The sequence below is a fragment of the Pseudorca crassidens genome, chromosome X (genome assembly GCF_039906515.1).
Source record: "Pseudorca crassidens isolate mPseCra1 chromosome X, mPseCra1.hap1, whole genome shotgun sequence".
Lineage (NCBI taxonomy): Eukaryota > Metazoa > Chordata > Mammalia > Artiodactyla > Delphinidae > Pseudorca > Pseudorca crassidens.
Window position 1 is genome coordinate 63,821,403 of NC_090317.1, and position 72,089 is coordinate 63,893,491.

The following is a 72,089-nucleotide window of genomic DNA, read 5'->3' on the forward strand; positions in this document are numbered from 1 at the left end:
CCATAATACCAACAGTGGATCAGCTGGTTTTGGTCAGGAATTTACCTATGTGGATTCTGCTTAGCAGTAGAAGGAAGTTTTTGCTTTGTTTTGTTTTTAAAAATTCAGTTTAATCAATAAACAAGTACTTATTGACAAAAAGGAAACAATCCCATTTACCATCACGTCAAAAAAGAATAAAATACCTAGGAATAAGCCTACATAAGGAGGCAAAAATATCTGTACTCAGAAAACTATATGATGATGATGAAAGAAATCAAAGATAAAACAAACAGGTGGAAAGATACACCATGTTCTTGGAATGGAAAAATTAATTGCCAAAATGACTATACTACCCAAGGAAATCTACAGATTCAATGCAATCCCTGTCAAATTACCAATGGCATTTTTCACAGAAGTAGAACAAAAAAATCTTAAAATTTGTATGGAGACACAAAAGAACCTGAATAGCCAAAACAATGTTGAGAAAGAAAAACGAAGCTGGAAGCTGGAGGAATCAGGCTTCCTGGCTTCAGACTATACTACAAAGCTACAGTCATCAAAACAGTAAGGTATGGGCACAAAAATCCCAGAAAATTAAATCAATGGAATGGGATAGAAAGCATAGAAATAACTAAGGCACTTATGGTCAATTAATTTACAACAAAGGAGGCAAGACTATACAATGGAGAAAAGACTGTCTCTTCAATAATTGGTGCTGGGAAATTGGAAAGATACATGTAAAAAGTGAAATTAGAACATTCCTTAACACCATACACAAAAATAAACTCAAAATGGATTGAAGACCTAAATGTAAGACCAGATACTATAAAACTCTTAGAGAAAAACATAGGCAGAAGACTCTTTAACATAAATTGCAGCAAGGTCTTTTTGGATCTGCCCCCTAGAGTAATGTAAATAAAAACAAAAATAAACAAAAGGGACCTAATTAAACGTAAAAGCTTTTGCACAGCAAAGGAAACCATAAGCAAAATAAAAAGACAACACAGAGAGTGTGAAAAAATGTTTGCAACCCATGCGACCAAAAAGGGTTTAATCTCCAAAATAATATAAATAGCTCATGTGGCTCAATATCAAAACAAACAAACAAACAACACAATCAAAATATGGGCAGAAGACCTAAATAAACATTTCTCCAAAGAAGACATACAGATGGCCAAGAAGCACATAAAAATATGCTCTACATCACTAATTATCTGATAAACGCAAATCAAAAACTACAAAGAGATACCACCTCATACCAATGAGAATGGCCATCAACAAAAAGTCTACAAACAATAAGTGCTGGAGAGGGTATGGAGAAAAAGGAACCCTCCTACACTATCGGTGGGAATGTAAATTGATACAGCCACTATGGAGAACAGTATGGAGGTTCCCTAAGAAACTAAAAATAGAACTACCATATGACCCAACAACCCAACTCCTGGGCATATCTCTGGAGAAAAACATGGTTTGAAAGGAGACATGCACCCCAATGTTCATTGCAACACTGTTTACAATAGCCAAGACATGCAAGCAGCCTAAATGTCCACTGACAGATAAATGGATAAAAAAGATGTGGTACGGGCTTCCCTGGTGTGCAGTGATTGAGAGTCTGCCTGCCGATGCCGGGGACACGGGTTCATGCCCCGGTCCAGGAAGATCCCACATGCCGTGGAGCAGCTGGGCCCGTGAGCCATGGCTGCTGAGCCTGTGCGTCCGGAGCCTGTGCTCCACAATGGGAGAGGCCACAACAGTGAGATGCCCGCGTACCAAGAAAAAAAAAAAAAGAGTGGTACATAAATACAATGGAATATTACTTTGCAATTAAAATGAATGAAATAATGACACTTGCAGCAACATGGATAGATCTGGATTTTACCATACTAAGTGAAGTAAGTCATAGACAGACAAATATCATACGCATCACTTATATGTAAAATCTAAAAAAAAAAGATATAAATGACTTATTTAGAAAACATAAAGAGACTCACAAACTTAGAGAACAAACTTATGGTTACTAGGTGGAAAGGGTTGGGGGGGATAGACTGGGAGGTTGGGATTGACATTTACACACTGCAATACTTTAAATAGATATCCAACAAGGGCATACTGTGCAGCCCAGGGAAATCTTCTCAATAGTCTGTAATAACCTAAATGGGAAAAGAATTTGTAAAAGAATCTAAAAAGAGTGGATATGTATATATATATGTATAACTGATTCACTTTATTGTACACCTGAATCTAACACATCTTAAGTCAACAATACTCCAAGAAAAGTTTTTTTTAAAAAAGGAAAAAAAATTACAAAATAAAATTGTGCTTTGCTAACTCTGAAAAATAAATAAATAAATAGATAAAATAAATAAATAAAATTTTATTTGCAAGTAAAGGTTTTAAGGTTTCAGAATATTGTTTTATCCTTTAGTTGGGCATTGTTCAAACACTACAAAACTTTGCTTAAATATTCCATTATAAAACTATTCTGATATAATAACAATCAGGGGAAATCAAAACCTATGCATAGAAATAAAAAGGCTGGAGGGAACTATGTTAAATTATTAAAAGTAGTTCTATTTGGTTGGTGAAAATTGTATAAGTTCTTCTTCCTACTTTTCCTCTATTTTCTAAACTTTCTCTGAGTATGCATTATCATTGTGATGAGAAAACACATTTTAAAAGTCAGTATGTAAAAGAGTGATGTACCAAAATGTTCATTGCAGCTCTATTTACAATAGCCAGGACATGGAAGCAACCTAAGTGTCCACTGACAGATGAATGGATAAAGAAGATGTGGCACATATATACAATTGAATATTACTCAGCCATAAAAAGGAACAAAACTGAGTTATTTGTAGTGAGGTGGATGGACCTAGAGACTGTCATACAGAGTGAAGTAAGTCAGAAAGAGAAAAACAAATACCGTATGCTAACACATATATATGGAATCTAAAAAAAAAAGAAAAAGAAAAAAAATGGTCAGAAGAACCTAGGGGCAAGATGGGAGTAAAGATACAGACCTACTGGAGAATGGACTTGAGGATATGGGGAGGTGGAAGTGTAAGCTGGGACAAAGTGAGAGAGTGGCATGGACATATATACACTACCAAATGTAAAATAGATAGCCTGTGGGAAGCAGCCGCATAGCACAGGGAGATCAGCTCGGTCTTTTGTGACCACCTAGAGGGGTGGGATAGGGAGGGTGGGAGGGAGGGAGATGCAAGAGGGAAGATATATGGAGATATATGTATATGTAAAACTGATTCACTTTGTTATAAAGCAGAAACTAACACACCATTGTAAAGCAATTATACTCCAATAAAGATGTTAAAAATAAATAAATAAATAAATAATAAAAAATAAAAGTCAGTATGTAAAGAAAAAAATTATTTTATGTTTATTAGGACACAGAGAGCAAAAGAAGAAAGAAAAGTAATGGAGTGGGACATGTTGGGTATGACTAGGAGCACAGCAATGACATTTGTGGAAAATACTGAAATGGAAAATCAGCGTGAAATGTGCTGGAAAGAACTTTGGGCCCTATATGTGTATGTTGGTGTAGAGAGGAGTCCCATCTATTTGGGGTTCGTAAGCCACTATGACTCAACCTGTTAATCATAACATTCTCAGCTCATCAAAATAAGCCCAAACACCCATAACTAGTAGCCTCAGCAATTGTGTGGGGTCCCTACATTCCAGATTTATTCCCAACTCACATGTGATATTGCCTTTGACCTTGGACTCCTAGCTATGTTTCACATTCGTTAATTTATTGAGTACCTAGTATGAGTCAGGAACAGTATAAAGCAATAAAGATAATGAACTGAACAGACATAGACACAATCTCTGCTTTCGTATTCCTTTCAATTAGAAAACCCAAATATAAAACAAATATTTATATAAGTATTGAATTACAAATCTGATAAGTACTACGGAGGAGAAATATAGGATAATTTAGCAAATAATAGAAGGGTCTAACTTAGTCTAGGGAGAAAAGAAAGGCTTCATAGAGGAAGAGACATTAGAGTTGATATTGTAAGAATGAAGATAAATTAATCAGACTAAGATAAGGAAGATAAATTGCCAGGCTATGAGAATGGTATGTACAAAGGCCTTGAGGTATGACAAAACAAAGTATAAAGCAAAATACCTGAGAAAGGGCTTCCCTGGTGGCACAGTGGTTGAGATGCAGGGGACATGGATTCGTTGCCCGGTCCGGGAAGATCCCACATGCCACGGAGCGGATGGGCCCGTGAGCCATGACTGCTGAGCCTGTGCGTCCAGAGCCTGTGCTCCGCAACGGGAGAGGCCACAACAGTGAGAGGCCTGCATAACGCCAAAAAAAAAAAAAAACAAAACCTGAAAAAAACTGAAAACAAACTAACGTGGCTAGACCTCAGTAAGTAAAAGAATGATATAAGAGAGTTTTATGGTAAGGTAGGTAGGGGTCAGACCATGCTAACCATGGTTAAAGACTTTGGCCTTTATTCTAAACACAATGGGAAGCCCTTGAAAAGTTTTAATAGTAAGGCATTTTTTAAAGTTCACATTGGCTCTTATGTGAATAATACATTTAAACAGGCTATTGTCATAGTCCAGTTGATGAACAATTATGACTTAGGTAGCAGAAATGGTGATAGAAATGAAGTAATTCAAGAGGTTTGTGGGCAAGGGGTGAAAGAAAGGGAGGTATTCAAATGTGTCTAAGTTTCTGGTTTGCTTAACCAGTTGAATATATATGTGATACGGGACACTAGAAGAATTAACTCAGAGGGGAAAGTAAAGTATGAGTTCCAACTTGGTCATGTTTAATTTGAGGTGCTTGTGAGGCATTCAAGTGGAGATATCAGACAAACCATTGTATATATGGTTACAAAATCACAGGTAAGATTATGTCAGGGGAAATAAATTTGGGATTCTTCAGCACATGGAGAGAGGTTTGAGCCATTTACATTTCAACATCTGTCACTGGCTCTCCTGTTTCCTTTGACCTTAGAACTCAAACAGTTTAATTTTTCTCTCCTTTGTGTTGCTTCAGATAACTTCTCAGTCTAGCCCCCATGCTTTTGTGTAATCACACCCACAAGCTAGTTCTTGGCCCCTGAGAAATGTGGGGAGAAAGATTTGGGCACTTCTCCTAGAATCTACCATATACCCCATCATCCACATGGGTATATAATGGATGAGATCATGATCACATCTCATTAGAGCTTCTGAGAAATGTGGACTACCGAGGGCAGTATTCTATGGTGCTACTTGATCCAACCCTGCCTGATCCCCCTTATGAGAGATTAAAAGAAATCTTAGCAACATATTAGACTTCGTCCTGCTCTTACAGCTGTTTCTGGATATATGGATACCTGGTTTGTTACAGAGCTTTTGCTAATACCTGACTTCCCAGATCACCTTCACAAGCCAACTTTAACAAGATTGAACCTGTGGGATGTATACCACCTTGTCTGAGTCATAAAAATGGGCAAATGAAAGCATTTACAAATGTACTTCATGGAAATTGAATACAGATTGAGGTTATTTGTTGCCTGCAATAGTCCCACGGTCTTCCAACTGCTCATGAACAGGATTTTTTAAACATTTCATGACTGTAATTTAATCATTTGCCTGTATAAATCCCTATTTATTCATTGAAGTTAGATTCTCACAAACCCATAGGCTTGGGAAGTCTAAACAGACAACAGCTACACCACCTCTGCACTGATCCTGATAAATATAGGTTGAAGAGTTTTGAAATGGAGTTCCTAGACCACATCCCAGCTGACTAAGACATCGATATGACACTAAATGAAATGTTTTTATTTTATTTTGTGGTACACGAGCCTCTCACTGCTGTGGCCTTTCCTGTTGCGGAGCACAGGCTCCGGACGTGCAGGCTCAGTGGCCATGGCTCACGGGCCCAGCCACTCCGCGGCATGTGGGATCCTCCCAGACTGGGGCACGAACCCGTGTCCCCTGCATCGGCAGGCGGACTCTCAACCACTGTGCCACCAGGGTTTATGATCTTGGATTGAGAGGCCCTCAATTAGCAGGGTTCAATAGTTCCTGGAGTTCACAAGGTACTACCAAGACCTCATCTTTCATTTCTCGACTGGCTTCAATAACCTCTTCAAAAATGGAACTCTAATCCATACCATACCCATATAATTCCAGGCATTTAAAAATTATTCATTTTCATCTTAATTCTGGCCTATCAAAGTAAATCCAAATTTCAATGTAATGGAAGCCTCACAAAACTGTGCTTGGGCCAATTTGTCACAAATGACCCCAGGATGAACGACTACTACAACCTGTGTCCATTCTTTAGGAATGTGTCTAATGCATGATGTGACCTATCATTTGTAGGACATATTGCTATTGATGATAACAGTCATCTTAGAAATATGAGGGTAAGATACGAACGGATATTCCTACCCCTGATTTCTTGTTGTTGCCATTTCCATGAAATATCTTTTTCCATCCCCTCACTTTCAGTCTGTTTCTTTAATTCTGAAGTGAGTCTCTCGTAGGCAGCATATGGAAGAGTCTCTTTTTTTAATCCAATTATCCACCCTACATGTTTTGATTGGAGCATTTAGTCCATTGACATTTAAAGTAATTATTGATAGGTATGTCCTTATTGCCATTTTATTACTTGATTTCCAATTGTTTTTGTAGTTCTTCTCTGTTCATTTCTTCTTCTTTTTATTTCTTCTCTTTTGGTTTGATGCTTTTCTTTAGTAGTATGGTGTTGTTCCTTCTTTTTGGTTTTTGTGTGTGTATTGCAGGTTTTTGATTTACAGTTACCATGGAGCTCATATATGTTGCCCTATAACTGTATCTACATGTTTTAAACTGGTAGTCATTTAAATTCAAATACATTTTAAAAGATCTACACTTTTTACTCTTTTCCCTCACATTTTGTGTTTTTAATGTCATATTTTACATCTTCATGTTTATCCCTCCACCGATTATTGTAATTATAGTTGCTTTTATAATTTTTTGTCCTTTAATTTTGTACTGGCTTCCTTAAGTGGTTGATCCTCAGTCCTTACTATATATTTGCTTTTCCTAGTGGGATTTTCCATTTCCTATAGAATTTTACTTCTGTTCCACTTAGAGAAGATCCTGCAACATTTATTTTAGGGTAGGTTTATTACTGATGAACTCTTTGAGTTTCTACTTATCTGAAAAGTCCTTTATCTCTTTTTCTATTCTAAATGATAATCTTGCTGTTTAAAGTATCCTAGGTTGTAGGTTTCTCCCTTCCAGCACTTTGAGTATGTCATGCCACACCCTCCTGGTCTGCAAATTTTCTGCAGAGAAATCAGCCAATAGCCTTATAGGGATTCCCTTTTATATGACTTTTCACTTTTGCTTCCTTTATTATTCTCTCTTTTGCTTTAACTTTTGCTATTTTAGTTAGGTTATGTTTTGGTGTGTGTCTGTTTGAGTTCATCTTTTTGGGACCCACTGTGCTTCCCATACCTGAATATCTGTTTCCTTCTTCAGGTTTGGGATGCTTTCAGCCATAATTTCCTCAAATACATTTTCAATCCCCTTCTGTCTCTCTTTTCCTTCTGGAACCTCTATAATGTGAATATTGGTATGCTTAAAATTATCCTAGAGACTTCTTCAATTGCTTTCATTTTTAAATATGTTTTTCAACTTTCTGTTCTGATTGGGTGATTTCCATTCTATCTTCCAGATCACATACACATTTTTCTGTATCATATAGTCTGTTATTCATTACTTCTAGTGTGTTTTTTTCTTTTTTTAGCTATTGAATTCTTCATTTCTGATTGGGGCTTTATATATTTTCAAGTTCCTTGGTGAGTTGTTCATTGTTTACACCAATTATTTTCCCTAATTCAGTTAAGATTTTTATTATCAATGTTTTTAATTCTTTACCTTGTAAATTACTTGTTTCATTATTTATTTTTTCAGAGGTTTTCTCTTGATCTTTCAATTGAAAGTAGTTCCTCTGCCATTTCATTTTGCTTAACTTTTTCTGCCTCTATGAATTTATGTGAAACAGTTACTTATTGCATTCTTGAAAGGGTGTTCTTAACTAGGAGCATCCCTGTGAAGATTGTGTGTGCCCAATGCCTTTGGTGAGAGAGCTGGTTTTGACATGGATGGAAGTTGCATCTTTCCTCAGGGTATGCTGGTGGCTATCACTTTGGTATGGGGTGGGGCTGGAATGGAGGGACTTGAGACAGAGTTGGGTGTTAAACAGACCTCTCCTTTTCTCAATAAGGAAGTCACTGCCCTATTGGTGATGGGGTCTGATCTCAAGCTGCTAGAGCAGAAGCTCTAAGGTTCATGCATGACCTGCTTCTGTTCACTTACAGTGTGTATTTTTCCCTCTCCCTGCACCAGGATTCTTGCCCCAGTGGTTGGGTGCTGAAGCAATTGGGCCCATGCACAGACAATGGCCCTATATGTTCTCTGTGAAGATGCAGCCCTGGGTACAATTACCCCTCTTCCCTCACAGCTGATCACTTCTCCCAGCCTCCACCACCCCTTCCCTGTTGTGGAATCACTCAGCAGAGCAGGTGGGGCCTATGTGGACTCTCAGCATAATTCTGAGTACACGCTGTGGTTGAGGGTCTGCTGTCAGAGATCTGGGTGGCTTCTGAGGTGCCACTTGAGTAAGCTTCAACAGTGGCCACTGCCACCCCACCCAGACTACAGCCCAGGACCAGGTTGCCTCTGCATCCCATGGTCTAGTCTTTTCCTTGGTTGTGGTGCCCCATATCAAGGGCTTCACTGTGACCTGGAGTGAGTGGGGCCAGAGCATTCACTTGGCTCGGAACGGGGTACATGGCAAAGTGGTCACAGGAAACCCTGCAGCTACTAAGGCTGACCTCCCCCTGCCCTGCCTCAGGAGCTAGCCAGCACACATGTGCTCCTCAAGCACAGAGTCTAAGCTTCCCACAGCACTTCTATTTTTCCCAGTGGCCCTCCAACCAGCCAAGGGTTTTGTCTTCTCCATGTAGGACACCAGGACTGAGGTACCTAATCTGTGGCTCAGACTGCTTATTTTCCAGGGTATGTGTTCACCCGTGTAATCTCCCTTTTCCTGAGTCCCCTCCCAGAGGCATTGGTACAAACATGATGCCTTTGCTTCCCTTCCTACCTGATTACATGTGTATTTTTCTTACAGCTTCGGTTGTACAGGAGTCTTTCTACCAGTTTTTACTTAATTTTCAGTAAGAATTGCTCCACATGTAGAAGTATTTTTGATGTGTTCATGGGGGTGGTGGGTTCTATGTCTTCTTACTCCACCATCTTGATCCCACCTTCAAATTACATACATTTTAATAGAACAAAAATTGAAGCTTTGTGACTTTTACCACTAACTTTGAGGAACCCAAATATAGAGTAGAAAGTGAGTATTACCCTAGGTTGAGGAATGGCAAGTTAGAACTAGTAGGTCAAGGAGTCAACAGATTTTACAGTGATGTTATTTCTTTGTGCTCTTTTAAAATAGTACCTTGCAATTGATAGACAATAAATATGTGTTCAATGAGTAAGGTAAAACAAAAAAATACCTATTAAAATCATCTTATCAGACCATTCAATTTAATAGTGTCTTCTTTAAAGTCATAAAAGGATTTTTCAATTTCCAATCACTTGGAAGAGGCAGTTCTTTTCATTTTCCTGAATTCTCTTAAGCTAATAAAATATGAATAACTCAGGCTTCTATAGTGTGAGCAAGTTTTAAGACTTTCCTTTTTTATATGTCAGGATAAACAAATATAAAATTAAAAAACTAACTACAATGATTCCTCTTGTTAGACTAGCAATAAGTATGTTCTAGTTTTTTAAATATTTTTATTGGAGTATAATTGCTTTACAATGTTGTGTTAGTTTCTGTTACACAACAAAGTGAATCAGCTACATATATCCCCATATCCCCTCCCTCTTGAGGCTCCCTCCCACCGTCCCTATCCCACCGCTCTAGGTGGTCAGAAAGCATCAAACTGATCAACCTGTGCTATTTTGCAGCTTCCCACTAGCTATTTATTTCACATTTGGTAGTGTATATAGGGCCGTGCCACTCTCTCACTTCATCCCAGCTTACCCTTCCCCTCCACGTATCCTCAAGTCCATTCTCTACATCTGCGTCTTTATTCCTGCCCTGCCACTAAGTTCATCAGTACCATTTATTTTGTGTGTTCTAGTTTTTGAAATATAGTGAATATTTACTTTAACTACTTTATATAAAATCATATCAATCTCTTCTAAAAATGTATTCCCTGAAAAACATTTATACTCTTATTTTAGGACAGGGAGCATAGGCCTAAAACATGAAAAGTTTGAGTTCTTTCTTCTATTCCAAGAAATGCATAAGTTCGTATTCAGTATTTGATTAGAATTGAAAAATCATATCACTTCTCACAGCCTTGGATTTGTTAATATTTTGTTGTCCTTTATGATCTGAATTCTGATGGTTCCACCTTGTGGTGAAAATCAGAATAGGTTCTGGGCAGTTCGGGTTTGGTTTTGTTTTGCATGTAAAAGTTCTGAAATAAAAGCCAGTATAAAAATCAAAATTTAGAAACTTACTTATTTCAGATGTGTTTGAATATATTTTCATTGCCCTCAAGAAATTTATGGTCTAGTAAGAAAAAGTCTCATAGGCAGATATTTCAATATAGTATGATTGATACTAAAAGAGAGATTTGCACAAGGGCCAGGAGTAGCACAAAGAAGGTGTCTGATCCTCTTAACCTCTTGGGAAGGTCAGGTAGAAAATAATCCTGTTTTGTTGATCCTCCACAGCTTGTGTTAAATACTAAACTATGGTTAAATGAGAAGTCAAATGTCAGGATACTTTTGGAAGCAGAATGACAAAACCTCAAATCTGAGATCAGAGACAGACACTGAGGTAAATGTAAGATGTCATAATTGAGAGCTAAATAAAGATCAAATATCCAGAGGTGATGTTAGAGAGGAGCAATAGGTAGAGATAGGCAAAAAGGAAGAAATATGAAAATGGTCTAAAGATAATAAGAAGCTGGTGGAATGGGATTGGGAAGGCAGAGTTTATACATCAATCGACAAGGCATTTTAAGTTCATTCTTTGAGGCAGCACTCTACGCCAAACAAATATAGGAGTTGAGGAAGATGGTGGAAGAGTAAGACACGAGATCACCTTCCCCCCACAGATACATCAGAAATAGATCTACACGTGGAACTGCTCCTACAGAACACCCACTGAATGCTGGCAGAAGACCTTGGACATCCCAAAAGGCAAGAAACTCCCCACGTACCTGGGTAGGGCAAAAGAAAAAAAGAAAAACAGAGACAAAAGAATAGGGATGGCATCTGCACCAGTGGGAGGGAGCAGTGAAGGAAGAAAGGTTTCCACACACTAGGAAGTCCCTTCGCAGGCGGAGGCTGCTGGTGGCGGAGTCGGGAAGCTTTGGAGCCACCGAGGCGAGCACAGCAACAGGGGTGCGGAGGGCAAAGCGGGGAGATTCCCGCACAGAGGATCGGTGCCGAACGGCACTCACCAGCCCGAGAGGCTTCTCTGCTCAGCCAGCGGGGTGGGCGGGGCTGGGAGCTGAGGCTCGGGCTTCGGTCGGATGCCAGGAGAGGACTGGGGTTGGCGGCATGAACACAGCCTGAAGGGGTTACTGTGCCACGGCTAGACAGGAGGGAGTCCGGGAAAAGTCTAGAGTTGCCGAAGATACAAGAGACTTTTTCTTGCCTCTTTGTTTCCTGGTGCACGAGGAGAGGGGATTAAGAGTGCTGCTTAAAGGAGCTCCAGAGACGTGAGCCACGGCTATCAGCATAGACCCCAGAGACGGGCATGAGACGCTAAGGCGACTGCTGCAGCCACCAAGAAACATGTGTGAGAGCACAGGTCACTATCCACACCTCCCCTCCTGGGAGACTGTGCAGCCTGCCACTGCCAGGGTCCTGTGATCCAGGGACAACTTCCCCGGGAGAAAGCACAGCACGTGTTAGGCTGGTGCAAAGTCCCACTGGCCTCTGCTGCCGCAGGCTGGCCCCGAATTCGTACCCCACCCTCTCCCCCAGCCTGAGTGAGTCAGAGCCCCGTAATCAGCTGCTCCTTTAACTCCGTCCTGTCTGAGCAAAGAAGAGACGCCCTCAGGCGACCTACATGCTGAGGCAGTGCCAAATCCAAAGCTGAACCCCGGGAGCTGTTCAAACAAAGAAGAGAAAGGGAAATTTCTCCCAGCAGCTTCTGGAGCAGTGGATTAAATCTCCACAAATAATTTGATGTACCCTGCATCTGTGGAATACCTGAATAGACAACGAATCATCCTAAATTGAGGAGGTGGACATTGAGAGCAAGCTATATATATATATAATTTTCCCCTTTTCCTCTTTTTATGAGTGTGTATATGTATGCTTCTGTGTGAGATTTTGTCTGTATAGCTTTGCTTTCACCATTTGCCCTAGGGTTCTGTCCATCCATGTTTTTTTCTTTTTAGAAAACCTTTTTTCTTCATAATTATGTTTTATTTTTATTTTTAATAACTGTATTTTATTTTACCTTTATTTTATTTTGTTTACCCTCATTCTTTCTTTCTTTCTTCCTTTCTTTCTACTTTTTCTCCCTTTTATTCTGAGCCTTGTGGAGGGCAGTCTCTTGGTGCTCCAGCCAGGCATCAGGGCTGTACCTCTGAGGTGGGAGAGCCAACTGCAGGACACTGGTCCACAAGAGACCTCCCAGTTCCACGTAACATCAAATGGCGAAAATCTCCAAGAGATCTCCATCTCAACACTAAGACCCAGCTTCACTCAACGATCAGCAAGCTAAAGTGCTACACACGCTATGCCAAACAACTAGCAACACAGGAACACAAACACAGCCATTAGCAGAGAGGCTGCCTAAAATAATAATAAGGCCACAGACACAACAAAACACACCACCAGACGTGGACCTGCCCACCAGAAACACAAGATCCAGCCCCATCCACCAGAACACAGGCACTAGTCCCCTCCACCAGGAAGCCTACACAACCCACTGAACCAACTTTAGCCACTGGGGACAGAAACAAAAAACAACGGGAACTACGAACCGCAGCCGTCAAAAAGCAGACCCCAAACACAGTAAGATAAGCAAAATGAGAATACAGAAAAACACACAGCAGATGAAGGAGCAAGGTAAAAACCCACCAGACCTAACAAATGAAGAGGAAATAGGCAGTCTACCTGAAAAGAATTCAGAATATTGATAGTAAAGATGATACAAAACCTTGGAAATAGAGTAGAGAAAATGCAATAAACATTTAACAAGGACCTAGAAGAACTAAAGAGGAAACAAACAACGATGAACAACACAATAAATGAAATTAAAAATACTCTAGAAGGGATCAAGAGCAGAATAATTGAGGCACAAGAACGGATAAATGACCTGGAAGATAAAATAGTGGAAATAACTACTGCAGAGCAGAATAAAGAAAAAAGAATGAAAAGAACTGAGGACACTCTCAGAGACCTCTGGGACAACATTAAACACACCAACATTTGAATTATAGGGTCCCAGAAGAAGTAAAGAAAAAGAAAGGGACTGAAAAAATATTTGAAGAGATTATACATGAAAACTTCCCTAATATGGGAAAGGAAATAGTTAATCAAGTCCAGGAATCAGAGAGAGTCCCATACTGGATAAACCCAAGGAGAAACATGGCAAGACACATATTAATCAAACTATCAAAAATTAAATACAAGCAGGGATGCACCCTCAGAGGTGGCTGGGGGCCGCACATCTTCCCCCCTCCGGAGGCAGATACACCAGAAATACATCTACACATGGAACAACTCCTACAGAACACCTACTGAATGCTGGCAGAAGACCTCAGACCACCCAAAAGGCAAGAAACTCCCCACATACCTGGGTAGGGCAAAAGAAGAAAAGAAAAAACAGAGACAAAAGAATAGGGATGGCACCTGCACCAGTGGGAGGGAGCTGTGAAGGAGGAAAACTTTCCACACACTAGAAGCCCCTTTGCGGGCGGAGACTGCAGGTGGTGGAGGGGGGAGCTTCAGAGCCGCAGAAGAGAGTGCAGCAACAGGGGTGCGGAAGGCAAAGCGGGGACATTCCCGCACAGAGGATTGGTGCCAACCGGCACTCACCACCCCGAGAGGCTTGTCTGCTCACCCACTGGGGCAGGCGGGGCTGCAAGCTGAGGCTTGGGCTTTGGTTGGAGCACAGGGAGAGGACTGGGGTTGGTGGCGTGAACACAGCCTGAAGGGGGTTATTGCACCACGGCTAGCGGGGAGGGAGTCCGGGAAAGGTCTGGAGCTGCTGAAGAGGCAAGGGACTTTTTCTTCCCTCTTTGTTTCCTGGTGCACGAGGAGAGGGGATTAAGAGCGCCACTTAAAGGAGCTCCAGAGACGGGCGCGAGCCACGGCTAAAAGTGCGGACCCCAGAGATGGGCAGGAGACGCTAAGGCTGCTGCTGCCGCCACCAAGCAGCCTGTGAGCAAGCACAGGTCACTATCCACACCTCCCCACCCAGGAGCCTGTGCAGCCCGCCACTGCCAGGTTCCCGGGATCCAGGGACAACTTCCCCGGGAGAACGCACAGCAGGCCTCAGGCTGGTGCAACGTAATGCCGGCCTCTGCCGAGGTAGGCTCGCCCCGCACTTCATGTCCCTCCCTCCCGCTGGCCTGAGTGAGCCAGAGCCCCCGAATCAACGGCTCCTTCAACCCCATCCTGTCTGAGCAAAAAACAAACGCCCTCCTGTGACGTACATGCAGGGGCGGGGCCAAATCCAAAGCTGAGCCCTGGTAGCTGTGAGAACAAAGAAGAGAAAGGGAAATCTCTCCCAGCATCCTCAGAAGCAGCCGATTAAAGCTCCACAATCAACTTGATGTACCCTGCATCTGTGGAATACATGAATAGACAACGAATCATCCCAAATTGAGGAGGTGGACTTTGAGAGCAAGATCTATGATTTTTTCCCCTTTTCCTCTTTTTGTGAGTGTGTATGTGTATTCTTCTGTGTGAGACTTTGTCTGTATAGCTTTGCTTCCACCATTTGTCCTAGGGTTCTATCTGTACGTTTTTTTAAAAAATTTTTTCTTAAATTAATTTTAATGACTTTTTAATTTATTTTACTTTATATCCCTTCCTTCCTTCCTTCCTCCCTTCCTCCCTTCCTCCCTTCCTTCCTTCCTTCCCTCCTTTAGACAACGAATCATCCCAAATTGAGGAGGTGGACTTTGAAAGCAAGATTTATGATTTTTTTCCCCTTTTCCTCTTTTTGTGAGTGTGTATGTGTATGCTCCTGTATTGAGATTTTGTCTGTATAGCTTTGCTTCCACCATTTGTCCTATGGTTCTATTCTTCCTTTTTTTTTAAATTTTTTTCTTCATAATTATTTTTTAATTTAATAACTTTATTATATTTTACTTTATTTTACGTTACTTAACATTATTTCTTTTTTCCTTCCTTCCCTCCTTCCTTCCTTCCTCCCTCCCTCCCTCCTTTTTTCTTTCTTTCCTTCTTTCCTTCTTTTCTTCTTTCTTCCTTCCTTCCTTTCTTCCTTCCTTCCTTCCTTTCCTCCTTTTGTTATTTTTCTTCCGACTTCTATTAATTCTTTCTCTATACTTTTGCTCCCTTTTATATTGAGCCGTGTGGATGAAAGGCTCTTGGTGCTGCAGCCAGGAGTCAGTGCTGTGCCTCTGTGGTGGGAGAGCCAACTTCAGGACACAGGTCAACAAAAGACCTCCCAGCTCCACATAATATCAAATGGCGAAAATCTCCCAGAGATCTCCATCTCAATGCCAGCACCCAGCTTCACACAACGACCAGCAAGCTACAGTGCTGGACAACATATGCCAAACAACTAGCAAAACAGGAACACAACCCCACCCATTAGCAGAGAGGCTGCGTAAAATCATAATAAGTCCACAGACACCCCAAAACACAGCACCAGTCTTGGACCTGCCCACCAAAGAGACAAGATCCAGCCTCATCCACCAGAACACAGGCACTTGTCCCCTACACCAGGAAGCCTACACAACCCACCGAAACAACCTTAGCCACTGGGGACAGACACGAAAAACAAAGGGAACTACGAACCTGCAGCCTGCACAAAGCAGACCCCAAACACAGTAAGATAAGCAAAATGAGAAGACAGAAAAACACACAGCAGATGAAGGAGCAAGATAAAAACGCACCAGACCTAACAAATAAAGAGGAAATAGGCAGTCTACCTGAAAAAGAATTCAGAATAATGATACTAAAGATTATCCAAAATCTTGGGAATCGAAGAGACAAAATGCAAGAAACATTTAACAAGGACCTAGAAGAACTAAAGATGAAAAAAACCAATGATGAACAACACAATAAATGAAATGAAAAATACTCTAGATAGGATCAATAGCAGAATAACTGAGGCAGAAGAACAGATAAGTGACCTGGAACATAAAATAGTGGAAATAACTACTGCAGAGCAGAATAATGTAAAAAGAATGAAAAGAACTGAGGACAGTCTCAGAGACCTCTGGGACAACATTAAATGCACCAACATTCAAATTATAGGGGTTCCAAAAGAAGAAGCGAAAAAGAAGGGACTGAGAAAATATGTGAAGAGATTATAGTTGAAAACTTCCCTAAGATGGGAAAGGAAATAGTTAATCAAGTCCAGGAAGCACAGAGAGTCCCATACTGGATAAACCCAAGGAGAAACATGGCAAGACACATATTAATCAAACTGTCAAAAAATAAATAAAAAGAGATCATATTAAAAGCAGCAAGAGAAAAACAACAAATAACACACAAGGGAATCCCCATAAGGTTAACAACAGATCTTTCAGCAGAAACTCTGTAAGCCAGAAGGGAGTGGCAGGACATATTTAAAGTGATGAAGGAGAAAAACTTGCAACCAGGATTACTCTACCCAGCAAAAATCTCATTCAGATTTGATGGAGAAATTAAAACCTTTACAGACAAGCAAAAGCTAAGAGAGTTCAGCACCACCAAACGAGCTTTACAACATATGCTAAAGGAACTTCTCTAGGCAAGAAACAGAAGAGAAGGAAAAGACCTAAAATAACGAATAGTTTTGGAACTTTTAGCCAGAGCAATCAGAGAAGAAAAGGAAATAAAAGGAATCCAAATCGGATAAGAAGAAGGAAAGCTGTCACTGTTTACAGATGACATGATACTATACATAGAGAATCCTAAAGATGCTACCAGAAAACTACTAAAGCTAATCAACGAATTTGGTAAAGTAGCAGGATACAAAATTAATGCACAGAAATCTCTGGCATTCCTATACACTAATGATGAAATATCTGAAAGTGAAATCAAGAAAAAACTCCCATTTACCATTGCCACAAAAAGAATAAAATATCTGGGAAGAAACCTACCTAAGGAGACAAAAGACCTGTATGCAGAAAATTATAAGACACTGATGAAAGAAATTAAAGATGATACAAATAGATGGAGAGATATACCATGTTCTTGGGTTGGAAGAATCAACATTGTGAAAATGACTCTACTACAAAAAGCAATCTACAGATTCAATGCAATCCCTATCAAACTACCACTGGCATTTTTCACAGAACTAGAACAGAAAATTTTAAAATTTGTATGGAAACACAAAAGACCCCGAATAGACAAAGTAATCTTGAGAACGAAAAAAGGAGCTGAAGGAATCAGGCACCCTGACTTCAGACTATACTACAAAGCTACAGTAATTAAGACAGCATGGTACTGGCACAAAAACAGAAAGATAGGTCATTGGAACAGGATAGAAAGCCCAGAGATAAACTCCCACACATATGGTCACCTTATCTTTGATAAAGGAGGCAGGAATGTACAGTGGAGAAAGGACAGACTCTTCAATAAGTGGAACTGGGAAAACTGGACAGGTACATGTAAAAGTATGAGATTAGATCACTCCCTAAAACCATACACCAAAATAAGCTGAAAATGGATTAAAGACCAAAATGTAAGGCCAGAAGCTATAAAACTCTTAGAGGAAAACATAGGCAGAACACTCTATGACATAAATCACAGCAAGATCCTTTTTGACCCACCTCCTAGAGAAATGGAAGCAAAAACAAAAATAAACAAATGGGACCTAATGAAACTTCAAAGCTTTGGCACAGCAAAGGAAACCATAAACAAGACCAAAAGACAACCCTCAGAATGGGAGAAAATATTTGCAAATGAAGCAACTGACAAAGGATTAATCTCCAAAATTTATAAGCAGCTCATGCAGCTCAGTAACAAAAGAACAAACAACCCAATCCAAAATTGGGCAGAAGACCTAAACAGACATTTCTCCAAAGAAGACATACAGACTGCCAACAAACACATGAAAGAATGCTCAACATCATTTATCAGTAGAGAAATGCAAATCAAAACTACAATGAGATATCGTCTCACACCAGTCAGATTGTCCATCACGAAAAAATCTAGAAACAATAAATGCTGGAGAGGGTGTGGAGAAAAGGGAACACTCTTGCACTGCTGGTGGCAATGTGAATTGGTTCAGCCACTATTGAGAACATTATGGAGCTTCCTTAAAAAACTACAAATAGAACTACCATATGACCCAGCAATCCCACTACTGGGCATATACCCTGAGAAAACCATAATTCAAAAAGAGTCATGTACCAAAATGTTCATTGCATCTCTATTTACAATAGCCCGGGCATGGAAGCAACGTAAGTGTCCATCAACAGATGAATGGATAAAGAAGATGTGGCACATATATACAATGGAATATTACTCAGCTATAAAAAGAAACGAAATTGAGCTATTTGTAATGAGATGGGTAGACCTAGAGTCTGTCATACAGAGTGAAATAAGTTCCGAAAGAGAGAGACAAATACCGTATGCTAACACATATATTTGGAATTTAAGAAAAAAATTGTTATGAAGAACCTAGGGGTAAAACAGGAATAAAGACACAGACCTACTAGAGAGTGGACTTGGAGATATGGGGAGTTGGAAGGGTAAGCTGTGACAAAGCGAGACAGAGGCATGGACATATATATACTACCAAACATAAGGTAGATAGCTAGTGGGAAGCAGCCACATAGAACAGGGATATCAGCTTGGTGCTTTGTGACCACCTAGAGGACAGGGAGGGTGGGCCCGAGGGAGACACAAGAGGGAAGAGATATGGGAACAATGTATATATATAACTGATTCACTTCGTTATAAAGCAGAAATTAACACACCATTGTAAAGCAGTTATACTCCAATAAAGATTTTAAAAAAATAATAATTATAATAATTATTATAATAATGTTACATAAAATATAAATAGTGAAACAACAATATAATGAAGCCAAAAAACAAATCATTCTCTGTGAATCCTAAATTAAATAAATAAATAAATTATATATATATATATATAAATATATATGTGTGTGTGTGTGTATATGTATGTGTGTGTATATATATATATATATATATATATATATATATATATATATACACACACACACACATACACAGCAATGAGTAAAGCTAAAGGTATGACCTGCTGCTCTTCAAGCCCCAAATCAGGCAATTTATATAGAAATGAATCTCCAAAAGTGTCCTGGGAGGTGATAGTGCTTCATGTAAGTTTGTAAACTAAAGCTAGGCTTCCTGATTAAACCAAGATTTGGGATCGAGTCCTCCGACTCATGAAAGAAGGCTGAAAAGAGCTAACTACCTCTGCTAAGGCAGTTTATGTGAAGCAACATACTTTGGGAGGCTCAAGAACACAGACCACAGAATCACGATCAGAAACTGAGTCAAGTTCCTGTAGGCCAAGTGACTGAATCTGAAATATGTCCAACATAAATATGACACAGCAATCCTGAACATCAATATATCCTATTTCAGTGTCTCACACTAATCTGACTTCAAAATGCCAAAAACTCTATTTCCTTGCCTGCAGGTTTTCTCTAGCATCTAAAACCCTATTTGCCACCCATGCAACAAACCATAAATGCCAAGGAATTAATGTCCCCCAGAGTAGCCCTGAACCAATGCCTGATGAAAATTTGGTGGATAAATATTCCATGTCCTTCATTCCTTCAGGAAGTTAAGTCTGATGTGGGTAATTTACACTATGTCCCATAATTCTCCAGAAGAATAAAGCTTCATATTTCCAGAGTGATAATTTTCTTAATAATAAACTTTTTGACTACTTTCCCTTTTCTACTTCACTTTTCACTACATTTACAGTGATTCCTTGGATCAAGTCTAAAATAAGCAGTTAAAATAAAATTATTGGGGCTTCCCTGGTGGCGCTGTGGTTGAGAGTCTGCCTGCCGATGCAGGGGACACGGGTCCATGCCCTGGTCTGGGAAGATCCCACATGTCTTGGAGTGGCTGGGCCCGTGAGCCATGGCCGCTAGGCCTGCAAGTCTGGAGCCTGTACTCTGCAATGGGAGAGGCCACAACAGTGAGCAGACCATGTACCACAAAAAAAAAAAAATGAAATTACTGTTTCAGATTCTCATTGAGGGGTAGCCCAACGAAGACACACTGGTTTTGGAGTGGAGATACAAGGGGGCTGGGTGAAGGTAAGAGCAAAATGCTAGAAAGGGAGATCTTGAGAGGAAATGAGGTAGAGAATGTATCTCCAATTTAAAGAGCAAATTATTATTATTATTATTAAACAGTCTTAAAAGACTATAAAATAAGTATGTTTAGGAAACTTGGAGATAAATGAATGAATAATATTTATGAGAAAAATAAAAACAGGCAGAAACAAAATAAGATATGATGGATATGAATACTAATTTATTAGAAACTTTAAAAAGGAAAATTTTAGTAATTGAAATAAAACTATGGTTGGCCCTTGAACAACAAACGTTTGTAGTACTTCAGAAGAATAGAATAAGGAAATGATGAAAAATAAGTGACATTTGAAGAGGGAATAGTTAAGGTTTTTTTTTGAGAATTGAAGCAACATGAATTCTCAGACTCAAAATAGAGCTATATACTAAGCAAGATAAAGATAAATCTACATGCAGATGTATCAAATACATAAGAGTTCAGGAAACAATCTTAAAACCTAATGGAATAAATAAAGTAGAACTTAAGGCAAAATAGCAATAATAATAAGAGAGATAGTGTACAAAAAGGAAATCTAAAAAGACTAATCAACCCATGACTTTTATACAACTGATAATAGAGGCTCAAAATATTAAAAAAGATAACACAAATGGAATGAAAATTTGAAACTGAAACATCTATGACCATGGTGCAAGATTTTAAAGTACCTCTACCAAAAATCAATAGATTCAGCAGGTCAAAAATTAATTAGGATTTAAAAATTTGAGTGTGAAAAATAAGCTAGATTCAATGGAATGACTAAATTGGAAGATACTAAGCCTCCATAACATTCTGAGAACGTTTAAGCAAGACCAGTGTAGAGTCCTTGACTTAAATTTGCCCTTTAGATGAATCCTGCATTGATCAAAAATGGATTTTCGGGGGCTTCCCTGGTGGCGCACTGGTTGAGAGTCCACCTGCCGATGCAGGGGACACGGGTTCGTGTCCCAGTCCGGGAAGATCCCACATGCCATGGAGCGGCTGGGCCCGTGAGCCATGGCCGCTGAGACTGCATGTCTGGAGCCTGTGCTCTGCAACGGGAGAGGCCACAACAGTGAGAGGCCTGTGTACCGCAAAAAAAAAAAAAAAAAAAATGGATTGTCATTAGTATCTCACCTTTCTCCTTTACTGGCTAGGAATAGCCCAAAGGAAGCATGACCTAAGCATTCACACAGATGGCATAAATATTTCATGTATCTCCCAAAAGATTTTATGCTTTTTACTTATTAGATGCTGTTATTTTAAGACACAGAAAAACTCAGCTAATTCATCATCAGGCAACATAAAACTCTAAGAGAAATAAAGGGTACCTGGTTATCTAATTTATGTGGAAGTAGAAGTGGCCCAAAGTGAGAATATATACATACTTCTAAGCAATAGCCAATGGACTACCCACTAACCCAGAGCTGCTCCCAGTCATTGAAGAAGTACACTGAGGGCACCAGTGCTGGTCCATTCCTTCCCTTGGGAACTCCATATAGGACTGATAAAACTTTATCAGAACTTCACTGTGATCTGAGCATCTTCGTACCCAATTCTTTCTTCCCTCTCTTCTTTTACAGGTGTCATACTTGAATCATAAGTCTCTTGAATTACAACTCATGTCCCCCCATTATTCATAGATGTTTTACAAATAAGTGTATTGCATATCTAATACTGTCTTGACACTTGCTCCTTAGAAGATAAGAACTGACATAAAAACCATGACAGTTACTCTTCTAACTTGGGAGAATAAATGTCTGTCATACTAACCCTTCAGCTAAGAAATAGAAAGGACTAATACTTAAAAAAATTATATGAAACAATCAAAGAACTATCAGGAACATGATTCTGAACATAAGGTAAACACTGATAGGTAACATTCACACTGCTCCACATCTCAAGGCATTTTTTTCAATTTTCAATTCATAAGTGATGGCCAAGAAGTTGAGAGCCTGAACAGAGATTTCAGACATCTCAAGGAATTTATGAAGCAAAAGTTATAGTTTGAGACTGAGGAAGGAGGAAGGTTTCAGTTAAATCCTCCATGTGAATATACCCAATATTAAGAGAAAAACCCAGAAGTAAACAAGCTTTCAAAAAGACTGAAAGTCAGACTTCATTTAGCATAATCAGTAATTGGATTAGGACAGTGTGTCTCCATTGTAACTGCCTAACAGAAAAAAAGTTAAATCTTTCCAAAAGAAGACATAATAAATATCCTCAAATTATCTCCACAACTTTTGATACTCAATGTACAAGATTCAAAAAAAAAAGTTTATGATATAATGGATTTTTAAGATGACCAAAATGCAGGAGAAAAATATTCAAAGGTACAGATCCACGTGAGTTACAGGCATTAGTTATCAGAAACTTAAAAAAAAAAGAAACTATGAATAGTGTGTTCATGAAAATAGTGGACAAAATATAGAATTGCTGCAAAGAACTAGAATCAATAAAAAAGAATCAAATGTCAATTCTAGAACTGAGGAACTAAAATTAAGAATTTTAATAGATGTGATTAACAGTAGTGAGTGAAAAAGATAATTAGTGAAATGGAAGGTAAGTCACAGGAAATATCCAGACTAAGCACTGGAAGAAAAGATGATGAAAGATGGAAACAAAGAGAAATAGAGAAGAGATATGTAAGTTATCATGGAAAGATATATATTTAATTGGTATCTCAAAGAGATAGGAGAGGGTAAACAGAAGCAATATTTTAAGAGATAATTCAAGAGATAATAGACAAGAATTTCCCTAAACTAAGGAAAAATAACATGCCACAGATTCAAGACGTACTAAAATATCAAAAAGGCTGCATACAAATAAAACCACATTTACACATGTTCATAGCAAAAGTGCTCAAAATAATATTCAAAGAGAAAAACTTAAAAATCACCAGAGAGAAAAATTCATTACCTTTGAAGAGAAGCCAGAAGATGACAAAACATTTTCAATACACTGAAAGGAAATAATTTCTAAACAAAAATTGAAATTTCAGTGAATAAATGGAGGCAAAATAGATATTTCAGGCAAAGAAAACCTGAGATAATTCATCACCAGACAACACAAAACCCTAACTATCGGAAGTAATAAATGAATTTCTTCTGGCAGAAGGAAAATGATCCCAGATGGAAAGAAAAAAAAAATAAGCAGGAGGGAAAGAAGAGCAACAGAAAGGAAAATCATGTTAGTAAATTTAAATTAACATTGACTTTAAATTAATTATAATAATGCCTCTTCAGTTTTAAAATATTTGAAGAATTAAAGAACAGAATGGAACAGAACAAAAAGCTGGAGGGAATAAAGATAGTTTTCCAAGGATCTTGGATTATACATGTGAAATAAAATTCATATTTTATAGCAAGACAAGAAAACTTTAAACATAAAAAAATTTCTCTGCCCTTTGGCCTCCCCTTCCCCTCTACTGTGCATTGTGTATCTGCATTAGGCATTGACCAAACCTCCCTCATTGGCAGAAATGCCTGCTCAACCACAAACAGCAACATTCTCCTAGTATCGACAAGACAACTCCTTAAAAGATAACATTCCTTCTTGATCTTGTAAGGGGCCATGATAATGCTTAGCTCTAGATTGTGTAAACTGTCAATAATATGTTATTTAATGTACAGCCCTCTATCTCAAAAAACTGATATAACCATGCCTTGACTTCTAACAGGCAGAACAGTTCCTGGAGCTTTCTGAGATGCTTTTCCCAGGTTATAATCCTCAATTTGGCTCAAATACAATTTTTCATTTCTTTCTTAGATCAACAGATTAATTTTCATCAACATATGTCTGTTGGAAATATATGAATTTATATAATATTTTAATAATGTGAGGATTCACATTGTCATTTCTACAATTTAAAAAACAGAGGTTCTGGCTCAAGCTGGCAATATAGGAAGATTCTAAACTCGCCTCCTCCCACAGACACACTGACTCTACAACTATGTATGGGACAATTCCTCTGAAAAATCTCCAAAAACTAGCTGAGTGACTCCTACACACTGGGCAAACAAGAAATATTCCACTTGAATTGAGTAGGAGAGGCCGAGATACAATCTCGCTATAAACCCAATCCCCAGAGTGGTTACCCAAAATCAGGAGGGAACTCAAAACCCCAAGCTTCTCCCTGAGGAGTAAAGGGTTTGAATCCCACATCAGGCACCTCAACTTTTAAGACCTGTATGTGATAGATGAGTCCCCAAAACATGTAGCTTTGAAAGTCAATGGGGCTTGCAACCATGTGACTCATAAAGCTATAGCAAACAGAGAAACCATTCTTAAAGGGTGTCTGTAGATTGACCTGCCCCAGGGCAGAGGCAGCACAGAGACAGCTGACTGAAAACTGCCCATATATTTTGTGAAAGAGGCTTATTTGCTTATCTTAAAGCATTGGCCTGAGGGGCAGGCTTCTAATTAAACACACATCTAAGGGCAGACTGTAATCCTCTCTGGAGACCTAGGAAGGTAGTCATTAGCTCTACACTCTCCCTCTGCCACACTACAGAGTGCAGTATCTCCTGTATAGGGCCTGTACACGCATCGGATACCCCAGGTTTTGTGGCTGCTACTCAGGGAATGCCCCATGATTGTCTGGCTCTAGTGGCCAGTGGGGCTTGTATTCCTGGGTCCCATGAGACTGTAATAGTTATAGAGATTGTTCTTGGCTAGTTACCACCCTGATGGCAAAGCAGAGACAGCAGAATGAAACACCCCCCCCCCCCAGTCTTTCTGTGAAAGAGGCCTATTTGCTTGTTCTGGAGCTTTGGCCTGAGGACCAGCCTTCTGATTTGGAAGGCAGCTATACTAACGAGTATACCACCAATTTGGGCTTCTTGTTTAGCACACATATAAGGTTCTACATAGGGGCTCTCAAGGCATGGAGGGTGGTGGATGTCATCTTTTCATTCTCCCTCTGCTTTGCTTCAGCTCACTGGAATAAAAATGTGTTCCTCCAAAAAGAGGGTTGTACCCTTGTCTGCCACCTGAATTTTAGTGGCTGCTGGCCAGAGGATATCTCTAGGTCACCTGGATCTGGTGATTAGAGGGGCCAACACTTTCAGGTCTCACGGGACTGTATATATTTGCATACTTTAATAGCTGCTGCCTCAGGTTCTGCTTTCCAATCTGCCTGAATCTAGGGTGTTAACTGAATCCTTGCCTTTGGGATGTTGATAGACCTTGTTTTTAATGCAAGTTTGTGTGCCCGATGCACAGTGAGGCCAAATAAACTGAAATGGAGTTTGGAGCAGAGGAAGGTTTATCACAAGGCCGTGCAAGGAGACGAGGTGGCTCATGCCCTGAAAAGCCTTGAGCTCCACTAAGGGTTTTGGCAAAGCATTTTTAAAGGCCAGGGGGGGAGGTCACAGGGTATATGATCAGCTTGTGCACAATTCTCTGATTGGCTGATGGTGAGGCAGCAGGGTAGTGTCACAGGGGTTAACATTATCAGTCCTTAGGCTCCAGAAGGCCTGGGACTATGTGCTCATGGTCATCAAGTAGTTCTTCCATTTGTGGGGGTGGGTTTCACATCTGCAAAACAACTCAGGAAATTTTCATCAAATACTATTATCTAGGTACTTCAGAGAGGAGCTAAAGCAGAAGATATGGGGGAAAGCCTGTCCCGGGAAGGCCCCAAAGGGTTCTGCTTGGTTATATTTTCCCCCCTTTCTTTGATACTCCCCAATCTTGAGGAGAACAAGTTTTGAAAAAGAAAAGGAATAAAGATTAGAAAGAGGTTAAGCATAAACTTGACAGAGGTACCCACAGGGTCCTGCTTGGTTACAATTACTCTGGCAGACACTTCTTTTTTTCTCTTATTTAGATTTTTTTATTGCCATCCAGTTTACTGTCAACCACTAAACCATCCAGTAACATAGCCATCCAGTAAGATAGCCAACGGAAATAAGTGAATGGGTTTCAATCTGTGCTGAAGATCCTTTTTTCTTTATCTCAAGTCCTCATACGGTGAAACATTCAGGGTTTAATTTCTCTGGAAGGAAAGGAGCTCAGTGTCCCATACAGAAAATCACTGCCCATACTTCAGCATTGTAGGTGTTCAGTGCATTGGCTTCAGAGAGAGCATCCTCAGCCTCTGTGAGCTCATCCAGCTGATAACAGGCAATTCCCAGTCCTAGCCAGGTAAGGCAAGAAGGTGATCTTTTTCAGACTTGCAGGTAGGGTTTTTTGCCTTTTCTTACTCTTTCTCTTCCAGATATATCTGCCCCAGTCGCAGGAAGATGAAGTGCATCTCAGAAGCAACCACTACAAAACTAATGGTTCGCTCATAGCATGCCTTGGTTCCAGCATGATTTCCACTCAGAAAATAGAGATGGTCTTTCACACCCCAGACGTTAGGGTTCAGGTAGTCCATTTGGGCTGCTTGTTGAAGGTATTCCTCTGCTTTAGCAAAATCCTTCTTGAGTAGGTGTGTCTGGGCCAGCACCAAAGACCTCCTGTCTTACTAGCCTCTTACAATCTAGGAAAATATTCCCTCTTGTTGCTTCTTCTCATATCTAGAGTTTCACTATTACAATCATTGATCTCATATGGAACAATATATTATTTTATCAGAGATTCAGTCACACATTTGTTAATGTGAGAAACAACAAAAAAGGCAATATAGGTTATAAGTTGTGCAAATATCTCCTGGTTTTAGTCAGACTCAGGAGGGGATATGTTTATTTCTTCTTTCCTGCAGCCATTCACAGGTGGGCTGGGTCAGTATGTTCCCTGTGAGATGTACAAAGGTATTCTAGTTTAACATTCAAGCATGGGAGCAGGGTTCCCTGAGATGGGCCATTTATGTATACTTTAAGCTATAACCAAATCATTTAGTGATGAATTTGTAGCAAAAGGAATAGAATACAAAGGTTAAAGTAAAAGAAACAGGTCTAATATGGAGTCGGATTTGTTCTTCCCTATTGCAATTCCTGACCGTCAATATCCATTCCATAATCTTGTGAGGAAAGGGATGACTGCTCTTAGCTACTTCCCGCGCTGTGCAGGGGCAAGGGAGGGTGATTGTGGAACGGAATTGATCAGCCTTGGGCAGGGAATATTAAACCTCTTTGTAAAAACACAGATTAAAAGCCAGTAATATTTCAGGAAAAAACAAAAAAAATGCAATCATATTCATCAGTTTACTCGGTCCTATGTAATTAATCCTTTTACCAACAGTTTCATGAAATCAGAGTTTCCATTACACTTTTAAAATATCTTACCTAGTTCAGCAGTATGATTTAAAAGTTATCATAAACCTGTTTTTGTCAAAACATCCTTTCTATGACTCTTCTTGAAGATGTGGCAATTTTGCAAAACATCAGCTTAGTTTCTTATGAATGATAAAAGTAACATTTATTCATACTGTATAATCCGAAGAGGCTTATCACTCATTTGACAATGCTTTCCATGTAATTTAGCATACCAACCAATTCTAATCAGTTTAATATATATTTTTTTCTGAGGTGCCTCAGGGGCCCTCTGAAGCATCCCAAAGCTAGCTGAAGTCAAAAGAACTTATTAGAATTTGATAGGAAGTTCATAAAAAATATCAAAAAGTTTTTAAAAAACATTTGGTCATATAGAATATTTAAAAACACAGATTAGTTAAAAGCAAGATAATTCACACAATCTGTTATCAAATGCAGCATTCTAAGTAAACTCGCTCTCTTAGCAAAGAGGAACCAAGTATGGTCCTGCACCAGTCTACTTTTAATAACAAAACCCATTTACCCAATTAAGTGTAATCTAATCTTGGCCTGACCATGCATGAAACTCCTTTTTTACTCAAAACATATATTCCACTTTCCTACTGTATAGTAGAATGTGTTAGAATTTTTAGTAGGTTTAAATTAGAATCCCCAACTCTTAAAAAACTTAATTTTTAGTGAAAACCAAGAGGCACGTAATAGTTACCAAAATCTGGATAGACTATTTAAGATAATTTTCAGAACATAATTATTCCTCTAGAGTTTATAAAGCTCTTATCTCATTTACATCTACTTTAAAGTTTCATCATATCAAGTTATTTTTCTTGCTGACAAATTTGCAACAGATACAACAAGATTTCACTTAACTTCTATTAAACCTAGGTATAGTAAAATATTATACTTAATGTTGATGACTCTAAAGACATGTCTATATTAATTGGATCAACAAACAAACATTAATACCAGATATTAATTTAATACTGAATATTTCCCAGTTCACGTGAACCTGAGATTAATTTAATTTCTCTTGTATTTAGAATTGTTTGATTTGTAAGCACTTATTTTTCTTTAAGCCAATTATAGAGCTCATTTGCAAATTAACCTAAGCAATATTATCCAAAGACAAAGACACATACAAACACACAAGCAGAGACCTCATAGTTCCCATTTCAAAATTTCAGCCCTGAGTCAGGTACAGCAATGTAAAACCCATCAGTTTACAAAAGAGGTTGGATTAAAATTAAGTTACTGGCAGATGGAACAAATCAAGCTTACTTGTCTAGATGTCTAAATATTTGCAAAAAAAAGGCACTTAAGATTTTTATTTACCCTTGACAAGTCAATTTCTAAATTATCCTCTTTCAAAATTTGCATTTTAAAAGGATGGCAGAGAAGACCAGATAGGACATTTACATCTCAAAGATACAGGCAAGTTTCTCCTTGGATAACTTTGTTTACACTTTGGTGGTCTCTGAGGGGTCAAAGCCATTGCCATCATCTGGGCCTTTTGCATATTTATCTGGGTGCATTCTACCTTTTCGACCATATCTGTATTATTGAAAACCAAATAAGCCAATTGGAACAAATCATTCATTGGTGTCTGAGGACCAGTAGTTTCTTTCTGATTTTTGTGCCTGGTGTCTGGGGCAGACTGGGCTATGAAATGCATAGTCAAAAGGGCCTGTTCCTTGCGGGAGGAGGGATCCACATTAGTATACTTTCTAAAAGCCTCCCTTAAGTCTCCTTTGGAAGAGAGTCTCCTGTCCCTGTTGGACCTCTTTCACATTTTTATAATTAATAGGTTATACTGTAATTTTCTTCACACCCTTACATAGCTTATGAATTAAAGTTTGGCTGAGGGAACATTCCAGGCAGTTATGAATGTTATTCCTGCATCCCCTTTTTCTTCAGTTCCAAGCAACACAGATTGATTAGATAAGCTTCAGAGAGCCCAGGTAGATCTTTTATGTCTCAAAGGCACCGGAAGAGAAATGCAAATTCCTCTTCTAACTACTTAAGCAAAACCCAGCCTTCTCAGGCTATTTTCAGGGAACTTTCTTTTTCCCAGTCCCCAAATATCCACCTCAGTCTAAACAAACAAATATAATAATACATATCATCCACTCACATTTGCATGCACCTATTTCAGCAAAACCAGGAAGAGAAAAAGGGATTTGGACTCAGGTACTGAGATACGCATTCACATACACACACATACCCTCAAGATAAAAGCAATTGCAAAAGACCCACTTTGATATAATAGCCAAGCCATTAGGGGCCTTTGCTCTCCAGATCTCAGGCAGTATTGAGGCATTTTCTTTCTTTTAGGGAGCATAGCTAAAGATCTCTTAGGTCTGCAGAAGTACCCCAGGAAACTATAAGATGGAACAGAGCTCTGATCATCCATATTTAATTATTCATGGCAAACAGCAATTCAAATTGGTCTCTCAGGGTCACAGTTCCCCCTAGCCCCCAAAAGGAAGACAATCCTGATCAACACTCCACTGCAGGCAAAACCAAATCAATAGGGAAGGATACTCTGGTTTCATCACACACAAGTCCCACTATTCACCAAAGACGTCTCAGCTGGCCAATGAAAGTACTAACACACATACAAACAACAAATACATGGTCCTACTAACAGAATCAAATGAGGCATAGCCCAGAAATTCCACCTCCATTCCCAGATGGAGGGTCCAAAGTGGCCTGGTTCCCAAAAAAGAATGGACCATGAGTGGCTCATGCCAAAATGATACACACAAAAACACAAACAACAACTAAGCTATGGTCACCCAGACAGAAAGTCAGAAGAGGTGTAGTCCAGAATTCCCCTTTTACTCCAAAACGGAAGCCTCCACCAAGCCCAGCTCTTGCAAATGAACCAGTTCCCAAATCAGGTAGAGTTCAACAATTCCCATCTGCAACAGGGTATCCCAACAAAACAAATTGGCTTGTCCCATAAAGGAAAAGCCCAAATTGAAGGAATATGTTCCTGGTGTGCACACTGGAGCAACTTACCCTCAAGTAGCTCACTTTCCAGAAGGGAAGAAGTCCAAACGGAGTGGAGAGAATTCCCAGCCTGCATAAGCTGAAGCGACTCACCCAATGACACTGAATGTGGACCTCAGCTCTGAACGTTTCTTGGCTCCAAACTACCTCATGCCATGGGCAGCCAGCGCCTGTTGGGGACAGTCCCTCTGAGACCACCAGAGCAAAATGGGCTCCAGCAGCCACTGGTAGCTCAGGGAAGGGGCTTCCCCAGGCCAGGATCGACCTGCCACTGTTGTGGACACCTATGCTGGCTTCGCCAAAATTGTTAATTCAAGTTTGTGTGCCTGATGCACTGTGAGGCCAAACAAATTGAAACATCGGAGTTTGGAGCAGAGAAAGGTTTATTGCAAGGCCATGCAAGGAGATGAGGTGGCTCATGCCCTGAAAAGCCTTGAGCTCCCCTAAGGGTTTTGGCAAAGCTTTTTTTTTTTTTTTTTTTTTTTTTTTTTTTTGTGGTACGCGGGCCTCTCACTGTTGTGGCCTCTCCCGTTGCGGAGCACAGGCTCCGGACGCGCAGGCTCAGCAGCCATGGCTCACGGGCCTAGCCGCTCCGCGGCATGTGGGATGTTCCTGGACCGGGGCACGAACCCATGTCCCCTGCATTGGCAGGCAGACTCTCAACCACTGCACCACAAGGGAAGCCCTTGGCAAAGCATTTTTAAAGGCCAGGAGGGGGGTGGGTCACAGGATACATGATCAGCTTATGCACAATTCTCTGATTGGCTGATGGTGAGGCAGCAGGGTGGTGTCACAGGAGTTAACATTATCAGCCTTTAGGCTCCAAGAGGCCTGGGGCTATGTGTTCATGGTCATCAAGTAGTTCTTACCTTGTGGGGGGGTTCACATCTGCAAAAAACTCAGGAAATTTGCATCAAATACTATGTAGGTACTTCAGAGAGGAGCTAAAGCAGAGGATATGCAGGAAGGCCTGTCCCAGGAAGGCCCTATATGGTCCTGCTTGGTTACATTGTCACAACCACAACTACTGGGAGATATTAAAAGTAAAATAAGTTGCTTGGACAATCACAAAGGTTTGAGAGACAACCAAGAGCTAAGGCAAAGTTGAATAATGTTTCATCATTTACACAAGGTCACTCCTTCAAGACTAGGAGTGGTGGCTGTTTTATCCAATGCATAGAAATCAACACAGAATGTCAAGAAAATTGGAGAAACAGAGGAATTTGGTTCAAACAAAAGAACAAGATCTCAGAAAAATACATTAATGAAACTGAGAGGAGATTTAATTAATGAACATTTTAAAATAATTGTCATAAGGATGCTCACTGATAACTTTATTTTTTTTAACATCTTTATTGGGGTATAATTGCTTTACAATGGTGTGTTAGTTTCTGCTTTATAACAAAGTGAATCAGTTATACATATACATATGTTCCCATATCTCTTCCCTCTTGCGTCTCCCTCCCTCACTGATAACTTTAAATTCTCCACTTGAGAATGTGATAAATGGAATGTTGCCTGCCATAGTAAACAAAGGATGTCACAGTCATCAGCGATTGCAGCCACTGCAAATGGTGAGCTGGTGAGCCCTAAGGGAACACATGAAGGAAAAGAATACCTGTCATTTAACAGCCATCAGACTGTAACCACACCCTACGGTGAGCCCTGAGAAAACTCAATATCCTGAAAACACAGGATATTGGCCCCAGATATCTGAGGTGCATATCAAAAGAATGATTTCAGTGAGCCCAAACTCTTGCATCTTCCCATACATCCTCCCTTTGGTATTTAGCATTAAAAAGGTGCTAAATTATTTAACTTGGGATATCTGGCTTTCTTTAATTAACAGTAATCTTTTGATGTTCCTACTACCTGCCCTTTGTTGCAAAACTCCTATATATCCTAGCTCCCCCAGCCCCACCCTGCCTCCTTGGAGCCGTTCTGTCAGGGTTACTTGATATGCTTCCTCCTGGGCTTGAAGCCCTAAAAATTCCTGCTGATTAAAACATTACCCTCAATTTTTAGATTGTGAATAATGTTTTAGTCAGCAAATGTAATGCAGTGGGAAGAAATGGATCTTTTCAATAAATGATCCTAGATCAATTAGAAATCTGTACGGGAAATTGAATACTGACATTATTCAGGAAAAAAGTAGTTTGAAATGAATCATAGCCATAAGTTTGAAAGGTAAATTATACAGCTTTAGAAAATAATATAGAAGAATGCCTTCACAGACTTTGAGAGAGACAAAATATTCTTAAATTAGAACAGAAAGTACTAACTATAAAGGAAAAGATTGATAAATTAGACTTGATTAAAATTAAGACCTTTTCATCAAATGACTGTTAAAATATCAAAAAGAAAGTCACAGAGCATGAGAAGATATTTGTAATACATATATATGACAAAGACCTCATATTCTTACTATATATAACATTCTTACAAGTAAATTAAAAAAATAAAAATAAAAAAGACAGCCATGGAAAAATGGGTAAGAGATTTGAACAAACACTTCACAAAAGAGGATATCAATATAGCCATTAAGCATATAAAAAGAAAATCAGGGCTTCCCTGGTGACGCAGTTGTTGAGAGTCTGCCTGCTGATGCAGGGGACATGGGTTCATGCCCCAGTATGGGAAGATCCCACATGCCACAGAGCAGCTGGGCCCGTGAGCCATGGCCACTGAGCCTGCACATCTGGAGCCTGTACTCCATGGCAGGAGAGACTGCAACAGTGAGAGGACAGAGAACCACAAAAAAAAAAAAAAAAAAAAAAAGATAATTAACTTCATTAGTCATCAGGGAGATGCAAATTAAAACCACAATGAAAAACTGCAACAAACCCACCTGAAATACTAAAATGCAAATGATTCGTGACACTAGGTGCTGGTGACAATACTGAGAGACAAATAATCTCCTTCACTCATGTACAAAGTATAAATTAGCACATTCCTTTGGTTAAATAATTCCACATCTACAGTATTGTGTATAGAATGTACAGCATTGTGTATATTTGTGTACCAAAAGATATATACAAGAATGTTTAGGGCTGCTGGGTCTGACATGGCCCAGTTTGTGGAAGCTCCACTTCTTTCTTTCTTCTTTCTTTCTTTCTTCTTTCTTTCTTTCTTTCTTTCTTTCTTTCTTTCTTTCTTTCTTTCTTTCTTTCTTTCTTTCTTTCTTTCTTTCTTTCTTTTCTTTCTTTCTTTCTTTCTTTCTTTCTTTTCTTTCTTTCTTTCTTTCTTTCTTTCTTTCTTTCTTTTCTTTCTTTTTCTTTTGTGGGTGCCTTCGAGTGTGTGGGCCCTCCACTACTTGGGGGGGAGGGGGGAGGGGGAGGGCATGGGGGAAGGAGGATTTGGAACCGGGGTCAAAACGCTGCATGACTCATAGATGAGGGAATGCCAAGCTGTTGCCACAGCCCTCGCACCTGAGAAAACCTTGTTCCCCAGGATGGAGCATCTGGTGCCAACAAGATGGCAGATGGGGAACTGAATGTGGACAGTCTTATCACCAGACTGCTAGAGGTGTAAGGATGTTGTCCAGGAATTTTGTGCAGATGACTGAAGCAGAAGTTCAGGGCTTATGTATCAAATCTCTGGAGAACTTTCTCAGCCAGCCTATTATTTTGGAATTGGAAGGGCCACTGAAAATTTGTGGAGGTATTCATGGACAGTATACAGATTTGCTGTGAATATTTGAATACAGATGCTTTCCCCCAGAAGCCAACTATCTTTTCTTAGAAGATTATGTAGACAGAGGAAAGAAGTCTTTGGAAACCATTTGTTTGCTATTGGCTTATAAAATCAAATATCAAGGGAATTTCTTTCTCTTAAGAGGAAACCATGACTGTGCTAGGGTCAATTGCATTTATAGATTCTATGAGTAATGCAAAAGAAGGTTTAATATTAAATTGTGGAAGACCTTAACTGATTGCTTCAACTGTCTGCCTACAGCTGCCATTGTGGGTGAGAAGATTTTCTGTTGTCTTGGAGGACTGTTACCAGACCTGTGATCTATAGAGAAGATTAGGAGAATTATGAGACCCACTGAAGTCTCCGATACAGGTTTGCTCTGTGATTTGTTGTGGTCTGACCCAGACAAGGAAGTACAAGTTTGGGAAGAAAATGGTCGTGGTGTTTCCTTCACTTTAGAGCTGCTGTCATTGGTAAATTTCTGAATCATCATGATTTAGACTTCATTTGTCAAGCTCATCAGGTGGTGGAAGATGGATATGAAATCCTTGCTAAGTGATAATTGGTAACCATATTTTCAGCCCCAAATTACTTTGGCAAGTTTGATGATGCTGGTGGAATGATAAGTGTGGATGAAACTTTGATGTGCTCATTTTAGATATTGAAGTCATCGGAAAAGAAAGCTAAGAACCAATATGGCAGACTGAGTTCAGGACATCCTGTCACTCCACCTTGAACAGCTAATCCATTGAATAAAAGGTGAAGAAAGGAACTCTGTAAAGAAACCATCAGATTTGTTAAGGACATACTTCATAATATATAAGTGAGCACTGTAAAACCATCAAGCCATTTGACACCCTTTATGATCATCCACCAGGGGGCAGAAAACAGAAGCAAAAGGAACTACAACCCTGCAGCCTGCAGAAAGGAGACCACAAGCACAGTAAATTAGACAAAATGAGATGACAGAGAAATATGTTGCAGATGAAGGAGCATGCTAAAAATCCACAAGACCAAATAAATGAAGAGTAAATAGGCAATCTACCTGAAAAAGAATTTACAGTAATGATACTAAAGATGACCTAAGATCTCAGAAATAGAATGGAGGCACAGATTGAGAAGATACATGAAATGTTTAACAAGGGCCTAGAAGAAATAAAGAACAAACAATTAGTGATGAACAACACAATAACTGAAGTGATAAATACACTAGAAGGAACAAATAGCAGAATAACTGAGGCAGAAGAACGGATAAGTGAGATGAAAGATAGAATGGTGGATATAGCTACCATGGAGCAGAACAAAGAAAAAGAGAATGAAAGACACGAGGACAGTCTCAGAGACTTCTGGGACAACATTAAACACAAAATCATTTGAATTATAAGGGTCTGAGGAGAAGAGAAAGAGAAAGAGTCTGAGAAAATATTTGAATAGATTATAGTTGAAAACTTCCCTAACATGGGGAAGGAAATCATCACCCAATTCCAGGAAGCACAGAGAATACCATACAGGATAAACCCAAGGAGATACACTCTGAGACACATATTAATAAAGCTAACAAAAATTAAATACAAAGAAAATGTATTAAAAGCAGCAAGGGGAAAACAACAAATGATATACAATGAAATATCCAGAAGCTTATCAGCTGATTTTTTAGCAGAAACTCTGCAAGACAGAAAGGAGTGGCAGGATATACTTAAAGTCATGAAAGGGAAAAATACTAAAACCAAGAATACTCTATCCAGCAAGGATCTCATTCAGATTCAATGGAGAAATCAAAAGCTAAACAGACAAGCAAAACCTAAGAGAATTCAGCACCACCAAACCAACATTCAACAAATACTAAAGGAACTTCTCTAGGCGGGAAACACAAGAGACGAAAAACACCTACAAAAACAAACTCAGAACAATTAAGAAAATGGTAATCAGAACATAAATATCAATAATTACCTTAAATGTAAATGGATTAAATGCTCCAACCAAATGACACAGACTGGCTGAATGGATACAAAAACAAGACCTGTATATATGCTGTCTAAAAGACACCCACTTCAGACCTGGGGACACATACAGACTGAAAGTGAGGGGATGGAAAAAGATATTCCATGCAAATGGAAATCAAAAGAAACCTGGAGTAGCAATACTCATATCAGAAAAAATAGACTTTAAAATAAAGACTATTAAAAGAGACAAGAAAGGACACAACAAAATGATCAAGGAATCAATACAAGAAAAAGATATAAAAATTGTAAATATTTATGCACCAAAAATACATAAGGCAAATGCTAACAGCCATAAAAAGGAAAATCAACAGTAACAGAGTAATATTGGGGGACTTTAACTCTCCACTTAATACCAATGGATAGATCATACAGACAGAAAATTAATAAAGAAACACAGGCCTTAAATTATACATAAGACAAGATAGAATTAATTGATATTTATAGGACATTCCATCCAAAAGCAGCAGAATACACTTTCTTCTCAAGTACACATGGAAAATACTCCAGGACAGATCACATCTTGGGTCACAAATTAAGTCTCGGTAAATTTAATGAAACTTAAATCATAGCAAGCATCTTTCTGACCACAACACTATGAGATTAGAAATCAATTACAGGAACAAAAATGTAAAAAGCACAAACACATGGAGGCTAAACAGTAAGCTGCTAAATAACCAAGATATCACTGAACGAATCAAAAAGGAAATCAAAAAATACCTGGAAACAAATGACAATGAAAACACCATGACCAAAAACCCATGGGATGCAACAAAAGCAGGTCTAAGAAGGTAGTTCATAACAATATGACACTGCTTCATGAAACAAGAAAAATCTCAAATAAACAACCTAACTATACACCTACAGCAAATGGAGAAAGAACAACAACAAAATAACCTAGTAAAGGAAAGAAAACATAAAGATCAGAGCAGAAATAAATGAAATTGAAATTAAGAAAACAATAGAAAAGATAAATGAAACTAAAAGCTGGCTATTTGAGAAGATAAACAAATTCATCAACCTTCAGCCAGACTCATCAAGAAAAAAAGAGAACTCAAGTCAACAAAATTAGAAAATAAAACGAAGTTACAACTGACATTGAAGAAATACAAAGGATCATAAGAGACTAATACAAGCAACTTATGTCAATAAAATGGCCAACCTGGAAGAAATGGAAAAATTCTTTGAAAAGTATATCCTTCCAATACTGAAGCAGGAAGAAATAGAAAATATGAACAGACCAATCACAAGCACTGAAATTGAAACTGTGATTAAAAATCTTCCAACAAACAAAAGCCCAGGACCAGACGGCTTCACAGGAGAATTCTGTCGAACATTTAGGGAAGGGCTGACACCTAAACTTCTCAAACTCTTCCAAAAAATTGCAACAGAAGGAACACTCCCAAGCTCATTCTATGAGGCCACCATCACCCTGATTCCAAAACCAGACAGAGATATCACAAAAAAAAGAAAATTCAAAGCCAATATCACTGATGAATATAGATACAAAAATCCTGGACAAAATACTAGGAAACAGAACCCAACAACACATTAAAAGGATCATACATCATGATCAAGTGGGATTTATACCAGGGATTCAAGGATTCTTCAGTATACACAAATCAATCAATGTGATACACCATATTAACAAATTAAAGATTAAAAACCATATGATCATCTCAATAGATACAGAAAAAGCTTTTGACAAAATTCAACACCGATTTCTGACAAAAACCCTCTAGAAAGTGGGCACATAGGGAACATATCTCAACATAATAAAGCCCATATACGACAAACACACAGCAAACGCCATTCTCAATGGTGAAAAATGAAAAGCATTTCCTCTAAGATCAGGAAAAAGACAAGGCTGTCCACTCTCACCACTATTATTCACCATGGCTTTGGAAGTCCTAGCCACAGCAATCAGAGAAGAAAATTAAATAAAAGGAATCCAAATTGGAAAAGAAGAAATAAAGCTGTCATTGTTTGCAGATGACATGATACTCTACATAAAAAATCCTAAAGATGCCACCAGAAAACTACTAGACCTCATAATTGAATGCAGTAAAGTTGCAGGACACAAAATTAATACACAAAAATCTCTTGCATTCCTATACAATAATGATGAAAAATCAGAGAGAGAAATTAAGGAAACAATCCCATTTACCATTGCAAGAAAAAGAGTAAAATACCTGGGAATAAACCTACCTAAGGTGGCAAAAGACCTGTATGCAAAAAACTATAAGACACTAAGGAAAGAAACTAAAGATGGCACAAACAGAGATATATCATGTCCTTGGATTTGAAGAATCAATATTGTGAAAATGACTATACTACCCAAAGCAATCTACAGATTCATTACAATCCCTGTCAAATTACCAATGGCATTTTTCACAGAAGTAGAAAAAAATTTACAATTTGTATGGAAACACAAAAGACCCTGAAGAGCCAAAGCAATCTTGAGAAAGAAAAATGGAGCTGGAGGAATCAGGCTTCCTGACTTCAGACTATAACACAAAGCTACAGTAATAAAGACAGTATGACACAAGCACAAAAACAGAAATATAGATCAATGGAACAGGATAGAAAGCCCAGAGGTAAACCCACACACCTATGGTCACCTAATCTATGACAAAGAAGGCAAGAATATACAATGGAGAAAAGACAGTCTCTTCAATAAGCGATTCTGGAAAAACTGGAGAGCTACATATAAAAGAATGAAATTAGAACACTCCCTAACACCATACACAAAAATAAACTCAAAATGGATTTAAGACCCAAATGTAAGGCCAGACACTATAAAACTCTTAGAGGACAACATAGGTAGATCATTCTTTAACATAAATCCATGAAGATCTTTTTTGACCCACCTCCTAGAGTAGAAAAATAAAAACAAGAATAAACAAATGGAACCTAATTACACTTCAAACCTTTTGCACACCCAAGGAAACCATAAACAAGGTAAAAAAGCAACCCTCAGAATAGGAGAAAATATTTGCAAATGAAGCAACTGACAAGGAATTAATCTCCAAAATATACAAACAGCTCATGCAGCTCAATATTAAAAAAACAAACAACCTAATGAAAAAATGGGCAGAAGACCTAAATAGACATTTCCTCAAAGAAGACATACAGATGGCCAACAAACACATGAAAGGATGCTCAACATCACTAATCATTAGAGAAATGTAAATCAAAACTACAATGAGGTATCACCTCACACCAGTCAGAATGGCCATCATCAAAAACTCTACAAACAATAAATGCTGGAGAGGGTGCGGAGAAAAGGGAACCCTCTGCCACTGTAGGTGGGAATGTATATTGATACAGTCACTATGGAGAACCGTATGGGGGGTCCTTAAAAAACTGAAAATAAACTGCCATGTGACCCAGCAATCCCACTCCTAGGCATATACCCAAATAAAACCATACTTAGAAAAGATATATGCACCCCAGTGTTCATTGCAGCACTATTTACAATAGCCAGGACTTGGAGGCAGCCTAAATGTCCATCAACAGAGGAATCAATAATGATATGGTACATATATAGAATCGAATATTACTCAGTCATAAAAAGGAAAGAAATTGTGTCTTTTGCAGAGATGTGGATGCACCTAGAGACTGTCATACAGAGTGAAGTCAGAAAGAGAAAAAGAAATATCATATATTAACACATATATGTGCAATCTGGAAAATGTTATAGATGATCTTATTTGCATAGCAGAAATACAGACACAGACATAGTGAACAAACGTATGGATACCAAGGTGGAAAAGGGGGGTGGGATGAATTTGGAGATTAGGTTTGACATATATACACTACTGTGTATAAAATAAACTAATGAGAACTTACCATATAGCACAGGGAACTCTACTCAGTGCTCCATGTGGACCTAAGTGGGAAGGAAAAGAGAGGATATATGTATAGAAAAGAGGGGATATATGTATAAGTATAGCTGATTCATTTTGCTGTACAGCAGAAACTGACACAGCAGTGTAAAACAACTATACTCCCTTCTGCCCCTCCTTGTTACTAATCTCCCACTTTGTCAAAGAAAACCACTTTCCTGATTTCTAGCCTCATTTTATTTTTTTTATGGATTGTGAATTTTACATACATAGAAGCATGCAGTATGTACTGTTTTATGTTTGCCTTCTTTTGCTTAATATTATGTTTGTGAGATTCATCCACACTTTTGAATACTGCTTTAGTTCTTTGTTTTCATTTCTATAGAGTATTTCTTTTTATAACAGTAATGCAATGTATTAATTTATTTGAATGGTTTTGAGTATTTTGCTACTATGAAAAATGTCTTTATGAATATTCTTTTTTTTCCTTTGGAATATAGTTGCTTTACAATTTATTTAATGAAATAAATTTTGTTAAACACGTTAATCAAACAGGGGATGAATGCAAATGTACACTTATCTGATTATTTCCTAAAATTCCTACATCTTTTTAATTTTTTTTCTTCCAGTTTTGCTAATATAATTGACATACAGCTTTGTGTAAGTTCAAGTTCTACAGAATAAAGATTTGAAAATTTTTATTTCATGATGTGGGTAGTTGTCTTGTGAGAGTATTTACTTGGTGAAAATACATTAAACTAAGCAATCATGATTTATGCACTTTTTCTGAAAGCATGTTGTACTTAAATAAAATAATCATTTTCACATATATAATACATGGAGTCAGGATAGCAGTTTTCTTGTTGGAAGGGAGAACAAATGGTGCTTCTGGGATGCTTAGCAGTGTTCTGTTTCCTTATTTAGGTGCTTGTTACATAGGTATGTTCAGTTTATGGAAATTTATTGTGTTTTAAGCATTAAAAATAATTACATTATATCATACAGACCACATTCTCTACCTACAGTAGCTATCAGTTACAAAGCAGCCATTACTTTCCTTAGGATACTAAAAAATATCCATTACTAAGTTTAAGAAAATATCATAATGGAAATTATAAAATACATACAACTAAATAGTCCCTCAGAATTCATAAAGATAACCATCCCTCACATGTGTTTCTTAAAAATTTACAGTACCTTTGTGGTTATAAAAGTCTCTAGTGTAGAATTTAAAGTTGTCTCAGATGGGTAGTGTCCCCATCAGAATAAAATGCAAAGCTTTCAGGAATAACACATTTTTACTCAAGGTCACACAGAATTTCCAAAAATGAAATTCCAAAGAAAATATGTATCATATTTCAAAACAAACAAATAAATGAGGTACCATAAGTGAGAGCCAGCTGAAAAAAAAGGTTAACAGACATAACAATAATGATTTTAGATTTAGTATTGACTAGGTCAGAATATAAAAAGTATGATTAAAATATTAAATAGATAAAAGGAAAACTTGCAAATATGACTGAGGAATGACCAAACTAAGTTGAAAAGGAACAAAACACAATATCTAGAAATAAAAAATATAAACACTGAAATTTAGCCAGTGGATTAAACAACATTTTAGGCACAACTAAAGGAGAATTAGTGAACTGAAAAATACTACCTAAGAAATTATCTCAAATAAAATCCACAAATACAAAAAGTGGAAAATATAAGAGAAGTGAAAAGACATGGAGGATAGAGTGAGACAGTCTAACATATATCTAATCCAAATTCTAGAAGGAGATTAAAGTGAGAATGGGAAAAGTGAAATATTCAATATATAAAAACATAATGGCTAAGAATTTTTCATAACTGTTGAAGAATAAAAATCCTTAGATCAATGAAGCCCCAGAAACCTTAACAACAGTATATAAAAATTATAAACCGACGGAAGGCGGAAGATGGCGGAAGAGTAAGACGCGGAGATCACCTTCCTCCCCACAGATACACCAGAAATACATCTACACGTGGAACAACTCCTACAGAACACCTACTGAAGGCTGGCAGAAGACCTCAGACCTCCCAAAAGGCAAGAAACTCCCCACGTACCTGGGTAGGGCAAAAGAAAAAACAGAGACAAAAGAATAGGGACGGCACCTGCACCAGTGGGAGGGAGCTGTGAAGGAGGAAAAGTTTCCACACTCTAGGAAGCCCCTTCGCGGGCGGAGACTGCGGGAGGCGGTGGGGGGAGCTTCGAAGCTGCGGAGAAGTGCACAGCAACGGGTGCGGAGGGCAAAACGGGGAGATTCCCACACAGAGGATCGGTGCAGACCGGCACTCACCAGCCCGAGAGGCTTGTCTGCTCACCCGCCGGGGCGGGCGGGGCTGCGAGCTGAGGCCGGAGCGCAGGGAGAGGACTGGGGTTGGCGGCTTGAACATAGCCTGAAGGGGTTAGTGCACCACAGCTAGCCGGGAGGGAGTCCGGGGAAAAGCCTGCACCTGCCGAAGAGGCAGGAGACTTTTCCTTCCCTCTTTGTTTCCTGGGGCGTGAGGAGAGAGGTTTAAGAACGCTGCTTAAAGGAACTCCAGAGACGGGCGCGAGCCGCGGCTAAAAGCGCGAACCCCAGAGACGGGCGCGAGCCGCGGCTGAAAGCGCGGACCCCAGAGACGGGCGCGAGCCGCGGCTGAAAGGGCGGAATCAAGAGACGGGCGCGAGCCGCGGCTAAAAGCGCGGACCCCAGAGGCGGGCGGGAGACGTTAAGGCTGCTGTTGCCGCCACCGAGGGGCCTGTGTGCGAGCACAGGTCACTCTCCACACCCCTCTTCCGCGGAGCCTGTGCAGCCCGCCACTGAAAGGTTCCCGGGATCCAGGGACAACTTCCCCGGGAGAGCGCACAGCGCGCCTCAGGCTGGTGCAAAGTCACGCCGGCCTTTGCCACCGCAGGCCCGCCCCGCATTCTGTGCCCCTCCGTCCCCGCCGGCCTGAGTGCGCCAGAGCCCCCAATCAGCGGCTCTTTTAACCCCATCCTGTCTGAGCAAAAAACAGACGCCCTCCAGCGATCTACACGCAGTGGCAGGGCCAAATCCAAAGCTTAGCCCTGGGAGCTGTGAGAACAAAGAAGAGAAAGGGAAATCTCTCCCAGCAGCCTCAGAAGCAACGGATTAAAGCTCCACAATCAACTTGATATACCCTGCATCTGTGGAATACCTGAATAGACAACCAATCATCCCAAATTAAGGAAGTGGACTTTAGGAGCAAGATCTATGATTTTTTCCCTTTTCCTCTTTTTGTGAATGTGTATGTGTATGCTTCTGTGTGAGATCTTGTCTGTATAGTCTTGCTTCCACCATTTGTCCTAGGGTTCTATCCGTCCATGTTTTTTTTTTTAATTTTTTTTCTTAATAATTAATTTTAATAACGTCATTATACTTTACCTTCGTTCTTTCTTTCTTTCCGTCCTTCCTTCCCTCCTTTAGACAACGAATCATCCCAAATTGAGGAGATGGTCTCTGACAGCAAGATTTAGGATTTTTCCCCATTTACCTCTTTTAGTGAGGGTGTATGTGTATGCTTCTGTGTAAGATTTTGTCTGTATAGCTTTGCTTCCAACATTTGTCCTAAGGTTCTTTCCATCCCCTTTTTTTTTTCTAAATAAGAATTTTTTAATTCAATAACTTTATTATACTTTATTTTATTTTTACTGTATCTTCTTTCTTTCTGTCTTTTTTCCTTCTTTCCCTCCTTCCTTCCTTCCTCCCTCCCTCCTTTCTTTCCTTCTTGCCTTCTTTCCTTCTTTGCTTCTTTCTTTCTTTCTTCCTTCCTTCCTACCCTCCTTTCCTTCTTTCTTTCCTTATACTTCTACTAATTCCCTCTACTTTTTCTCCCTTTTATCCTGAGCCTGTGGATGAAAAGCTTTTGGTGCTCCAGCCAGGAGGCAGGGCTCTGCCTCTGAGGTAGGACAGCCAACTTCAGGACACAGGTCAACAAGAGACCTCCCAGCTCCACATAATATCAAACAGCGAAAATCTCCCAGAGACCTCCATCTTAACACCAGCACCCAGCTTCACTCAACGACCAGCAAGCCACAGTGCTGGAAAACCTATGCCAAACAACTAGCAAAACAGGAACACAACCCCAACCATTAGCAGAGAGGCTGCCTAAAATCATAATAAGGCCACAGACACCCCCAAACACACCACCAGACGTGAACCTGCCCACTAGAGAGACAAGATCCAGCCTCATCCACCACAACACAGGCACTAGTCCCCTCCACCAGGAAGCCTACACAACCCACTGAACCAACCTTAGCCACTGGAGACAGACATCGAAAACAGGAGGAACTACAAACCTGCAGCCTGCAAAAAGGAGACCCCAAACACAGTAAGATAAGCAAAATGAGAAGACAGAAAAACACACAGCAGATAAAGGAGCAAGATAAAAATGCACCAGACCTAACAAATGAAGAGGAAATAGGCAGTCTACCTGAAAGAGAATTCAGAATAATGATACTAAGGTTGATCTGAAATCTTGGAGATAGAATGGACAATAGATTGGACAAAATGCAAGAATCAGTTAACAAGGACCTAGAAGAACTAAAGATGAAACAAGCAACGATGAACAACACAATAAATGAAATTAAAAGTACTCTAGATGGGATCAATAGCAGAATAACTGAGGCAGAAGAACGGATAAGTGACCTGGAAGATAAAATAGTGGAAATAACTACTGCAGAGCAGAATAAAGAAAAAAGAATGAAAAGAACTGAGGACAGTCTCAGAGACCTCTGGGACAACATTAAACGCACCAACATTCGAATTATAGGGGTTCCAGAAGAAGAAGAGAAAAAGAAAGGGACTGAGAAAATATTTGAAGAGATTATAGTTGAAAACTTCCCTAATATGGGAAAGGAAATAGTTAATCAAGTCCAGGAAGCACAGAGAGTCCCATACAAGATAAATACAAGGAGAAATACGCCAAGACACATATTAATCAAACTGTCAAAAATTAAATACAAAGAAAGCATATTAAAAGCAGCAAGGGAAAAACAACAAATAACACATAAGGGAATCCCCATAAGGTTAATAGCTGATCTCTCAGCAGAAACCCTACAAGCCAGAAGGGAGTGGCAGGACATACTGAAAGTGATGAAGGAGAAAAACCTGCAGCCAAGACTACTCTACCCAGCAAGGATCTCATTCAGATTTGATGGAGAAATTAAAACCTTTACAGACAAGCAAAAGCTGAGAGAGTTCAGCACCACCAAACCAGCTTTACAACAAATGCTAAAGGATCTTCTCTAGGCAAGAAACACAAGAGAAGGAAAAGACCTATAATAACGAACCCAAAACAATTTAGAAAATGGGAATAGGAACATACATATCGATAATTACCTTAAATGTAAATGGACTAAATGCTCCCACCAAAAGACACAGATTAGCTGAATGGATACAAAAACAAGACCCTTATGTATGCTGTCTACAAGAGACCCACTTCAGACCTAGAGACACATACAGACTGAAAGTAAGGGGATGGAAAAAGATATTCCATGCAAATGGAAGCCAAAAGAAAGCTGGAGTAGCAATTCTCATATCAGACAAAATAGACTTTAAAATAAGGACTATTAAAAGAGACAAAGAAGGACACTACATAATGATCAAGGGATCGATCCAAGAAGAAGATATAACAATTGTAAATAATTATGCACCCAACATAGGAGCACCTCAATACATAAGGCAAATACTAACAGCCATAAAAGGGGAAATCGACAGTAACACATTCATAGTAGGGGACTTAAACACCCCACTTTCACCCATGGACAGATCATCCAAAATGAAAATAAATAAGGAAACACAAGCTTTAAATGATACATTAAACAAGATGGACTTAATTGATATTTATAGGACACTCCATCCAAAAACAACAGAATACACATTTTTCTCAAGTGCTCATGGAACATTCTCCAGGATAGATCATATCTTAGGTCACAAATCAAGTCTTGGTAAATTTAAGAAAATTGAAATTGTATCAAGTATCTTTTCTGACCACAACGCCATGAGATTAGGTATCAATTACAGGAAAAGATCTGTAAAAAATACAAACACATGGAGGCTAAACAATACACTACTTAATAATGAAGAGATCACTGAAGAAATCAAAGAGGAAATCAAAAAATACCTAGAAACAAATGACAATGGAGACACAACGACCCAAAACCTGTGGGATGCAGCAAAAGCAGTTCTACGGGGGAAGTTTATAGCAATACAAGCCCACTTTAAGAAGCAGGAAACATCTCGAATAAACAACCTAACCTTGCACCTCAAGCAATTAGAGAAAGAAGAACAAAAAACCCCCAAAGCTAGCAGAAGGAAAGAAATCATAAAAATCAGATCAGAAATAATTGAAAAAGAAATGAAGGAAAAAATAGCAAAGATCAATAAAACTAAAAGCTGGTTCTTTGAGAATATAAACAAAATTGATAAACCACTAGCCAGACTCATCAAGAAAAAAAGGGAGAAGACTCAAATCAATAAAATTAGAAATGAAAAAGGAGAGGTAACAACTGACACTGCAGAGATAAAAGAGATCATGAGAGATTACTACAAGCAACTCTATGCCAATAAAATGGACAATCTGGAAGAAATGGACAAATTCTTTGAAATGCACAACCTGCCAAGACTGAATCAGGAAGAAATAGAAAATATGAACAGACCAATCACAAGCACTGAAATTGAAACTGTGATTAAAAATCTTCCAACAAAGAAAAGCCCAGGACCAGATGGCTTCACAGGCGAATTCTATCAAACATTTAGAGAAGAGCTAATACCTATCCTTCTCAAACTCTTCGAAAACATAGCAGAGGGAGGAACACTCCCTAACTCCTTCTATGAGGCCACCATCACCTTGGTACCAAAACCAGACAAGGATGTCACAAAGAAAGAAAACTACAGGCCAATATCACTGATGAACATAGATGCAAAAATCCTCAACAAAATACTAGCAAACAGAATCCAACAGCACATTAAAAGGATCATACACCATGATCAAGTGGGGTTTATTCCAGGAATGCAAGGATTCTTCAATATACGCAAATCTATCAATGTGATAAACCATATTAACAAATTGAAGGAGAAAAACCATATGATCATCTCAATAGATGCAGAGAAAGCTTTTGACAAAATTCAACACCCATTTATGATAAAAACCCTGCAGAAAGTAGGCATAGAGGGAACTTTCCTCAACATAATAAAGGCCATATATGACAAGCCCACAGCCAACATCATCCTCAATGGTGAAAAACTGAAAGCATTTCCACTAAGATCAGGAAGAAGACAAGGTTGCCCGCTCTCACCACTCTTTTTCAACATAGTTTTGGAAGTTTTAGCCGCAGTAATCAGAGAAGAAAAGGAAATAAAAGGAATCCAAATTGGAAAAGAAGAAGTAAAGCTGTCACTGTTTGCAGATGACATGATCCTATACATAGAGAACCCTAAAGATTCTACCAGAAAACTACTAGAGCTAAACAATGAATTTGGTAAAGTGGCAGGATACAAAATTAATGCACAGAAATCTCTGGCATTCCTATATACTAATGAGGAAAAATCTGAAAGTGAAATCAAGAAAACACTCCCATTTACCACTGCAACAAAAAGAATAAAATATCTAGGAATAAACCTACCTAAGGAGACAAAAGACCTGTATGCAGAAAATTATAAGACACTGATGAAAGAAATTAAAGATGATACAAATAGATGGAGAGATATACCATGTTCTTGCATTGGAAGAATCAACATTGTGAAAATGACTCTACTACAAAAAGCAATCTATAGATTCAATGCAATCCCTATCAAACTACCACTGGCATTTTTCACAGAAGTAGAACAAAATATTTCACAATTTGTATGGAAACACAAAAGACCCCGAATAGCCAAAGCAATCTTGAGAACGAAAGAAGGAACTGGAGGAATCAGGCTCCCTGACTTCAGACTATACTACAGAGCTACAGTCATCAAGACGGTATGGTACTGGCACAAAAACAGAAAGATAGATCAATGGAACAGGATAGAAAGCCCAGAGATAAACCCATGCACATATGGACACCTTATCTTTGATAAAGGTGGCAGTAATGTACAATGGAGAAAGGACAGCCTCTTCAATAAGTGGTGCTGGGAAAACTGGACAGGTACATGTAAAAGTATGAGATTAGATCACTCCCTAACACCATACACAAAAATAAGCTCAAAATGGATTAAAGACCTAAATGTAAGGCCAGAAACTATCAAACTCTTAGAGGAAAACATAGGCAGAACACTCTATGACATAAATCAAAGCAAGATCCTTTCTGACCCACCTCCTAGAGTAATGGAAATAAAAACAAAAATAAACAAATGGGACCTAATGAAACTTCAAAGCTTTTGCACAGCAAAGGAAACCATAAACAAGACCAAAAGACAACCCTCAGAATGGGAGAAAATATTTGCAAATGAAGCAACCGACAAAGGATTAATCTCCAAAATTTACAAGCAGCTCATGCAGCTCAATAACAAGAAAACAAACAACCCAATCCAAAAATGGGCAGAAGACCTAAATAGACATTTCTCCAAAGAAGATATACAGACTGCCAACAAACACATGAAAGAATGCTCAACATCATTAATCATTAGAGAAATGCAAATCAAAACTACAATGAGATATCATCTCACACCAGTCAGAATGGCCATCATCAAAAAATCTAGAAACAATAAATGCTGGAGAGGGTGTGGAGAAAAGGGTACCCTCTTGCACTGTTGGTGGGAATGTAAATTGATACAGCCACTGTGGAGAACAGTATGGATGTTCCTTAAAAAACTACAAATAGAACTACCATATGACCCAGCAATCCCACTACTGGGCATATACCCTGAGAAAACCATAATTCAAAAAGAGTCATGTACCAAAATGTTCATTGCAGCTCTATTTACAATAGCCCAGAGATGGAAACAACCTAAGTGTCCGTCATCGGATGAATGGATAAAGAAGATGTGGCACATATATACAATGGAATATTACTCAGCCATAAAAAGAAACGAAATTGAGCTATTTGTAATGAGGTGGATAGACCTAGAGTCTGTCATACAGAGTGAAGTAAGTCAGAAAGAAAAAGACAAATACCGTATGCTAACACATATATATGGAATTTAAGAAAAAAAATGTCATGAAGAACCTAGGGGTAAAGCAGGAATAAAGACGCAGACCTCCTAGAGAACGGACTTGAGGTTATGGGGAGGGGGAAGGGTGAGCTGTGACAGGGCGAGAGAGAGTCATGGACATATACACACTAACAAACGTAGTAAGGTAGATAGCTAGTGGGAAGCAGCCGCATGGCACAGGGATATTGGCTCGGTGCTTTGTGACAGCCTGGAGGGGTGGGATAGGGAGGGTGGGAGGGAGGGAGACGCAACAGGGAAGACATATGGGAACATATGTTTATGTATAACTGATTCACTTTGTTATAAAGCAGAAACTAATACACCATTGTAAAGCAATTATACCCCAAAAAGGATGTGAAAAAAAAAATTATAAACCACTTTATGCCTAAATATTTTAAAAACCTAGCAGTAGAAAAATAAAATTTTCTAAAACTGACTTATGAGGAAACATAAAGCCTAATTAGTCTTACAGCGATGACAAAGTGAATCAGGGATTTAAAATCTGTCTGTTAGAAAAGCAGTACATGCAGATGGATTTGCAGGTGGTATATTTGTTAATTGAAATATTATATTCAGTAAAAATGAATGAACTAGATTTACATTCAACAATATAGATGAATTTTACAAACACTGTTTTGAATAAGTGAAGCAAGTTGGGAAAATATGTCTGATATTATTCCATTTACATGAAGTACAAAAGCAGGCAAAACTAAATAACATGTTGTTCAAGGAAATCTGCCTAGAGGCTATAACTGTACAGGAAAGCAAGAGAGAAATATTCATACAAAATTAAGAGTGCTGGGCGGATGGGAAGATGGCGGAAGAGTAAGACGTGGAGATCAACTTCCTCCCCACAGATACACCAGAAATACATCTACATGTGGAGCAACACCTACAGAACACCTACTGAAAGCTGGCAGAAGACCTCACCTCCCAAAAGGCAAGAAACTCCCCACGTACCTGGGTAGGGCAAAAGGAAAAAAGAAAAAACAGAGACAAAAGAATAGGGACGGGACCTGCACCAGTGGGAAGGAGCTGTGAAGGAGGAAAGGTTTCCACACACTAGGAAGCCCCTTCACGGGCGGAGACTATGGGAGACGGAGGGGGGAGCTTTGGAGCCACAGAGGAGAGCACAGCAACAGGGGTGTGGAGGGCAAAGCGGGGAGATTCCCGCTCAGAAGATCGGTGCCAACCGGCACTCACAAGCCTGAGAGGCTTGTCTGCTCACCCGCCGGGGTGGGCGGGGCTGCGAGCTGAGGCTTGGGCTTCGGTCGGAGCCCATGGAGAGGACTGGGGTTGGCTGCGTTAACACAGCCTAAATGGGTTAGTGCACCATGGCTAGTCGGGAGGGAGTCCGGGAAAAGGTTTGGAGCTGCCGAAGAGGCAAGAGACTTTTCTTCTCTCTTTGTTTCCTGGTGCGCGAGGAGAGGGGTTTAAGAGCGCTGCTTAAAGGAACTCCAGAGATGAGCACGAGCCATGGCTAAAAGCGTGGACCCCAGAGATGGGCGCGAGCCGTGGCTAAAAGCACAGACCCCAAAGACGGGTGCAGGCCACGGCTAAAAGCGCGGACCCCAGAGATGGGGGTGAGCCGGGGCTAAAAGCGTGGACTCCAGAGACGGGCGCAAGCCGCGGCTAAAAAAGCAGACCCCAGAGACGGGCGCATGCTGCGGCTAAAAGCACAGACCCCAGAGACGGGCGGGAGATGCTAAGGCTGCTGCTGCCACCACCAAGGGGCCTGTGTGCAAGCACAGGTCACTATCCACACCCTTCTTCCAGGGAGCCTGTGCAGCCCGCCACTGCCAGGTTCCCGGGATCCAGGGACAACTTCTCCGGGAGAACGCACGGCGTGCCTCAGGCTGGTGCAACGTCACGCTGGCCTCTGCCACTGCAGGCTCGCCCCACACTCTGCGCCCCTCCCTCCCACCTGCCTGAGTGAGCCAGAGCCCCCAAATCAGCGACTCCTTTAACCCTGTCCTGTCTGAGCAAAACACAGACACCCTCCACCGACCTATACGGAGAGGCGGGGCCAAATCCAAAGCTGAACCCCTGGGAGCTGTGAGAACAAAGAAGAGAAAGGGAAATCTCTCCCAGCAGCCTCAGAAGCAGTGGATTAAAGCTTCACAATCAACTTGATGTACCCTGCATCTGTGGAATACATGAATAGACAATGAATCATCCCAATTTGAGGAGGTGGACTTTGAGAGCAAGATCTATGATTTTTTTCCCCTTTTCCTCTTTTTTTGAGTGTGTATGTGTATGATTCTGTTTGAGATTTTGTCTGTATAGCTTTGCTTCCACCATTTGTCCTAGGGTTCTATCCACCCATTTTTTTAAAAAAATTTTTCCTTAATAATTAATTTTAATAACTTTATTTTACTTTACCTTCTTTCTTTCCTTCCTTCCTTCCTTTCTTCCTTCTTTCCCTCTTTCTTTCTTTCTTTCTTTCTTTCTTTCTTTCTTTCTTTCTTTCTTTCTTTCTTTCTTTCTTTCTTTCTTTCTTTCCTTCCTTCCCTCCTTTAGACAACGCATCATCCCAAATTGAGGAGGTGGACTTTGAGAGCAAGATTTATGATTTTTTCCCCTTTTCCTCTTTTTGTGAGGGTGTATGTGTATGCTTCTGTGTGAGATTATGTCTGTATAGCTTTACTTCCACCATTTGTCCTAAGGTTCTATCCGTCCCTTTTTATTTCCTAATGAATTATTTTTTAATTTAATAACTTTATTATATTTTACTTTAATTTAATTTACTGTATCTTCTTTCCTTCTTACTTTTTTCCTTCTGTCCCTCCTTCCTTCCTCCTTCCCTCCCTCCTTTCTTTCTTTCTTTCCTTCTTTTCTTCTTTCTTTCTTCCTTCCTTCCTTCCCACGTTTCTTTCTCTTTTTCTTTCTTTCTTTCTTTCTTTCTTTCTTTCTTTCTTTCTTCCTACTTCTACTAATTCTTTCTCTCTACATTTTCTTCCTTTTATTCTGAGCCGTGTGGATGAAAGGCTCTTGGTGCTGCAGCCAGGAGTCAGTGCTGTGTCTCTGAGGTGGGAGAGCCAACTTCAGGACACAGGTCAACAAGAGACCTCCCAGCTTTACATAATATCAAATGGCAAAAATCTCCCAGAGACCTCCATCTCAACACCAGCACCCAGCTTCACTCAACGACCAGCAAGCTACAGTGCTGGACAACCTATGCCAAACAACTAGCAAAACAGGAACACAACACCACCCATTAGCAGAGAGGCTGCCTAAAAGCATAATAAGTCCACAGACATCCTAAAACACACCACCAGACATGGACCTGCCCACCAAAGAGACAAGATCCAGCCTCATCCACCAGAACACAGTCACTAGACCCCTACACCAGGAAGCCTACACAACCCACTGAACCAACCTCAGCCACTGGAGACAGACATCAAAAACAACGGGAACTACAAACCTGCAGCCTGCAAAAAGGAGACCCCAAACAGAGTAAGATAAGCAAAATGAGAAAACAGAAAAACACACAGGTGATGAAGGAGCAAGATAAAAATGCACCAGACCTAACAAATAAAGAGGAAATAGGCAGTCTACCTGAAAAAGAATTCAGAATAATGATAGTAAAGATGATCCAAAATCTTGGAAATAGAATAGACAAAATGCAAGAAATATTTAAGAAGGACCTAGAAGAAATAATGATGAAACAAAAAATGATGAACAACAAAATAAATGAAATGAAAAATACTCTAGATGGGATCAATAGCAGAATAACTGAGGCAGAAGAATGGATAAATGACCTGGAAGATAAAATAGTGGAAATAACTACTGCAGAGCAGAAAAAAGAAAAAAGAAAAAAGAATGAAAAGAACTGAGGACAGTCTCAGAGACCTCTGGGACAACATTAAACGCACCAACATTCGAATTATAGGGGTTCCAGAAGAAGAAGAGAAAAAGAAAGGGACTGAGAAAATATTTGAAGAGATTATAGTTGAAAACTTCCCTAATATGGGAAAGGAAATAGTTAATCAAGTCCAGGAAGCACAGAGAGTCCCATACAGGATAAATCCAAGGAGAAATACGCCAAGACACATATTAATCATACTGTCAAAAATTAAATACAAAGAAAGCATATTAAAAGCAGCAAGGGAAAAACAACAAATAACACACAAGGGAATCCCCATAAGGTTAACAGCTGATCTCTCAGCAGAAACCCTGCAAGCCAAAACGGAGTGGCAGGACATACTGAAAGTGATGAAGGAGAAAAACCTGCAACCAAGATTTCTCTACCCAGCAAGAACCTCATTCAGATTTGATGGAGAAATTAAAATCTTTACAGACAAACAAAAGCTGAGAGATTCCAGCACCACCAAACCAGCTTTACAACAAATGCTAAAGGAACTTCTCTAGGCAAGAAACACAAGAGAAGGAAAAGACCTATAATAACGAACCCAAAACAATTTAGAAAATGGGAATAGGAACATACATATCGATAATTACCTTAAATGTAAATGGACTAAATGCTCCCACCAAAAGACACAGATTGGCTGATTGGATACAAAAACAAGACCCATATATATGCTGTCTACAAGAGACCCACTTCAGACCTAGAGACACCTACAGACTGAAAGTAATGGGATGGAAAAAGATATTCCATGCAAATGGAAACCAAAAGAAAGCTGGAGTAGCAATTCTCATATCAGACAAAATAGCCTTTAAAATAAAGACTATTAAAAGAGACAAAGAAGGACACTACATAATGATCAAGGGATCGATCCAAGAAGAAGATATAACAATTGTAAATATTTATGCACCCAACATAGGAGCACCTCAATACATAAGGCAAATACTAACAGCCATAAAAGGGGAAATCGACAGTAACACATTCATACTAGGGGACTTTAACACCCCACTTTTACCAATGGACAGATCATCCAAAATGAAAATAAATAAGGAAACACAAGCTTTAAATGATACATTAAACAAGATGGACTTAATTGATATTTATAGGACACTCCATCCAAAAACAACAGAATATACATTTTTCTCAAGTGCTCATGGAACATTCTCCAGGTTAGATCATATCTTGGGTCACTAATAAAGCCTTGGTAAATTTAAGAAAATTGAAATTGTATCAAGTATCTTTTCCGACAAAAATGCCATGAGATTAGGTATCAATTACAGGAAAAGATCTGTAAAAAATACAAACACATGGAGGCTAAACAATACACTACTTAATAACAAAGTGATCACTGAAGAATTCAAAGAGGAAATCAAAAAATACCTAGAAACAAATGACAATGGAGACACGAGGACCCAAAACCTATGGGATGCAGCAAAAGCAGTTCTAAGAGGGAAGTTTATAGCAACACAAACCCACCTTAAGAAACAGGAAACATCTTGAATAAACAACCTAACCTTGCACCTCAAGCAATTAGAGAAAGAAGAACAAAAAAAACCCCAAAGTTAGCAGAAGGAAAGAAATCATAAAAATCAGATCAGAAATAATTGAAAAAGAAATGAAGGAAACAATAGCAAAGATCAATAAAACTAAAAGCTGGTTCTTTGAGAATATAAACAAAATTGATAAACCATTAGCTAGACTCATCAAAAAAAAGGAGAAGACTCAAATCAATAAAATTAGAAATGAAAAAGAAGTAATGACTGACACTGCAGAAATAAAAAAGATCATGTGAGATTACTACAAGCAACTCTATGCCAATAAAATGGGTAAACTGGAAGAAATGGACAAATTCTTAGAAATGCACAGTCTGCCAAGACTGAATCAGGAAGAAGTAGAAAATATGAACAGACCAATCACAAGCACTGAAATTGAAGCTGTGATTAAAAATCTTCCAACAAAAAGAAGCCCAGGACCAGATGGCTTCACAGGCGAATTCTATCAAACATTGAGAGAAGAGCTAATACCTATCCTTCTCAAAGTCTTCCAAAATATAGCAGAGTGAGGAACACTCCCAAATTCATTCTACAAAACCACCATCACCTTGATACCAAAACCAGAAAACGATGTCACAAAGAAAGAAAACTACAGGCTAATATCACTGATGAACATAGATGCAAAAATCCTCAACAAAATACTAGCAAACAGAATCCAACAGCACATTAAAAGGATCATGCACCATTATCAAGTGGGATTTATTCTAGGAATGCAAGGATTCTTCAATATACGCAAATCTATCAATGTGATAAACCATATTAAAAAATTGAAGGAGCAAATCCATGGGATCATCTCAATAGATGCAGAGAAAGCTTTTGACAAAATTCAACACCCATTTATGATAAAAACCCTGCAGAAAGTAGGCATAGAGGGAACTTTCTTCAACATCATAAAGGCCATATATGACAAATCCACAGCCAACATCATCCTCAATGGTGAAAAACTGAAAGCATTTCCACTAAGATCAGGAAGAAGACAAGGTTGCCCGCTCTCACCACTCTTTTTCAACATAGTTTTGGAAGTTTTAGCCGCAGTAATCAGAGAAGAAAAGGAAATAAAAGGAATCCAAATTGGAAAAGAAGAAGTAAAGCTTTCACTGTTTGCAGATGACATGATACTATACATAGAGAATCCTAAAGATGTTACCAGAAAACTACTAGAGCTAATCAATGAATTTGGTAAAGTAGCAGGATACAAAATTAATGCACAGAAATGTCTTGCATTCCTATACACTAATGAAGAAAAATCTGAAAGTGAAATGAAGAAAACTCTCCCATTTACCACTGCAAGAAAAAGTATAAAATATCTAGGAATAAATCTACCTAAGGGGACAAAAGACCTGTATGCAGAAAATTATAAGACACCGATGAAAGAAATTAAAGATGATACAAACAGATGGAGAGATATACCATGTTCTTGGATTGGAAGAATCAACATTGTGAAAATGACTCTACTACCCAAAGCAATCTACAGATTCAATGAAATTCCTATCAAACTACTGCTGGTATTTTTCACAGAACTAGAACAAAAAATTTCACAATTTGTATGGAGACACAAAAGACCCCGAATAGCCAAAGCAATCTTGAGAACGAAAAACGGAGCTGGAGGAATCAGGCTCCCTGGCTTCAGACTATACTACAAAGCTACAGTAATCCAGACAGTATGGTACTGGCACAAAAACAGAAAGATAGATCAATGGAACAGGATAGAAAGCCCAGAGATAAACCCACTCACATATGGTCACCTTATCTTTGATAAAGGAGGCAGGAATGTACAGTGGAGAAAGGACAGACTCTTCAATAAGTGGTGCTGGGAAAACTGGACAGATACCTATAAAACTATGAGATTAGATCACTCCCTAACACCATATAGAAAAATAAACTCAAAATGGATTAAAGACCTAAATGTAAGGCCAGAAACTATCAAACTCTTAGAGGAAAACATAGGCAGAACACTCTATGGTATAAATCTCAGCAAGATCCTTTTTGACCCACGTCCTAGAGAAATGGAAATAAAATCAAATATAAACAAATGGGACCTAATGAAACTTCAAAGCTTTTGCACAGCAAAGGAAACCATAAACAAGACCAAAAGACAACCCTCAGAATGGGAGAAAATATTTGTAAATGAAGCAACTGACAACGATTAATTTCCAAAATTTACAAGCAGCTCATGCAGCTCAATAACAAAAAAACAAACAACCCAATCCAAAAACGGGAAGAAGACCTAAATAGACATTTCTCCAAAGGAGATATACAGACTGCCAACAAATACATGAAAGAATGCTCAACATCATTAATCATTAGAGAAATGCAAATCTAAACTACAATGAGATATCATCTCACACCAGTCAGAATGGCCATCATCAAAAAATCTAGAAAGTATAAATGCTGGATAGAGTGTGGAGTAAAGGGAACACTCTTGCACTGCTGGTGGGAATATGAGTTGTTTGAGCCACTATGGAGAACAGTATGGAGGTTCCTTAAAAAACTACAAATAGAACTACCATATGACCCAGCAATCTCACTACTGGGCATTTACCCTGAGAAAACCAAAGTTCAAAAATAGTCATATACCAAAATGTTCATTGCAGCTCTTTTTACAATAGTCCGGAGATGGAAACCACCTAAGTGCCCATCATTGGATGAATGGATAAAGAAGATGTGTCACATATATACAATAGAATATTACTCAGCCATAAATAGAAACGAAATTGAGCTATTTGTAATGTGGTGGATAGACCTAGAGTCTGTCATACAGAGTGAAGTAAGTCAGAAAGAGAAAGACAAATACCGTATGCTAACACATATATATGGAATTTAAGACAAAAAAATGTCATGAAGAACCTAGTGGTAAGACAGGAATAAAGATACAGACCTACTGGAGAACGGACTTGTGGATATGGGGAGGCGGAAGGGTGAGGTGTGATAAAGCGAGAGAGAGGCATTGACATATATACACTACCAAACGTAAGGTAGATAGCTAGTGGGAAGCAGCCGCATAGCATAGGGATACCAGCTCCGTTCTTCGTGAGAGCCTGGAGGGGTGGGATATGGAGGTTGGGAGGGAGGGAGACGCAAGAGGGAAGAGATATGGGAACATATGTATATGTATAACTGATTCAGTTTGTTATAAAGCAGAAACTAACACACCATTGTAAAGCAATTATACCCCAATAAAGATGTTAAAAAAAATTAAGCATTCTTACTTCATCTGAGAGGGAAGAAAGGGGTTTCAATTAGATAGAGTCATATGAAGGACTTCTAGGTACTTGTAATATTCTATTTCTTAACTAGATGTTTGGTACATTATTGTTCCTTTTATTATTATTCTTCATCTTTTGTGTCTAAAATGTAGTTCATGATATTTTAATGTAAAAATGTATATTTAAAGAAGTAAGTTGGGTGACATTCTAAGCACAAGAAACAGCATGAATAAAGGCATCGAGGCGTGTCTTCCCAGTCAAAGTAAAAAGCATTGAAAACAGTAGCCTCACAAGGGAAGGAATACTCACTTGTAGCATAGCTCAAAAGGACTGACTAAAGCCAAAAGTTTGCATTATTTTCTTATTCAAAGACTTCATTAAGAACCTCATTTAAAAAGATAGCCAATTTCACTTTTATTCCTACTAAAACTATACTGATGTTATATAATCTCCATATTTTGAACATTTTACCTTGCTTTATTTTACTTCTAATAAATGATACTAATAGTGCCCCACAGGCCATCACCCACAACTTAGATGAGGTGAGAAAATAATGGAAACGTATTCCAGGTCCAGCTGCATTTTCCTTTAAGTGCTTTGAGACACAATTTTGAAATGTTAGAATAGTGTAACTTTCTTTCCAAGCTTTAAATGTACAAGAGAGTCAATAAAGTATTTCGTCATTTGTAAGATGAATTATCCTTATTACAATCTTATATGTGTATTGAAAACTATTAATTACACATTTCTAGTTCCAGGTTAGTAGGTACTGTGTACTGAGGAATAGTAATTAAAACTTTAATATTATTAGCATACCTTCTGAAGAAATCTGATAAGAAATTATTGACATGCAATAAAATGCCATTATCCAATGCTTACTCTCAGACTTTTTTTTTTTCAGTACGTGGACCTCTCATTGTTGCAGCCTCTCCCGTTGTGGAGCACAGGCTCCGGACGTGCAGGCTCAGCAGCCATGGCTCTCGGGCCTAGCCGCTCCGCGGCATGTGGGATCCTCCCAGACCGGGGCACGAACCCGTGTCCCCTGCATTGGCAGGCGGACCCTCAACCACTGCGACACCAGGGAAGCCCTCACTCTCAGACTTTTTATAGGTGACTTTACATCTATAAATCTCATCCATCTGAAGTATAGATGAAGTTTCTCTTACATAGATATCTTTGTGTTAATTTCTTAAAATGTGATTAAGTTTTTCAACATTTACTTCCAAATACACTTTTCTGATTAAAAAACTTGATATATTGCCAATTTTCTGTTGAAATTAATATTAAAAACATCAAATGTATTGCTAATTCTAGGAAGATAGAGTTTACATCTAATAAGAACAATCATCATTTATTATATTATCTCTAAAGCCATTAATAATTTTAAATGGAATGATATGGGTCTTTTATCTTTCCTTTATAATTTTCCAGGTTTAAAAATGGAAACGACTAGAATACAGGGTTTTTTTTTTAATATTTATTTTTCTAATTTCACTCTGTATATTAAATGGAATCCTAACTGGTATCATATCACTTCCCAATGGCCAAATAGTAGTGCTTCTTTCTACATAAATAAAGGATCCTATGTTTCCCATTATATCACTCTTCACTTCCTAACACTGATCAAGTTCTCAAATGTTCAAAGTCACAAAAATGACAATACTCTGAGTCTGAATATTCCCTAAGGAATGTGAGCCACACATCAGCCAACTTAAACTGGAATTCTTATAAATCAAAAAGAAGATTGTCAATTAATAATAGTCTAAGACAATAAAAGGATTACTACAATAACAAATAAATCAATTTCTCTGCCACCAAGGTATTTCTCCTATTCTATCCATCTTGCACATTGAGACTAGATTAATCTTCCAAAACCATACATTCATCATGGCCAACACTAGTCTTCACTCTTAGATTAAGAATTTAGAAGGATTCTTTATTGTTTATCAGATCAAGTTTATAATCTTTACTCTGGCCTTCAATGCCCTCAGTCAATTTCCTCTACTTTCCTATTCCTTCAATTTCCCCCCACTCTCTCTTCCACTCTCTTTCTCCTTCTCCCTCCCCCCCACCCTCACTCTCTTTACCAATGCTTCTCTCTCCTATTGTTTGAAACAAATCTTATGCCCAAATCACACCAGACACCTTGTTGCCCCATACACATGTCACAGTCTTCCCATCTCTATGTCTTTATTTGATGCCACTTCTCACATATCCTGTTCCAATACGCCCAGCATTCTGCCTTCCTTCAGCACAAATCCAAATCTTACCTTTACTAGAAAAGCCAGCTCAAACCTCACAGCTTACTGCTAATAAGCCTGGCAATCTATCTCAATTTGTCTAATGAAATTGAGGGGATAAAAAGCTATTAAAACACACAGATTGAATCCAGTAAAAAAAGGTATTTTACAAATTTCTGTGTGGATATTTTTCTTAAAATGGTTCATTCTACAAACAGTAAATTCCATCTCATTTTAGGAGGAAAAATATGTGAATGTGTGGGGTGACAAGGATGGGGGAAAGAAAGTTGTATAGAAGAATATTTTATTCTCAAAATATAAGGGTCCAATAATAATATGAATTACACAAACATATAGTCCACTCTGAATCTTCATACCCTGAGATTCATATGGTCATCATACTCTTTTATATGAGGAAACAATGAAGCTCACATCTCAACGTCTTTCATTCATTAACCTGTATTCCGTTTGAGGCATTTTGGAGTCAAGCCAAAGTACCTCACTGTCACTGGATGAATAAAATTGTGTAGCGTCACAGAAAAGTGCATAGAGTATGACTAAAAGATTGTTTATTTAAAATGCATAAACTTTGTTGGAGGCTGGTCTCAAGATGGAAATGCAGAGGGATGTGAGCTCACCCCTTTTATGAAAACATGAAAACCATAACTAACTGCTGAACCACCACTGACAGAAAGCGCTGGAACCTACCAAAAAAGATACCTTACATCCAAAAACAAAGAAGAAGCCATAATGAGATGGTAGGAAGGGGGAAATCACGATAAAATCAAATCCCATACCCACCAGGTGGACAATCCACAAACCAGAAAATAATTAAACCACAGATGTTCTCCCACAGGAGTGAAAGTCCTGAGTGCCACGTCAGGATTCCCAGCCTGGGGATCTGGCAACAGGAGGAGGAGACCCCAGAGAATCTGACTTTGAATGCCAGTGGGAATTGATTGCAGGTATTCCACAAGACTGGGGGAAAAGTGAAACTCCACTCATGGAGGGTGCACACAAGTTCTCGTGCACACAAGGACCCAGGGAAAAAAGCAGCAACCTCGTGAGACAGTGGGTCAGTCCTACCTGTTAATACTGAAGAGTCTCCTACAGAGCCAGGGAAACTGTGGCTCACTGTGGAGACAAAGACAAGGGCAGCAGTATTTCTGGAGAGTACTCATTGTGTGAGCCCTCCTGGAGCCTGCCATTTCCTCCCCAAGACCTAGCCCCAACCAACAGCTTATAGGCTCCAGTTTTGGGATACATCAGGCCAAACAACCAACAGGGTGGGAACACAGCCCCACCCAACAGCAGACAGGCTGCTTAAAGTCTTCCTGAGCACAGCTCTGCTCACCAGAGGTACAAGACACAACTCCAACCACAAATGGTCAGGAACTGATCCCTCCCATCAGGAAACCCACACAAGCCTTTTAGACAACCTCATCCACCTGAGCACAGACAACAAGCAAAAAGAACTACAATCCTGCAGCCTGTGGAAATGAGATTACAGAGAAATATGTCCCAGATGAAGGAAAAAAGTTAAAACCCCAGAAGAACAACTAAATGAAGTGGACATAGGCAATCTACACAAAAAGTAATACAGAGGAATGATAGTAAAGATGATCCAAGATCTTGGTAAAAGTATGGTGACACAGATGATACAAGAAATGTTTAACAGAGACCTAGAAGAACTGAAGAACAAAAAACCAGAAGTGAACAATAAAATAACTGAAATGAAAAATACACTGGAAGGAATCAAGAGCAGAACAACTGAGGCAGAAGAACAGATAAGTGAGCTGGAAGACAGAATGGTGGAAATCACTGCCATGGAACAGAATGAAGAAAAAAGAATGAATAGAAATGAAGACAGTCTAAGAGACCTCTGGGACAACATTAAATGCACGAACATTCACATTACAGGGGTCCCAGAAGAAGAGAGAGAGAAAGGACCTGAGAAAATACTTGAAGAGATAATAGCTGTAAACTTTCCTAACTTGGGAAAGGAAACAGTCACCCAAATCCAAGAAGTACAGAGAGTCTCATGGAGGATAAATCCAAGGAGGAACATGCCAAGACACACAGTAATCAAACCAAAGAAAATTAAAGACAAAGAAAAAATATTAAATGCAACATGGGAAAGACAACAAATAACATACAAGAGGATTTCCATAAGGTTATCAGCTGATTTCTCAGCAGAAACTCTGCAGGCCAAAAGGGAGTGACATGATATATTTAAGGTGATGAAAGGGAAGAACCTACAACGAAGAATACTCTACCCAGCACGGTGGTTATTCAGATTCAGTGGAGAAATCAAAAGCTTTGCATGCAAGCAAAAGTTAAGAGAAGTCAGCACCACCAGCCCAGCTTTGCAACAAATGCTAAAGGAACGTCTCTAAGTGGAAAAGAAAAGGCCACAACAGTAAACAAGAAAATGTTGAAAGGAAAAGCTCACTGTTAAAGGCAAACATACAGTCAAGGTAGGAAATCACCTGCATACAAATATGATATCAAAAGCAGGAGCTGTGAGAGCACCAATGCCCAATGCAGGATATTGGAAATGCATTTGAAATTAAAAGACCAGCAACTTAAAACAATATATATATATATATATATATATATATATATATATATATATATATATACACACACACATATATAAACTGTTATATCAAAACTTCATGGTAACTGCAAACTGAAAATCTACAATAGATTCACAAACAAAAAAGAAAACAGAATCCAAACACAACACTAAACTTAGTCATCAAATCAAAAGAAAAGAGAACAAAAGAGAAAGGGAAGAATAAAGACCTACAAAAACAAATCCAAAACAATGAAGAAAATGGAAACAGGAGCATACATATCAATAATTACCTTAAATGTAAATGGATAAATGCTCCAACCAAAAGACATAGACTGGCTGAATGGATACAAAAACAAGACCGATATATATATATAAAATCTGCTGTCTACAAGAGACCTACTTCAGATCTATGGACACATACAGACTGAAAGTGAGGGGATGGAAAAATATTCCATGCAAATGGAAATCAAATGAAAGCTAGAGTAGCAATACTCATATCAGACAAAATAGACTTTTGATTTTTATTGGAGTATTATTGCTTTACAATGTTGTATTAGTTTCTGCTGTAAAATGAAGTGAATCAGCTACATGTATACATATATCCCCTCCCTTTTGGACCTCCCTCCCACTCCCATATCCCACCAATCTAGGTCATCACAGAGCACCAAGCTGAGCTCCCTGTGCTATACAGCAGGTTCCCACAACCTATCTATTTTACACATGGTAGTGTATGCATGTCAATCCTAATCTCCCAATTCATCACACCCTCCCCTTCTACCCCTGTGTCCACATGTCCATTCTCTATGTCTGTATCTCTATTCATGCCCTGCAAATAGGTTCATCTGTAACATTTTTCTAGATTCCACATATATGCATTAATATACGACATTTGTTTTTCCCTTTCAGACTTACTTCACTCTGTATGACACACTCTAGGTCCATCCATAAATCTACAAATGACCAAATTTCATTCATTTTTATTGCTGAGTAAAATTCTATTGTATATATGTACCACATCTTCATTATCATTTCATCTGTGGATGGATATTTAGGTTGTTTTGCTATTGTACTGGCTGTTGTAAATAGTGCTGGCTATTGTAAATAGTGCTGCAATGAACACTGGGGTACATGTGTTTTTTGAATTATGATTTTCTCTGGGTATATGCCCAGTAGTGGGATTGCTGGGTCATATGGTAGTGCTATTTTTAGTTTTTTAAGGAAATCCATACTGTTCTCCATAGTGGCTGTAACAATTTACATACACACAAACACAGCTAGTGGGATCCCTTTATTCCACACATTTTCCAGCATTTATTGTTTGCAGATTTTTCATGATGGCCATTTGGACCAGTGTGAGGTGATACCTCATGGGAGATTTGATTGATTTTTTCTAATAATTAGTGACATTGAGTATCTTTTCATGTGCCTCTTGGTCATCTGTAGTCTTCTTGGGAGAAATGTCTATTTAGGTTTTCCATCCATTTTTAAAATTAGGTTATTTGTTTTTTTAATATTGAGTTGCATGCATTCTTTGTATATCTTGGAGATTAATCCTTTGAAAGCTGCCTCATTTTCAAATACTTTCTCCCATTCTGAGGGTTGTCTTGTCATCCTATTTATGGTTTCCTTTGTTATGCAAAAGCTTTTAATTTAATTAGGCCACATTTCTGTACTTTTGTGTTTATTTTCATTACTCTAGGAAGTGGTAACAAAAGGAAGCTTGAGAAAGAAAAACGGAATTGGACAAATCAGGCTCCCTGATTTCAGACTATAATACAAAACTACAGTAATCAAGAGAGTATGGTACTGTCATAAAAACAGAAATATAGATCAGTGGTACAGGATAGAAAGCCCAAAGATATACCCACACAACTATGGTCACCAAATCTATGACAAAGGAGGCAAGAATATACAATGGAGAAAAGATAGTCTCTTCAATAAGTTGTGCTGGGGAAACTGGACACCTATATGTAAAAGAATGAAATTAGAACACTACCTAATACCATACACAAAAATAAACTCACAATGGATTAAAGACCTAATATAAGGAGAGAGCATAAAGATGGTTGCAGAGTAAGACATGGAGATCACCTTTCTCCCCACTGGTACATCATAAATACATCTACATGTCGAACTGCTCCTATAGAACACCTACTGAACGCTGGCAGAAGAACTCAGACCTCCCAAAAGGCAAGAAACTCCCTACGTACCTGGGTAGGGCAAAAGAAAAAAGAAAAAAACAGAGACAAAAGAATAGGGATGGGACCTGCACCAGTGGAAGGGAGCTGTGAAGGACGAAAGGTATCCACACACTAGGAAGCCCCTTCACGGGTGGAGATTATGGGAGGCAGAGGGCGTAGCTTTGGAGCCATGGAGGAGAGTGAAGCAACATGGGTACAGAGGGCAAAGTGGAGAGATTTCCGCACAGAGGATCAGTGCTGACCAGCACTCACGAGCTCGAGAGGCTTGTCGGTTCACCCGTCGGGGTGGGCCGGGGCTGGTAGTTGAGGCTTGGGCTTCAGTTGGATCGCAGGAAGAAGAAAGGTGTTGGTGGCATGAACACAGCCTGAAGAGGGCTAGTGCACCATGGCTAGCCAGAAGGGACTACAGGAACAGGTCGGGAACTGCCAAAAAGGCAAGAGACATTTTCTTCCCTCTTTGTTTCCTGTTGTGGGAGGAGAGGGGATTAAGAGCATTGCTTAAAGGACCTCCAGAGACAGGAGTGAGCTGCGGCTGTCAGCGCGAACCCTAGAGAGGGGCATGAGACGCTAAGGCTGCTACTGCAGCCACCAAGAAACCTGTGTGCAAGCACAGGTTACTATCCCCACCTCCACTCCTGGGAGCCTGTGCAGCCCGCCACTGCCAGTGTCCCATGATCCAGGGACAATTTCCCCAGGAGAATGCATGGCGAGCCTCAGGATGGTGCAACATCACACCAGCCTCTGCTACTGCAGGCTCACCCCACATCTGTACCCCACCCTCCCGCCGGCCTGAGTGAGCCAGAACCCACGAATCAGCTGCTCCTTTAATCCCGTCCTGTCTGGGTGATGAACAGACACCCTCAGGCGACCTACAAGCAGAGGCGGATCCAAATCCAAAGCTGAACCCCTGGAGCTGTGCGAACAAAGAAGAGAAAGGGAAATTTCTCCCAGCAGCCCCAGGAGCTTCGGATTATATCTCCACAATCAACTTGATGTACTCTGCATCTGTGGAACACCTGAATAGACAATGAATCATCCCAAATTGAGGAGGTGGACTTTGGGACCAAAGATATATTATTTTTTCCACTTTTTCTCCTTTTGTGAGTGTGTATGTGTCTGCTTCAGTGTGTGATTTAGTCTGTATAGCTTTGCTTTCACCTTTTGTCCTACGGTTCTGTCCGTCCATTGTTTTTTTTTTTTAATTTTTAAAATTTATTTCTTAATAATTATTTTTAATTTATTTTAATAAATTTATTTTATTTTATCCTCTTTATTTCTTCCTTTCTATTTTTACCCAGTTTTATTCTGAGCTGTATGGATGAAAGCCTCTTGGTACTCCAGCCATGAGTTAGGGCTGTGCCTCTGAGGTGGGAGCACAAATTTCAGGGCACTGGTCCACAAGAGACCTCCCAGCTCCATGGAATATCAAAGGGCAAAAATCTCCCAGAGATATCCGTCTCAACACCAAGACCCAGCTTCACTCAATAACCAGCAAGCTACAGTACCAGACACCTTATGACAAAAACTAGCAAGAAAGGAACACAGCCACATCCGTTAGCAGAGAGGCTGCCTAAAATCATAATAAGACCACAGACACGCCAAAACACACCAACAGACATGACCCTGCCAACCAGAAAGACAAGATCCAGCCTCATCCACCACAACACAGGCACTAGTCCCCTCCACCAGGAAGCCTACACAACCCACTGAACCAACCTTAGCCACCGGGGAGAGGCACCAAAAACAACGGGAACTGCGAATTTGCAGCCTGCAAAAAGGAGACCCCAAACACAGTAAGTGAAGCCAAATGAGAAGACAGAAAAACACACAGCAGATGAAGGAGCAAGGTAAAAACCCACCAGACCTAATAAATGAAGAGGAAATAGCAGTCTACCTGAAAAAGAATTCAGAATAATGATAGTAAAGATGACGCAAAATCTTGGAAATAGAATAAATAAAACAAAAGTTTAACAAGGACCAAGAAGAACTAAAGAGCAAACAAACAATGATGAAAAACACAATAAACGAAATTAAAAATTCTCTAGAAGTGATCAACAGCAGAATAACTGAGGCAGAAGGACAGATAAGTGACCTGGAAGATAATAGTGGAAATAACTACTGTAGAGCAGAATAAAGAAAAAAAGAATGAAAAGAAATGAGTACAGTCTCAGAGAACTCCGGGAAAACATTAAATGCACCATCATTTGAATTATAGCGGTCCCAGAAGAAGAAGAGAAAAAGAAAGGGACTGAAAAAATATTTGAAGAGATTATAGTTGAAAACTTCCCTAATATGGGAAAGGAAATAGTTAAGTTCAGGAAGCACAGAGAGTCCCATAGACGATAAATCCAAGGAGAAACATGCAAAACACATATTAATCAAACTATCAAAAATTAAAAACAAAGAAAACATATTAAAAGCAGCAAGGGAAAAACAAAAAACAACACACAAGGGAATGCCCATAAGGTTAACAGCTGATCTTTCAGCAGAAACTGTGCAGGCCAGAAGGGACTGGCAGGACATATTTAAAGTGATGAAGGAGAAAAACCTACAACCAAGATTACTCTACCTAGAAAGGATCTCATTCAGATTTGATGGAGACATTAAAACCTTTACAGACAGGCAAAAGTGGAAAGTTCAGCACCACCAAACCAGTCTTACAGAAAGTGCTAAAGGCACTTCTCTAGGCAGGAAACACAAGAGAAGGTAAAGTCCTGCAATAACAAACCCAAAACAATTAAGAAAATGGGAATAGGAACATACATATTGATAATTACCTTAAATGTAAATGGATTAAATGCTCCCACCAAAAGACAGAGACTTGCTGAGTGGATACAGAAACAAGACCCGTGTATACGCTGTCCACAAGAGACCCACTTTAGACCTAGGAACAGATACAGACTGAAAGTGAGGGGATGGGAAATGATATTCCATGCAAAGGGAAACCAAAAGAAAGCTGGAGTAGCAATTCTCATATCACACAAAATTGACTTTAAAATAAAGACTATTACAAGAGACAAAGAAGGACACTACATAATGATCAGGGGATTGATCCAAGAAGACGATATAACAATTTTAAATATTTATGCACCCAACATAGGAGCACCTCAATACATAAGGCAAATACTAACAGAAATAAAAGATGAAATTGACAACAACACAATCATAGTAGGGGATTTTAACACCCCACTTTCACCAATGGATAGATCAGCCAAAATGAAAATAAATAAGGAAACACAAGCTTTAAATGATATATTAAACAACATAGAATTAATTGATATTTATGGGACATTCCGTCTAAAAACAGTGGAATACACATTCTTCTCAAGAGTTCATGAAACATTCTCCAGGATAGATCATATCTGGGTCACAAATCAATCCTTGGTAAATTTAAGAAAATTGAAATCATATCAAGTATCTTTTCTGACCACAATGCTATGAGACTAGACATCAATTAGAGGAAAAGATCTGTAAAAAATAAAAACACATGGAGGCTAAACAATACACTACTTAATAACCAAGTGATCACTGAAGAAATCAGAGAAGAAATCAAAAAATACCTAGAAAAAAATGACAATGGAGACACAACGACACAAAACCTATGGGATGCAGCAAAAGCAGGTCTAAGAGGGAAGTTTACAGCAATACAATCCTACCTTAAGACACAGGAATTATCCCAAATAAACAATGTAACTTTGCACCTAGAGCAACTAGAGAAAGAAGAACAAAAAAACCACAAAATTGGGCTTTCCCTGTGGCGCAGTGCTTGAGAGTCCGCCTGCCGATCCAGGGGACACTGGTTTGTGCTCTGGTCTGGGAAGATCCAACATTCCATAGAGCGTTTGGGCCCGTGAGTCATGGCCAATGAGCCTTTGCCTCTGGAGCCTCTGCTCTGCAATAGGAGAGGCCACAACAGTGAGAGGCCCATGTACCAGAAAAAAAAATAACTAAAAAAGAAGAAGGATAGAAATCATAAAAATCAGATTAGAAATAAATGAAAAAGAAATGAAGGAAATGATAGCAAATATCAATGAAACTAAAAGCTTGTTCTTTGAGAAAATAAACAAAATTGATAAACCATTAGCCAGACTCATCAAGAAATAAAGGGAGAAGACTCAAATCAATGGAATTAGAAATGAAAAAGGAGAAGTAACAACTTACACTGCAGAAACACAAAGGATCATGAGAGATTACTTCAAGCAACCCTATGCCAATAAAATGGACAACCTGGAAGAAATGGGCAGATTCTTAAAAATACACAACCTGCCAAGACTGAACCAGGAAGAAATGGAAAATATGAACAGACCAATCACAAACACTGAAATTGAAACTGATAAAAATCGTGCAAGAAACAAAAGCCCAGGACCAGATGGCTTCACAGGCAAATTCTTTCACACATCTAGAGAAGAGCTAACACCTATATTCACACATCTAGAGAAGCGCTAACACCTATATTTCTCAAATTCTTCCAAAAAATAGCAGAGGGAGGAACACTCCCAAATGCATTGTACGAGACCACCATCACCCTGATACCAAAACCAGACACAGATGTCACAAAGAAAGGAATCAACAGGCCAGTATCACTGATGAACATAGATGCAAAAATCCGCAACAAAATACTAGCAAAAAGAATCCAACAGCAGATTAAAAGGATCATACACCATGATCAAGTGGTGTTTATTCCAGGAATGCAAGGATTCTCAATATACATAATTCAATCAATGTGATACACCATATTAACAAATTGAAGGAGAAAACCATATGATCATCATAATCGATTCAGAGAAATCGTCCAACAAAATTCTACACCCATTTATGTGAAAAACACAGCAGAAACTAGGCATAGAGGGAACTTTCCTCAACATAATAAAGGCCATATATGACAAATCCACAGCCAATATCGTCCTCTGTGGTGAAAAACTGAAACCATTTCCACTAATATCAGGAACAAGACAAGCCTCCCACTCTTAACATTATTATTCAACATAGTTTTGGAAGTTTAGTCATGGCAATCGGAGAAGAAACAGAAATAAAAGGAATCCAAATCAGAAAAGAAGTAAAGCTGTCACTGTTTGCAGATGACATGATAGTATACATAGAGCATCCTAAAGATGCTACCAGAAAACTACTAGAGCTAATCAATGAATTTGGTAAAGTAGCAGGATACAAAATTAATGCACAGAAATCTCTGGCATTCCTATACACTAATGATGTAAAATCTGAGACTGAAATGAAGAAAACCCTCCCATTTACCACTGCAACAAAAAGAATAAAATATACAGGAATAAACCTACCTAAGGAGACAAAAGACCTGTATGCAGAAAATTATAAGACACTGATGAAAGAAATTAAAGATGATACAAATAGCTGGAGAGATATACCATGTTCTTGGATTGGAAGAATCAACATTGTGAAAATGACTCTACTACCCAAAACAATCTGCAGATTCAATGCAATCCCTATCAAACTACCACTGGCATTTTTCACAGAAGTAGAACAAAAAATGTCACAATTTGTATGGAAACACAAAAGACCCCGAATAGCCAAAGCAATCTTGAGAATGAAAAACAGAGCTGGAGGAGTCAGGCTCCCTGACTTCAGACTATACTACAAAGCGACAGTAATCCAGACAGTATGGTACTGGCACAAAAACAGAAAGATAGATCAATGGAACAGGATAGAAAGCCCAGAGATAAACCCATGCACATATGGTCACCTTATCTTTGATAAAGGAAACAGGAATGTACAGTGGAGAAAGGACAGACTCTTCACTAAGTGGTGCTGTGAAAACTGGATAGGTACATGTAAAAGTATGATATTAGATCACTCCCTAACACCATACACAAAAATAAGCTGAAAATGGATTAAAGACCTAAATGTAAGGCCAGAAACTATCAAACTCTTAGAGGAAAACCTAGGCAGAACACTCTATGACATAAATCACAGCAAGATCCTTTTTGACCCACCTCCTAGAGAAATGGAAACAAAAATAAAAATAAACAAATGGGACCTAATGAAACTTCAAAGCTTTTGCACAGCAAAGGAAACCATAAACAAGACCAAAAGAAAACCCTCAGAATGGGAGAAAGTGTTTGCACATGAAACAACTGACAAAGGATTATTCTCCAAAATTTTAAGCAGCTCACGCAGCTCAATAACAAAAAAACAAACATCCCAATCCAAAAATGGGCCAAAGACCTATATAGACATTTCTCCAAAGAAGACATACAGACTTCCAACAGACACATGAAATAATGCTCAACATAATTAATCATTAGAGAAATGCAAATCAAAACTACAATGAGATATCATCTCACACCAGTCAGAATGGCCATCATCAAAAAATCTAGAAAAAATAAATGCTGGAGAGGGTGTGGAGAAAAGGGAACACTCTTGCACTGCTGGTGGGAATGTGAATTGTTTGAGCCACTATGGAGAACAGTATGGAGGTTTCTTAAAAATCTACAAATAGAACTACCATATGACCCAGCAATCCCACTACTGGGCATATACCCTGAGAAAACCAGAATTCAAAAAGAGTCATGTACCAAAATGTTCATTGCAGCTCTATTTACAATAGCCCAGAGATGGAAACAACCTAAGTGTCCATCATCAGATGAATGGATAAAGAAGATGTGGCAAATATATACAATGGAATAGTACTCAGCCATAAAAAGAAATGAAATTGAGCTATTTGTAATGAGGTGGATAGACCTAGAGTCTGTCATACAGAGTGAAGTAAGTCAGAAAGAGAGAGACAGATACCGTATGCTAACACATATATATGGAATTTAAGAAAAGAAAATGTCATGAAAAACCTAGGGGTGAAACAGGAATAAAGACACAGACTTACTAGAGAATGGACTTGAGGCTACGGGGAGGGGGAAGGGTAAACTGTGACAAAGCGAGAGAGAGGCATGGACATTTATACACTACCAAACATAAAGTAGATAGCTAGTGGGAAGCGGCCGCATAGCACAGGGAGATCAGCTCGGTTC

The 72,089-nt window shown here is 39.0% G+C and overlaps 1 pseudogene; it reads left to right on the top strand.

Moving 5' to 3' along the window:
* The first annotated feature begins 34,214 nt into the window (after positions 1-34,214).
* Positions 34,215-35,294, top strand: LOC137216368 (serine/threonine-protein phosphatase PP1-beta catalytic subunit pseudogene; annotated as a pseudogene).
* Positions 35,295-72,089: the final 36,795 nt, after the last annotated feature.